Source organism: Quercus robur, chromosome 8 (assembly GCF_932294415.1).
Source record: "Quercus robur chromosome 8, dhQueRobu3.1, whole genome shotgun sequence".
Lineage (NCBI taxonomy): Eukaryota > Viridiplantae > Streptophyta > Magnoliopsida > Fagales > Fagaceae > Quercus > Quercus robur.
Window position 1 is genome coordinate 62065361 of NC_065541.1, and position 71691 is coordinate 62137051.

General features: G+C 33.9%; 5 protein-coding genes and 1 non-coding gene across 14 annotated transcripts; 5 read left to right on the top strand and 1 right to left on the bottom strand.

The window, feature by feature from the left end:
* Positions 1-1406: 1406 nt before the first annotated feature.
* LOC126696587 (factor of DNA methylation 1-like) lies at positions 1407-3735 on the top strand. The gene is made up of 5 exons (XM_050393296.1): positions 1407-1587; positions 2431-2525; positions 3001-3183; positions 3355-3564; positions 3658-3735. The coding sequence occupies exons 1-5, from the start codon at positions 1407-1409 to the stop codon at positions 3733-3735; spliced, it is 747 nt and encodes a 248-aa protein (XP_050249253.1).
* Positions 3736-11271: 7536 nt separating this feature from the next.
* Positions 11272-18874, top strand: LOC126697520 (factor of DNA methylation 5-like). Of its 4 annotated transcripts, XM_050394543.1 has the most exons (8): positions 12012-12302; positions 12621-12742; positions 12839-12911; positions 13689-13837; positions 15521-15715; positions 15890-16102; positions 17858-18109; positions 18534-18874. In XM_050394543.1, exons 1-7 carry the CDS (start codon positions 12248-12250, stop codon positions 18092-18094), a joined length of 1044 nt encoding a protein of 347 aa, XP_050250500.1. In that variant the 5' UTR covers positions 12012-12247; the 3' UTR covers positions 18095-18109; positions 18534-18874. The 4 variants fall into 4 exon arrangements, with proteins under 4 accessions (XP_050250499.1, XP_050250498.1, XP_050250500.1 ...); XM_050394542.1 differs by lacking the exon at positions 12012-12302 and adding an exon at positions 11272-11485 and having other exon boundaries at positions 12621-12911; XM_050394541.1 differs by having other exon boundaries at positions 12011-12302; positions 12621-12911; positions 17858-18117.
* Positions 18875-21360: 2486 nt separating this feature from the next.
* Positions 21361-21507, top strand: LOC126697969 (small nucleolar RNA snoR143). Its single transcript, XR_007646340.1, has one exon. It is a non-coding gene; the product is annotated as a small nucleolar RNA snoR143 (small nucleolar RNA).
* A 4539-nt stretch (positions 21508-26046) lies between these two features.
* Positions 26047-28760, bottom strand: LOC126697521 (expansin-A4). Its single transcript, XM_050394544.1, has 3 exons — positions 28488-28760; positions 27812-28130; positions 26047-26672 (listed from the first exon to the last, which is right to left on the bottom strand). Exons 1-3 carry the CDS (start codon positions 28636-28638, stop codon positions 26363-26365), a joined length of 780 nt encoding a protein of 259 aa, XP_050250501.1. The 5' UTR covers positions 28639-28760; the 3' UTR covers positions 26047-26362.
* A 23469-nt stretch (positions 28761-52229) lies between these two features.
* Positions 52230-58028, top strand: LOC126697522 (telomere repeat-binding protein 4-like). Of its 6 annotated transcripts, none has more exons than XM_050394547.1 (10): positions 52230-52531; positions 53772-53920; positions 54002-54848; positions 54973-55206; positions 55296-55358; positions 55457-55536; positions 55744-55985; positions 56455-56766; positions 56872-56935; positions 57536-58028. In XM_050394547.1, the coding sequence occupies exons 2-10, from the start codon at positions 53840-53842 to the stop codon at positions 57731-57733; spliced, it is 2121 nt and encodes a 706-aa protein (XP_050250504.1). In that variant the 5' UTR covers positions 52230-52531; positions 53772-53839; the 3' UTR covers positions 57734-58028. The 6 variants fall into 6 exon arrangements, with proteins under 6 accessions (XP_050250504.1, XP_050250505.1, XP_050250502.1 ...); XM_050394548.1 differs by having other exon boundaries at positions 54973-55191; positions 55284-55358; XM_050394545.1 differs by having other exon boundaries at positions 52232-52531; positions 54964-55206.
* A 993-nt stretch (positions 58029-59021) lies between these two features.
* LOC126696588 (F-box protein At5g03970-like) lies at positions 59022-60380 on the top strand. The gene has a single exon (XM_050393297.1). The coding sequence runs from the start codon at positions 59022-59024 to the stop codon at positions 60378-60380; it is 1359 nt and encodes a 452-aa protein (XP_050249254.1).
* The last annotated feature ends 11311 nt before the right edge of the window (positions 60381-71691 follow it).

The following is a 71691-nucleotide window of genomic DNA, read 5'->3' on the forward strand; positions in this document are numbered from 1 at the left end:
AAACTAGATACACATTTATATATACCTATGTTCAAGCACGCATCTTTTTAGAGAGTTTCAACCCATGGTGATGATAGCTCTTTATCATCAGACTAAGATATTAATCAATTTTTGGTATAAGCAGTGATTGAATCTCAAATCTCTTATTCAACCATAAAAAACTTTAATATGCGGGATGTAGAAGCATGCATTTGTGTGTGTGTGTGTTTAGAAAGTGTTAAAAGTTAAGGAACTATATGGTTCTCTCTTAATTTAATTCAATGTCTCATTTCGACTTGTTGTACATTATGTAAATTTTAATTAAATATCATACTTTGTTGTAAGATTTTACTAAGCTTAATGAAACATTCTCATACAATGTTGAATTCTTTAGACCTAAATTTTAATTATTAAAAAAAAAAAAAAAATTGTGAATTGTACATTTGTATTGTTTTTATAACATAATACTATACATTTATTCTCATTTTAGGAGATAATAAGCTTAATTTGCTTCTTGGAGATTCTAGCCTCTTGAATAGTTGAATTTAAAGGGATCAACACTATTATTTTTATTTATTTATAATTATGGCCACTGTGATCCTAGGAAGCACGGATGCTTCATTTGGGGTGCTGTACTTGTGTACCGCCTGTGTCATGTTATAATTTTTCAAAATTTGCTTGTGTCACCATATTGTATCTGTACCTGTGTTCGTACTTCCTAGCTGTGATTAGTGCTAGAATATAATGTTGATTATATAAGTTGGGAAATAATAATCATAATAAAACAATGGGCAGGTATTTGAACAGATGAGTTTGAAATGAAAAGATTTGCTTTGTTTAAACAGAGCACAAGAAAAAGGAATTGAATTTATAAAATAGAGAAAAAATGCAAGAGTTATGGGATCGGGTTTTAAAATTTCAGAATTCTACTTTGAATATTTTATGCTGAAGGGTTTTGATGAATTAGAATTCTACTTTGAATGTTTTATGCTAAAGGGTTTTAATATATCAAAATTCTACTTTGAATGTTTTGTGCTATGCATATGATCTGGTGAGCTTGCATGAAGGTCTCATGGACTTGTCTAGTTGTCTTATAGTTGTTTGTCTTCAGTTGCTGGAACTATTATCTGGGTCATTTATAGTCTGTTTGAATTAAGAGGGAGGGAGGGAGAGTAGAGTAGAGTAGATTAGATTTAGTATAAAATTAGTTTATTTTTAGCTAACACTACTCTACTCCCCTCCTTCTCCCTTCCATCCAAACAGGCCATTAGAGATGTAAATCTAAAAGGGAATTTCACTTTGGATAAGTGACCTTTGTTCCTTGTATTTGCTGATTACGAAGTAGTTTATTTATATTTCTAGAATTTTGATGTATCTTGTTGTATTTGTATCACTGATGTTGAGGGCACTTTATATTTTAGGTTTAAATGGATGACTATATTCTTGAAGAGTTGCATAAAGCACGCAGACTTGTTGTGAGCCTTGCCAAGGAAGTTGATGTCAAGAATGAAAAATTGTTTAGAATGGAGAGCAAGTTAGATGAGACCTTTCACATGATGATGGAGGAGAAAGCTAAGCTGCAGCAAGTGCAGCGAGCTTACTCTCAAGGTATATTACACTTCATTAATAGCAAATTCATTTCAAATTCCACCTGCTTCAAAGTTATTTATTCTTATCTTACCTCATTATGCATATGCAATCCAAAAATTGAATGGGTTGAATCCATGCTTTCTTGTTTGTTACATGCCTGTGTTATATCACTTATGACATATTCATATTATCGTTCACACATTGGGATGGGACTAAAGCTTTTAATATGTTCAAAATGGGAATCCTGTCTCTGGATAAAAAAAACAACTTTGCAACTCTAGCAAGACTCAAGCAACCAAGCTATACCCCCACAAACTATACCTGTGAAAATTTGTCTAGAAAGAGTGAGCTTAATGGTGTCTATGTTATAAAAAATTGCTGAATCTGCAGAAGGATTGGTTGATTGGTATATAATGGCAGTCTAGTTTTAATTAAGCTTGTGAATGCATTCTTTGCTAGTATTATAATAATTGCAGTGAACTTAAATGTGAAATGGGAGAATAAATCATGTTTGAATATCAACTAGTCCAGCATGTAAACTCCATTCGAATACTTGAGAGAATTGCAACCTTATGATTCGCATTGCCTCTTTACCCTCATGGTTGGTATTTACACTTTTAATCTGTGGCTTTGTTTCTCACTCCCTTGTGAAATTCAGTCAATTTAGCACTACCTTTGCTTCAGTTGTATATCTTGCATTGAAACTTTGTTAGATTCTGTCTTCTACAATTCTTCTGCATCTTTTAATTCTATTTTATGAGATCTGACTAATCTGAATTAGCATGATCTTTTGCAGCACTTTGAAATGCTAGAACATGTGTGCTTATCTCATACTTAATAATAAATTCTTTAGAAATGAAGAAGACACAGTTTGTCGCCGAAGAGTTAAAGAATTGGAGAAGCGAGAGGCCCAGATTGATCTGGAGCGAAAAAGTTTACTCATTCAGAGGGAAAAGGTAACATGAAACTTTGTAAATGATCCTTTATGAATGACTGTAGCCATATATGGGCTCTATCCATTTGCAATGCCAAACATAAGGTCCTGGTAATATTATCCAAGGTTGGTTGTTTTTTACGGTGTAAAGCTAGTCCTCTTGTTTTGTTATGCCTATAGGATTACTTGAACAACATATCAACCTTTTGTATAATTCATATGCATTGTTTGTCATCTGCAAGTATTGCTTCCTTCATTTGCTATGGAACAATTTAAATGTATTCAAATTACAGTTGTATGTGCATATTTTGCCATTATTTGTTGCCCAGTTTAGAATTTGGATTCAATTCCAAGAATCCATGCAGTTCTAGCTAGAACTTGTTTAGATTGAATTCCATATGGTTCTTGCCAAAACTTTGTCTGCCATTTACTTGATAGTTGTTGTGAGCCAACTCCAACAATAGTTTTACATTAAGCTAACATCTTAACTGCTATAGTTGAAAGCTCAAAGCTCTACAAAACACGACTACATATCAACCATCCAAATTGATGCCCTGAGAAAAGAACTGGAGGAAAAAGTGGATGAGTTGCAATCCATGGACACCCTTAACCAAACTCTGATAATTAAGGAGCATATGAGTAACCTTGAGCTGAAAGATGCTCACAAAGAATTGATAAATGTAAGATTTTTCTTATTTTCTTTTGCACATGGTTAATGTTTACTGAAAATGCTCAACTTTTTATGTATATTATCAACTACCATTTTGTTTTGCTAATATCTGCCCTCTCCAAAAAAATACAAAAAAATACAAAAAACAAAAAGAAGTGATGTCTTTGTGTTTGCCATACAGGGTTTGCAAGATATTTGGAATGACCAAGACCTTTTTGGAATCAAAAGAATGGGTGAGGTTGATGAGAAACTGTTTAAAGATGTGTGCTTAAAAAAATTCCCTAATGGTTGGGAGGTAAATGCAGAAGAACTAATTTTACTGTGGCAAGCCAATGTTAGTAATCCAATTTGGCATCCTTTCAAAACAGAATTTCTTGATGGAAAATTGCAGGTACTTTTCTTTACCTTCTTTTTATTACTTCTTTCATATAGTTTAAAGTTCAATATGGATACCTGAGATGTTTCTTGTATAAAAATATCTCAGGGCATTGTTGTCAAGGAAGTAGTAAGGGACATTGGTTTTGTCTATTACAATAAACAGTATGATGATTTTTCCTTGTAGAATAAAGGCCAACTTCAATAAATGGAATTATTATATGTTTTTTCTCTTATTATAGGGTGCCCAATTCTTCAAATCATGAAAAATGAATAAAGTCAGTTTTAAATTCCAAAGCATTGTAACACAAGTGATGTTTTATAACCAATTCATCAGCAATCTTATAGTTATAAAATTGAAAACGGAACATTCTATACAGCGATGAATTAGTATTGTGACTGTCCCAATGGCTTGATGGACAAAGCAGTCTTTGCCATTATAACAAAATGAATTGGTTGAACTCATGTTAGATATTTTAATATTACTTGCTGAATCGTATTTGCATTCACTTTGTGACTTATAACTCTTTGAAATGCAAGAAGTAATAGATAAAGGTGATAGTAAGCTGAAGGAGTTGAGGAGTGTATGGGGCGAGGAAGTGTACAAGGCTGTAGCTGATGCATTGATGGAATTGAATGACTACAACTCAAGCGGGAGATATGTAGTTCCAGAACTTTGGAACTTCAATGAGAGAAGAAAAGCTAGTTTGAAAGAGGTAATTAAGTACATGATCGAAGAGTTGAAGACACTCAAGTCTTATGTACCTCCAGAACTTTGGAACTTCAATGAGGGAAGAAAAGCCAGTTTGAAAGAGGTAATTAAGAACATGATTGAAGAGTTGAAGACACTCAAGCCTCTTAAGCGTAGAAGATAATGACAATGATATCTAGTCTAGCAGTGGTAGTACTACTCACTCTACTCAAAGTGCAAGTTCTACAAAGATAGAAACTTTGAGAGCTCTTAGTAACCCCACAAATTGTTTGATCTAACTAGAAGATTGAGCACTACTCTGTAAAGCATCGACAAGATGGATTTTTGCAACTAATGTATCTGATCAAGTCCCATTACATCACAAAATATGCTTTTGAGGCTTGAATATGTATGATATTTTGCTTGTAACTTATGCTGTAGTCATATGGTCTTCCAAATCATACTAGTGCTAGAAAAGGACAATGCTAAATCTATTACTAATTTTACTATGAAAATTTACAAACTAACGTGACAATGAATTTGATTGGTGTCTTATAAACTACAAAATAAATTAATTTTTTGTTTTGTATTTATAAATTAATATATTAGTCATAGGAAAAACTATACCACCTAAGTTAAGCTGGAAAAAAGATTTTTTAACAATGTCATGCACATTACCGTATCATTTCGGTCCCACTTTAGATTAATTCGGTCAATTTTGAACTAATTGAGCCTTTAATTGATTTTTTTGGTAGGTTGCCTTTTTAATTTTGGACTCAAATTTTCTTTTCTTTTTTTCCCCCTTAAATTTTGGGTTGAAAAGTGTGAAAATTTTATTCTATTTGGGCCAAACTTTTTAGTTTTGGACTAAAAAATAAATACAAAATAGACATTAGAAATTAGAGATATGAACCCTAAAAAAGCAATAAAAATGATAAATACTCAAAAGATTACTTTAAAATCCAGGTTTCAATAATATAGGCATTATACTTATATTTGAAATGAAAAAAAAAATTACAATTCTAAATTTATATAATAATTTAATAGTTAATGTATGTGTTCCATGGAATGTGAGAGTACATTTTTGGTTAATATTCTTTGATATGTTCAAATTTGTCAATCAATTATGATATATTTTGGAAAAAAAAAATCATTTTAATAACATTTTCTCCATTTATATAAAACAATGTTATAGTTATGTAATTTAAATTTTTTTATTAAATTATGTTTTTCACACGTACACATATATCACTGTAGGGTCTCTATTTTGGAACCCAAGCCCAAATTGTATGGAGTCTTGGTTTAATGAGCCAAATACAATGAATTTGTAGAAAATGGATTGGAAACTTGGACCTTAGCGGATCAGACGAATAACCAACAGATTTGGGTGATAAAGAAAGAAAGATGACATAAATTTACTAGGAAGAGACGTCCTCGGATAAAATCCGAGGAGACTCGTTCTTCATCTATCTCCCCCCTTACCAGTCCTTCCCCCCTCTTTTATACTATCTTCCTCCCATTTCCACCGTCCACGTGTAGATTTAGGTTGATAGTGATGATATTTATTCCATTAGCCCCTTCCCAAAGTCGTTGGGAGTGGTTGTAAAGGCTGAAAAGCAAGGTTCAGTTAGTTGCAGAGCACTTAATGTAATAGTAGCAGCTTTCTCTTAGATATTTTCAGGCCTCCCTTTGTTCTTTTCCTTCTTAATACTTATCCTCTTCCATGGAATGGTCCAGAGTATCACTCTTAATAACAAACTGTCCCCTTTGTCCTCGGCCTTGCCTGGCAGAGGAGGAGTTCTTCTTTGAATTGGGCACCTGGCCCAACATATACATTGGTATGGGCTCCCTGGTTTGTCACCCCCACAATCACTATGTATTGTTGTTGAAAGCAATATACATTATATGTTCCATTACATAAAACTTAAAAAAATAGAAAATACTTATAAACACTTTTTAACCTACAAATTTTACATTAGATTCTTATAAAATAATTTTATAACATTTATCACGCATTACATGTGTTTCCGACTAGTGAGATGTTAAAACTTCAAAGTTTGCAAATTATCATGATAATAGATGTAATTGTTTTTAAATCAATAACCCTAAAATTTTTAATTATTTTTGTATTGTATTTAAAAGTGAACACATTAGTTTGTGAGGTTTATGTAATAAAATTTATAATATCTATAATAAATTTATAATTAATTAAAATAAATTATTTAAAACTAATTTTATTTTTACTAAAATGCCCTAGAGTCTTAATGTTACTTTTATAAGAAAATACTCGCCCATCAACCTAAAGCAAAAAACATTGCCCGTTGAAAATGTCAAATTTTCTGTTGCAGAAGTCTCATTTTTTTTTTTTTTTTTCAAAAAAAAGAAAAGAAAGTCTTATATATTTCGGTATCTTTACATTTCTATACTACTAAATACCAAAAACAAATACGAAAGATAATTTTAAAATGAGTATAAATTAGCTGCCTTTAGATTTCTAAATTTAAAGATACGACTATATGATCAATGAAATACATAGATCTGGAGAGAGTTTATTTATCGGAATCTATGGTTAAACTTAAGGTGTGCCACCCCATTTAAAAATGGTACTTAATGATAATGGGAGATTTAAAAAAAAAAAATATATATATATATATATATATATAGAGTTTTAATCTATGGTATCCAATTATGATGTTTATGATATTAATTATCAGATCAAGACACCAATATGTTTTGGTGTAGGGGAGATTGAATCTCAAATCTCTTATTTAACTATGATAATGAGAGTTGGAGAGCAAAGTTTCCAGCAAGCTCTCTAACACATCTATTTTCTCATGCCTCTGACCATGCACCTATAATTCTACACATTAAGAAAGCTAATAAGATGTGTCCAAGATTCTCAAGAAGTTTTAAATTCGAGGAGGCGTGGCTTTTATGGGAGGATTGTGAGCAAGTGATCCAAGATGCATGGAATAACGAAGCAAGGGCAGATTCGGGTTTGGCAAGAATAAAGGAGAAAATAGTAACATGTGGTGGAGATTTGCATGCTTGGGGTTCTTCTAGAACTCACCCAGACGTGGACAAAATAAAAAGACTCCAAGCTAAGGTGGAGGCACTTGGGAAGGGAGAGTTGACTGAAGATAGCAAAATGGCTCTTTTGGAAGCAAGCAAAGAGCTGGATGATCTCTTGTTAAAACAAGAAATCTATTGGGCGCAACATTCAAGAATTTCTTGGTTGAAACATGGAGATAAGAATACGAAGTTTTTTCATTCTAAAGCATCACAGAGAAAGAGAAGGAACTTTATTGAGGGGATTAGGGACCAAGCAAACAACTGGGTGACGGAGAATGATGAGATTGCAGAAGTAGCAGTGAACTATTTTGAGAACATTTTCAAAGCAGGTGACTGTGACCGGATGGAGGAATGTCTTGAGGCTATTCATCACAGAATTACCCCTGAGATGCAGTATATCTTGTCCAGTGACTTTAGTCCGGAGGAAATAAAAGCAGCGGTGTTCCAAATGGGACCAACAAAGGCTCCTGGACCAGACGATATGAATGCTTTATTTTATCAAAAATTCTGGCATGTGGTTGGTGATGATGTGATTAATGCGGTGTTAGATTTTCTAAATAATGGGGTTATGTCACCTGATGTTAATGCTACTCAAATTGTCCTCATCCCAAAAATTAAATCCCCAGAAAAAATGTCAGATTTTAGACCAATCAGCTTGTGCAATGTTATTTACAAAACAATTTCAAAGGTTTTGGCAAACAGGCTTAAGCAAATACTCCCCCAATTGATTTCTCCTACTCAAAGTGCCTTTGTACCCGGGCGGCTTATTACAGATAATATTTTAGTTGCCTATGAACAATTACATGACATGCATTCCCGTAAGAAAGGAAAAACTGGTTCTTTTGCCTTGAAGCTGGATGTCAGTAAAGCGTATGATAGGGTGGAGTGGGCCTTTCTAAAAGGGATTATGACAAAGTTGGGTTTTTCCAGGTTTTGGATTGACCGGATAATATGTTGTATCTCCACGCCTTCTTTCTCTGTTTGTATTAATGGTAAATCTTATGGAAATATTAAACCCTCTAGGGGGCTCCGTCAAGGAGACCCGTTGTCCCCTTATTTGTTTCTTCTATGTGCAGAAGGGTTTACCTCTTTACTGACAAATGCTGAATTGGAAGATAGGCTTCATGGTGTTAAAATTTGCAGGAGAGCTCCTAGTATTTCCCACCTTCTCTTTGCGGATGACTCATTGCTTTTCGGCCGTACTACTAGAGAAGAAGTTAGAGTGATTTTGGAGATATTAAAGCTGTATGAATCGGCATCTGGACAATGCATCAACCTCGAAAAATCATCGGTGTATTTCAGTAGCAATACAGAGGCAAGGCAAAGGGATTGGATTAAAAGCACATTGGGGGTTAAGGAGGTGGATAGATTCGAGTCATATTTGGGTCTACCTACATTAGTTGGGCACTCAAAGTACCAAACTTTTTCCTTCCTCAAGGATAGAGTTTGGAAAAAATTACAAGGTTGGAAGGGCAAGTTATTGTCTAAAGCAGGGAAGGAAGTGCTCATTAAAGCAATTGCACAATCCGTACCTACTTACACAATGGGGGTGTTTCAATTACCAATGAAGTTGTGTAATGAGCTAAATGCCATGTGTGCAAGATTCTGGTGGGGACAAGTGGGCAATGAGAGGAAAATTCATTGGCGGAGTTGGGATCTGTTGTCCAAACCAAAAAAGGAGGGAGGGATGGGCTTTAGAGATATCCGGAGTTTCAACCTTGCAATGTTAGCTAAACAGGAATGGAGGTTAGTGCAGGATACTAATTCATTAATGTATGGGTGCTTCAAGGCAAAATACTTTCCTAGATGTAATTTCTTGGAAGCAAGAGTGTCTCCTAACAGCTCCTATGCTTGGAGAAGCATTATGGCTGCTCAAGAAATTTTAAAAAAAGGGAGCTGCTGGAGAGTGGGAGATGGGTCGGCAATTCGGGTTAATCGGGACAAATGGATTCCCAATCATCCAACCAACATGGTGATTCACCCTTCACAAGATGATGAGTGGGAGTGGAGGGTGGTGGAGCTGATCGATTGGACAACTCGGACTTGGGACAGACAATTGGTGGAAATGAAATTCCATCCTGAAGATGCTGAAGCAATTCTTCGAATACCACTGAGTAGGAGATTGGGTAAAGACAAGTTGTTTTGGTTACACAACAGGGAAGGGAAGTATAAGGTAAAATCTGGATATCATTTAGCGAAACAGCTGGAACGGGAAGCGGAATCTCAAGAGGAGTGTTCTAAAGGGGTGGAGGTCAATCCGGTGTGGTGCAAGTTGTGGAAACTCAAACTTCCCAACAAGATTAAAATTTTTGTGTGGAGGGCTTGTCATAATATCCTCCCTACCAGTGAAAATCTTGTCCGGAGGCGAGTGATTGATGATAGCACTTGTGAGTTGTGTCAAAGAGAGATGGAATCGGTTCTACATGTGTAATGGGAATGCAATGTGGCGGTGCACGTATGGGCAGGGAGTTCGAAGAGAATTCAGAAGTGTGGAGGAAGTTATAATAGTTTTATGCAGCTATTGGAGATGTTGTTTTACAGATTGCCTTTGGAGGAAGTGGATCTGTTTGTGGTGCAAGCCTGGCTATTGTGGACACAGCGAAACAAGGTCAAGACTGGAGGCATGATCCAAGACCCGAATCAACTGGTGAAGCGGGCCTCTGCTTTTTTGGAGGAATACAGAGCATCACAGGAACACCTTGCTGTTCCGGTCGTGGTAGAGAGGAGCTCGAGATGGGTGCCGCCTCCTGAAAACCGGTTTAAACTCAACTTTGATGCAGCCATTTTCCAGGAAATCCATGCGTCGGGCTTCGGGGCTATAATCCGGAACGGGAGGGGCGAAGTTATGGCGTCTTTCTCAGCTAGAGGACCTTCAGTTGTAGATAGTGAGGAGGCTGAACTCCTTGCATGTAGAAGAGCACTAGAGTTTGCAATAGACACGGGGTTAACGGATATTGTGGTGGAGGGAGACAACTCGGTGGTCATGAAGGATTTACTGAGTTCGCGGACTGAGTTTTCTCGGCTGGGACATTTGTATGACGACGTGAAGGGGTTGGCAGTAAGAATGACCAATTTGACAATGAGTTGTGTTCAACGTACAGCTAACTCTGTAGCGCATTCCCTTGCCCGATTTGCAAAGAATATTGATGATGTAATTGTATGGATGGAGGACTCCCCTCCAGTGGCTATAGAAGCTCTGTACTTTGACAGTTCTTGAGTTTTAATAAAAGTTGGAGTTGGTTTCAAAAAAAAAAAAAAAAAAAACTAAAACTATGATAATGAGAGAATTAATAGATTAAATCAAATGAAAAGAATCCTAATCTGAAATACAATCATATATTTGAAAAACTTAAATTTTCATACAAGTAAATCAATGCTATCTTTTGTGTTCCACATCTAACTAAAACATGGAGAGAATTAGATGATTCGAGGGAAGTGATCACTAACCTTAAATCTCTATCGTTATGATTGAACTTACAAATATAACTTATTTTGCAAATTGTTTTTGACGGAAAATAAAAAACAATAAGTGTGCTTTTGGATTGAAATTAAAAATTAAAATTATTTCATTATTCAGCTTATTTTTACTATTATTCATGGGCCTTATTGCACTTTTTGACACTATTCATAAACGTTATTATACTATTTCAACTGATTTTTACCTTTATCTACAGTACTTTTAGCAATAATTTTTTATTTTCAATAAAATAAGCAATATCCAAACACACCTTAATACTATTTATTATTAAAGAGGTCAAATGGTGAATGGCCAATAATCACTTTCATTTAAACTTACGAATAATATTACTTATTTTCTAAATTTTATTGTTTCTTAGAGTAGAATTGATATGAAAGTTAGTTTAGTGGGTAATCACTTTCACGTAAACTTACAAATAATACTGTTTATCGAAACTGTAAACAAAATCCACCATATCAGTGTAGTGGTCCCCGCATATCTATTTTCACAAAGTGCATTCCAACGGAAAGACCTTACATTTCTGATTCATTGCCACTTTGCATTTCGGTACCACCACCAATGTTAGGTGCCACTGCCACCTTTTCCCTACCACCTCTTTCTTGCACCTCAAGTCTTCACTGCAACTCTGATCCTAACGAATCTCTCACATTGCAAAGCTCCTGATTTTTCACTCTCCATAATTGCCAATCAGATTTGGTATTTTTTATTGTCTCTTATCTTTCTTTTCCTTTACTTGGGTGGGGTGTAATTGGCTTGTGTTATGTTAAAAATTGTGTTTTGAGATCTGGGTCCAATGGCAATCCATGATTTTTGTTTGTGTTTCCAATTATTGTTGTGATTTATGTACATTCTGATTCGTCTGTCTAGTTTTTGTGGGTTTTCATGTTTATAATAACTTAAGCACAAGAAAAGTGAGTGTATGCATGGACCACCTACCCATAAAGAAAGAAAAAGTTTGTGTTTTGTTAAGCAAAAAATGTGTGATTTGGAAGTGTATATATGTTTTACTATGGGTTTTTTAAGTGGGGTTTTTTAGTGCTTTCATTTTTCTTGGGGATTTTGGAAGATTTGGGTCTTCGGAATCTTTGCTTTCACATTTTATTTGACTGGGTTAAAGTGAATGTGGTTTGATTTGTTGTATATGATGATGATCATGATTTCTACGATTACGATTTGGTAATAGTTTGGATGTATTTGTTTTGGTATGTCTTTATTAAAGAAATTTACTTTTAGTTATTTAGCCAAAATGATTTGCTAATTTAGATTTCTTTATTCATGAACCTAAATCACCTTAGTTATGTCTCTTTTCAAGCTGAAATATTTGGACTCTCTCAGCTAAGTTGGACGTTCTCATTTGCGAAATACACAAACAATTAAGATATACTGAATGACTGTTCCATAAGTTCCATCAATTTATAAAGGATGTTGGTTATGGTGTTGGGAAATTAAAACTTGTAAATGAGCTCTAGCTCAAATGGCAAGCAGCTTTGTTTCCCATCAAAATGGGTGGAGGGTGAGTTTCTGATTTCCACATGTATAAATTGGTTGTAAAAGCCATATAATTTTAGTTCATGGTTGATATTATTTTTTAGGATACATATACCCACAAATTATATGACTTTGGATAGAATAGAACATACATGTGGCCAATCTTGACTACTTTGTTGAATATCTATAGTTGAACCCAAAATTTTGGGATTAAAGCTTGGTCGTTGTTGTTGTATATATGCAAAAATTATTAATTTTCTGGATGGATAAAGTACTAAATCTGACACTTTTAGTTCACCTGATGATTCTATTTGCTTAATCTTGTTTTTGACTGATGTTGCAGGCAACTTCAAAATTTATGTCCAAATGTCAGACGACAAGAACGAAGAGGAACTAAATCAAGTGCGCAGACTTGCTGTGAGTCTTTCAAATGAGATTGACTACAAGAACCAAAGGTTGTTGGAGATGGAGCATAAGTATAATGAGACAACGGCTACTGTCCGCCAACTTGTTGTGGGGCTTACGAAGGAGATTGATTCCAAACAGAAAAGTTTGCTGGAAATGGAGCACAAGTACTCTGAGTCCTCTGCATATGTTAAACTACTCGTGAATGAAATAGATAAGTTGCATGCAGGTATCTTATTTTTCTGAAACATGCCGTTGGAGAAGCTTACTGTACTATTCCTTATTTATTGTTGTCATGTCATGTATATGTCAAAGTTCATGACATTGAATGTCTGTAAAATAGGCCTTTCCAAGTTGGTAGGCATCTATAAGACAATGATTCTGGGTTTTTCTTTGAACAATTTTCTTATGGCATGACAGTTTTTTAGATCAGCTAGATTACTTTTAGCGTTTCAGACATGGGTAGCAAGTCAAATATAGTTGACCTCTCAATTCTCATTGCTCATATGGCATAGAATTAAGTTAGGAAATGCACTAGCAAGATCTTCTATCAGTTTCTCAGTGATAAACTAGCAAGTTTTTCTCTTTTGCTTTCTAGTATGCAATCCAAGCTTTTCTATTTTAAATAAACGTCAAGAGATATAGGCGAACCTGTCTCTGTAGAAGCCAAAGTGCTCCCATCCCTGCTATAATAACTGTGCTTAGTCGATAAAGGCTCACAAGTAGCATCTTTCCTTGAAGCAAGCTAATACAGGATGTTATTGTCAGTCTCTAAAATTTATTTATTGTAGTACATACTTTATGAAGTCTGAACATGTCTCTGAGAGTGTTGCTGTCCTCTTTTGATGTTAGTCGTACTTCCATTCATTCATCTATTCTGTTTAGTTTGCGTTTATCAATGTACTTATAGCTAGTATAGTCTTGCACAGCATCTAGATTTCTCTTGCATTTTTTGATAAAATTTTCTTTCGTTTTGTGTTTATTTCATACTTTTTATTTTCCACAGAGAAGAAAAAGATGCATTCCATTAACAGGAAGCTGGAGGGTGCCATGGAATGTAAAAAGAAAGAGCTCATGCAGCAAACTAAAGAATTGGAGGAGAGTAAGGCACACAATGACCTGGAGTGTAGAAATTTAATGAATGTGATTGAAAAGGTTAGTATGGTAGTCACTGGACAACTGAGCATCTCTCAAAATCTGGAATTTTACAAAAATTGAAAAATTCCACATTGTTTTAAAATATAAATTGTCTTCAGTTGATAGTAAGTAGCAGAAGTACTTAAAGGATGAAAAAGTGATACAGCATCAGTTTACGCCTTTGGTAACTTTCTGGTGTTCTGTTGACAGTTTCAATTTTCAATTTTGCATGCCAATGGGAGTGGTTTAGCATTTTGTTACTGTGAAGTGGAGTTAAACAGTATTTTAAGGTACAGCTTTATATAGGACCTTGATTGATTCTCTTTAAGTTCTTGTCCTGAGCAAGACTCTAGCTGCAGCAATGCAATTTCACACCTCTGGCTGTTTGTTGTATCGCCAGTCAATAGGAGCTAAATTCTATATGGTATTACAGGGAAGTCAAAGAATGTGCACAATCTTCTATAAAGATCAGCATTCAGCTAGAAGGGGCTAATGAGTCTTTTATCAGTCTTAATAGATATCCAAATATTTGGTAAACATCCTCTCAGTTTCAATAACTTTACAAAAGTTGACCAGTAGCCCTTTATACAAAAAGCAGTATTGTTGAAATTTGGGTCTATATACTTAGATTATTCTGAGTGTCTACTCAGAAGCCACATTCTATATGGTATTGCAGAAAAGTCAAAGAATGTGCATGAACTGTTCCATAAAAGATCAGCCAATGAGCTCTAGTTCAAATGACACTTCCTTCTGCCGTAAAAATGGGTGGAGAGTGAGGTTGTGGGTTTGAGACTTGTTAAGTGCATCAGTGCATGTATTACTTACCAATAAAAGGAAAAAAAGAAAAAAAAGATCACTATTCAGCTAGAATGGGCTCAAAGAAGCTTTTGTCAGTCTTAATAGATATTATTATGTTGGCCAAAACATCCTCTGAGTTCCAATGATTTCACAGAAGTGTAGCCCTTTATGCAAAAAGCAGTGTGGTTGAAATTTGGGTTGAAATAGCCAGATTAGTCCCAGCATCTGCTTGGAACCTACATTCTATCTATGTTATTACAGAAAAGTCAAAGAATGTGCATGAACTGTGCTATAAAGATTAGCATTCAGCTAGAAGAAGCTAAAGCATTCTTTATTAATCTTAACAGATAGTTGTAACTGCTCCACAATTCTACTCCGTATATATAAACATTGGCTAACTAGAAGGAATTCTTTTAACATATTGATGTCTCAACCATACACTGTCTCATGAAACGTGGGAAACACTGTCTCTAACAAAATAGGTCCAAGTGTATGCTTCACAGAATCTTTCTTCTTCAAGTTTTTCATTCTTCTTATTAATATTTTATGATGTGAATTGGTTGGTTGATGCACTCGATGATACATGGGATGTTGTTATCTACTTGAATCTGTAATGTCCTCTGCTTTACTCATGGTTGTCAATATCTTTGGGGTGCTGGATGACTGTAATGGCATGTAAAATATATCTGCAGCCTTATATCCATGCTGATCTGGAAGAGTTGCATGTGTGCCAGTGAAAATTCTTGTTTTTCACTTTCAACAGCCTTTTCATTAATTTTATGCAATTTCTTTTTGTGTAAATAACTAAATATTAATCACGGGATTTTCTTGAATTCCTTTTATAATTAACTTGATGATGATTTTTGGTAAGCTAACATCAAAATTTGATTATAACTCATGCAGTTGGAAGGAAAATTGCTAGCTCAAAATACTGTAGAATGTGATAATAATTTACATGCTCAGATCAACACTTTGAGAAAGGAATTAGATGAAAAGACAGATGCAATGCAAGATTTAGAAAGTCTTAACTGTGTTCTGACGGTTAAAGAGCGTATGACTAACCAAGAGCTACAAGAGGCTCGCAAAGAAACAGTGGAGGTATGGTTCTATTCATTCATCTTTTGCATACAGTTGACAAAAAAATGCAACCAATTTGCCTTTGTTATTTTTGGCAACTACCTCTGACTTTTTGCTAGTTCCACCTTCAAAACATGATTAAAAAAAAAATACAGATGCTTAATAGCTTGATCTCCTGTCTGTTCCACCATGCAGAGCTTGCAAGATATGTTGAATGGGAGATCACATCTGCGAATAAAAAGAATGGGCGAGATTGACTGGAAACCTTTTCAACATATGTGCTCACAAAAATTCCCTGGTATGGACTGGAAGAAGATATCTGCTAAGTTATGTTCAAAATGGCAAGAAAGATTAAGAAATCCACAATGGCAGCCCTTCAAGATTGTTATGCTAAATGGTGAACCACAAGTATGTTCATTCACCTTTTCAAGCCTTTGTGACCTTTCAATTAGTTGTTTTTTCAATAAGTAAGAAGAAAATATTATTGAAAAAAGAAAAGCAAGAAAAATACAAAGAGTTCACGGTAGTGAACAAAGAGTAAAAAGAAACAAAAAGACACAAGCAGCCACTAAGCTATTCTAATAGACAAGAAAATCCATAAGAGTAGAACAATCCGAGAGACCCCAACACCGAGACCAATCAAAGAGGGTCCGTTGGCATAAATCTAATAACTAAATCACAGATTTCCCAATATCCTCAAAAGAACGCCGATTTCGTTCAATCCAAATAATCCACATTAAACAGTCTGGAACCAAATTCCAAATATTAGAATTATGCTTCCCAAGCCAATGATACCAACAAAATAATAAGTCCACAACTAAACTTGGCATGACCCAATCAATTCCAAACAACCGAAGCATATACGTCCACAAAGAATGAGTTATAGGACAAAAAAATAACAGGTGATCCACAGATTCCTCATTACAATAGCACATACAACAACGATTCACCAAAGGGCAACCACGAAGCATAAGGTTATCCAAAGTTAGAATTTGACCATGAGCTGCTGTCCACATAAAAAATGCCACTCTTTTAGGAACCTTAACTTTCCTAATGACCTTTCAATTAATTGTGGCTTGATAATATCAAAAAATAGGCAACTCTGGGCAAAAATCATATGCAAACTAATTGATGTTTCCATTAAATCATACTTACATATGGAAGTAAATGACTAAATCATTATTGCACTTAAATATATGGCTTTTTATAAGGGTTTAAAGAATGAGAGCACCTTCTGTATGTCCCATGGAAATTCAATGGTCCTTATGTACCCCAAATTCAGGGGTGGCTGCACATACACTTCAGGGGGTTCTAATCAACCTCTGACTTGAAAAAAAAAATATTTATGTATATAAAATATTGCTTTACTAATTTAATTTACTCTGAAAAATAATTTTGCACACCCTGATCACATTTTAGCTTATTTCACAATCAAACGGCAACTTAGTGTATTTTTTATGTATGGATGAGTGTGGTTATATGGGTTAATAATTATACATTGCAAGTGGGGTTGAGTTTTGTCATTTAGTTTAAAATATTTTTATAAAAACAATGACAAATATATAACCACAATTACATTCAAAAAAAAAAAAAACATACTTAACAAAATAAAATGGTCATACTTATATTGACTATAGATAATGATAACTAATAATAAACTATCATGAAACGATTTCAAAATATGAAAACTCATAGAAGGAATTTGTAAAACTTCATGTATTTGTGTGTTTTTTTTTTCTTCGATAACTATATATATTCAAGTTCTTTTTTTATTAAATTTTGTTTAATTTAAGTTTCTTAATGACCCCCTTTGAAAAAATTCCTATAGCCTGCTCAAATTGTAATAAAAGTAGGAATTCCACAATGGGTCAATGTGGAAATAAGTAGCCATCATGATGACTGGTCTCCACTGTTTAAATTTGTTATTATCAATTTTGTTATGGCTACCATTTTCTGTTATGGAGCTGTCAATGTACAGAATAAGGACATGAACCAAATTAAGGAGCAATTTAATTTCTGAGACATCTAGACACCCTTATCATTCCTTTCAAATGCTTAGAATAAAAGTGAATTTTTTTCTTTACATGGTATCTATTGATGCCTTCTTAATAATTCATGTATGTTATGTACGGAACTGTTGACACTAATTGCGAAGAAATGCAGGAACAAATAGATGAAGATGACCAAAACTTGCGAGAGTTGAGGAATGAATGGGGTGAGGATGTATACAAGGCTGTAACCAAAGCACTGCTGGAAATAAATGAAGTCAATGCCAGTGGAAGGTATGCAGTACCAGAAATTTGGAACTTAAAAGAGGAAAGGAGATCCAGTATGAAAGAAATCATTCAATACTTAATCAAGCAATTGAAGACTCATAAGCGTAAAAGAAAACGCCGCTAATGTCGGTTGTACACTGTAAGTCTGTAAGTTCCTTTCTGAGTTGACATTTGCTTTTATTTTATTTGTAATAACTAATAAGTAATCACACGCACACTTACCGTGTCTTGAAGCCAGACCTCACCCTCTACCTAGTTCTTAAAAGAAAGCGTTTTAATCTTGCATGATATCTTCATGCCCCTAGATATTAATGTATCTCTCTCTCTCGCTGTGGACTGGTCTCTAAGTTGCTATTTCTTATAATCATTTTCATGTATTATGATCTTTTTGCTTTAAGATGATTTCTTTATGGTCATCCACTCACTTCCACACATCTTGTTTTATTTTCATGACCTCCATTTTTTGAGCTTTTATCTTGTTCATCTTCTTGTGCCCTCCTTTACATGACTTTATATTAAAAGATTGTAAATTTTCTTACAAATGTTGTTTGATTGCCCTGTAGGTACAAGTAGAGGTAGCAGAAGCATCATTCACTGGTTGACTATATGATAGAAGACAAATTGACGCCACAGTTAACAGAGCTGAAACAGACATTAATGTCTAAAAAGAGTAGATACATTTAGCCTAGTGATGAATTTCCCAATACTTGACTGTATTTAACTTTACATTGCTTTAAAAGCTGTTGATTTGGTGCTGCACAGAGAAAATGTAATAGGATTGTACTTGAGTTGGCACAGTTTGCTAGGGTTTATCAGGCTTTAGTTTGGATGGTGAATACCCGTCCAAGCATTGAGCAAATTGTAGCAAATGATGTACAACAACTATAACTTCTTTTCGATAAAATTATCTGCCGTATTAACACCCAAAAAAAAAAAAAAAGTGCAAATGATATGTTATCTTAACTATACAAAAGATAACATGATTAAAGCCTACACTTTTGGTGGTAGCTGAACACGTCTTTCCCAGTAGCTAATTTCCCACACTTGCTGCTGTCTTCAGTTCAGATTTTTGAAAATTTTTACAATTTAGGACTCGAAGATATAGCCTATAGGACTGAATGTTGTTTAAGTAACACTTGAATTACATATCTATATAGTATCTAAAAGAAGACTTGAATTACATATCTATATAATATCTAAAAGATGACGCGTAGTATTTATTGACATTATTGTTATCATGCTCATATTGAGCTATATTAATATAGTAGTTTGGACCATTCGGTCCATTCAATCAAGTTTCTAGTTGGGTCCATTTGGTCCACTTGGTCTATTTTAATCTTCTGTCCACTAGGTCCATTTTGGTCCCCTTGGTCCATTCCATTCACTAATTTCACTCATTCCATTTCAGTTCACTTTGGTTTATTTCGTTCCATTCCGTAGTTTGGTCCATTTTAGTCCACTTTATCCATTCCATCCATTTCATTTAGTTTGGTCCATTTTAGTCCACTTTGATGTTGATTTGGGTGGAGAGGTTACTTTTTCGCTAATTTTCGATTTTTGTGAATGATCAAACCGAATTAATGCCAGATTCCCGATTAAACCGATTGGTCAGGTCCAGTTTTTAAAACCATGGTTGATACAATATATTATATTTTTAGAATTAAGCTATCTATATTTATTATTTGAAAGTATTTTAAATTTCTTATAAAAAAATATTTTAAATTTTTTTTAAAGGAAACATAAAGCATTTTACATTCAATTATTATATAATGTGAGATATTTTGCAAATAATGTAATGCATAATTCGAATTTGTTTCTAGTGCTCTTTACAAACGGTCCATCCTCTATACATATTTAATTACCTAAAGAGGAAGCAAATATAAATAAATTCATCACTCATATTATAAAAAAATATAAGACTTTAATAACTTTTAAAAAAAAGTAATATTATCAAGAATCTACCAATATTAGGCTAAGAATTTGAATTAATTATCAATGAACTGAATGAAGTACCTCCTCTTTTTACACGATAAGGGGCGCAGAAACAATGTCATTGCGTGGGGGTGCGATTCACCAAACTAGGGCAAACAAAGTCGTCCGGCCCCCTACCGGATTAGGAATGCGAAGGCCTTTCCTAACACAGGACACAGGGCCATTTAAATCAGAATAGCATTCACAAAAATGTTCTAACATAAAGTAGAATCGAACATTAAAAAGATTAGTTGACAACATGAAAAAGGTGGACGCCTAATTCCAATACAATAGGGATCCATTAGTGCAAGTCAGCTGAACACCGTGATTGACGAGTGGGTAGGTGGGTTAGGTGCACCTCTCGCCGTAATGAGACTAATCCCTCCCCTGAATGAAGAAGTAGTGGGGACCCTTTCCCGCGTATGCGTTTTTATTTAGATTCTTTCTATTTTTTCATTTTTTATCCAATGGAGAATCTTTCTAAAAAAAATATATCTGGCAAAACGCAATTCGTGAAAGGGATAAAAAAGAAAGAAGAGAAAGAAAGGGGAGTTTTGTTTTTTTGTTTTTGTTTTTGTCTTTCTTTCAATCCAAATAAGAGAGCAGGGAAGCCACGAACTGCCGGTTCAATTGTGAAACCCAGTAACCGGTCCGCTTCATACCCAAATTGGGTTGGACTTGAAATTCAGGCTGATTTTTGTGACAGGATGATTGCATGCCATCGGTCTATAAATTATGAGATACCCTCTCAAACCCAATGGGCCCTTATGCCCAGATTGAGCTGGGCTTAAAACTCGACCTGACCAGGATTGGCCTTTTAAGCCCGCCGCAGGTTGTCGAGTTTGGTAACCACGTAAAACCCTAGAAAACGATCCTATAAATACTAACTTTGCTTACAATGTCTTTCATCTCAATCTCAATCTCAATCTCAATCTCCTCGGTCTTCTCTCTCCTCTGTGCCCAAAACCAAAACCCTCATACAAGCTTTTCATAATCCATATATTCCTAAACACAGTCACTTCTTTTTATGGGTTTAGGGCTATGATTACAAAGAGAGAGGGCTCGAGTGGGATTCTATTTTCCACCAAACAAGGAAAAAACGAAAAACCCAATTCGATTTGGAGGAGAAAAGATTGAAAAGAGCCAAAGGTGCCGCCTAATAGGCTTTGGCATCTGAAACTTTCGTGTCTCTATTCTCTCTTTTCTTTTTCTCGATTTGGGTTTTTTTTGTTCCCACAATGACAGATCCAATTCTTTTACACTTGATATGAGCCCCCTAAACCCTTGGATTAATTTTTTTTTTTTTTTTTTACATTTTGTTTGTGCATATGTTGTGTTTGGTATGAGAAAACACTTTGTTATTGTGTTCTCATTGAAGCAACAGTGCGTACATTGAAAGCCTGATTACTATACTTGTTTTTTCGGAAACAGTTTTTGTAACAAAAATCTGTTCTTTGGAAAAATGTAGTTTGTGTGATTGGGCAGCGGCCAGACAACCGTAGAGATGATTCCACAGATGACGGGCCTTACTTTCCCGTTTTTGTCTACTAAAAACATCTCACATTTTTATAACATTTGTCTCTGTTCAATTTTATCTTTTGTTAAATATTGGGTTCCAATTGATGTGAATATTCTTTTGTAACCAATGATAAATGCCAGTGAAAGCTTGAAAAGGGTTTGGTTGGGTGAGTTGCCCCTGTATGCTATAACTTTGAGGACAAACTGGATTTTGGCATAGTTGCAGGACATATATTTGAAGCTCTGATTAATGGGAACTTAGAGATTCGTTCAATGAGTTTGAGGCATTTATACCTTGCCTTAATATTATGGTTGCAAAGAATTAAAGAAAAAGAGATTGTTCTATCTTAAGCTTATCCTTTGTGGTGATTAAAAAATAAAAAATAAAGCCTATGCCTTGTGAACAAAAACAAATGAGAACTTTGTTATTTAGACAAATTAGAGCATCCACGTCAAAGAATTCTATCCTATTTTATTTTACCATATCAAAAAGTCACTTTATTATTCATACCATCTCATTTTATAATGCCTTCCACATATTAAAACTCTATTTTTATTAAAATATTATTATTTAATCTTTCTTTATTATTTCTTTCTAATCGATTCTTTTTTTTTTCAGTTCCATTTTTCTGGGCTTTCTAACAGTTTTTTTTTTCCTCAGCCTCCCTCAACCTCTAGCACCGGTTCATCACACAGAACCACACACAGACCCATCAACAGAGCCACACACACACACAAACCATCAAACTAGAGCCAACAACTGCCACCACACCCACCACCCAAGCCACCTATCAGAAACCCACGCCGCCAATTTGAAACCCAACAGATTTGAAACCCACCGGAGCAAACCCATTAAAAAAAATTCATCACCGGAGCCACCATCGGAGCTATCGATGATCAACCCAATCGATCCACCCATCGATCAACAGATCCACCGTTTCAAACCCATCATCAACCGATCCCAGCCCACCGATCCAAACCCAACTCGTCGATCAACGACCAACAATCCACTTCAGCCACAACCTAACCACGACCAACGACCCAAACACAAGACCCAACCACGACCCACAACCCCTTTAAGCACTGGTCACAGCCAAAAAAAAAAAAAAAAACCACAGTGACCCACGCCAAAAACCACAACCACCATTGACCCACGCTGTCACCCATGACCCAAACACCAGACCCACAACCCAACCACGACCTAAGCACCGGACCCAACCACGACCAACAACCCAAACACCGGACCCAACCACGACCTACAACCCCTTTAAGCACTGGTCACAGCCAAAAACCACAACCACCACTAACCCACGCCGTCACCCACGACCCAAACACTGGACCCACAACCCAACCACGACTCAAACACCGGACCCAACAGAGAAGGAAGAGAGAGAAGAGATGGTGTTTGGGTTTGTAGAGAGGAGAGAGCAGGGATGGAGAAACAGAGAAGGAAGAGAGAGAAAAGAACTGAAGTCGGAGAGAGAAATCGGGGGTGGAATAAAATATATATATATATATATATATTTTAGAATACTGCCACAGTACAATTTTAAGTTTAGAATTGTACTGTAGCACTATTGCAAAAGTGGGGTTTACAATTGTTTGATGCAAGTGTTTTTGAGCCATGAAATGCCAAAAATGCCTTAAATATGGCATTAGCATTCTTCAATGCTAATGCTCTAAGATAGCAAACACAAACTTATTATCAATTATCAAAGGAGAAAGATAAAGAGAGAACATAAAGCTTGGTATCTATCTTTCTATGTTGCATAAAAAATTAAAAAAGAGAGCTTTTTTGTTTAATACAAGGGTGTGGTCTAGTGGTCTTGGGTAATGCATAAAATGCGTTGAGTGTATAGTCCAAGATTCGAGTCCAAATATGGACTCACTTAGGTTACCTTTCTCAACAGCTCAAGGTTTACTAGTGTTCCTCGTAGGTCTGGAAAGTTATGGCTCACTATAGTCCCTTTGCACCTAACAGGGCACTAGACCCAATGGATAGGGTGCTACTATAGTCACATTCAAATAGGACTGCCACGTTGGTCGTTGCCCTACCCTTTTTTTGTTCTATGTTTTAATTCTATAATGTAAGAATAGCACTAATTTACCTTTATTTGAAATACAAAGCAACAAATATTAGTTGTAATTGCCTCAAACTCAACTGGCATATTGCTCATATTAAAGCAACAAATGTAAATTCAAATGAGTAGGGTCTTCACCTTGTGGTTGCCTAAATGATGAAGAGTTAATTGTTGGTGGTTTCACCTCAAAAAGAGTATTATTACTTTTTAAAGTCCATTGTTTAGAGGTGGTTTCATATTAAACCTAATAATTACAAAAGTTTTAAAGTAAATCTTATATATTAAACATTTGTTTGGGATGCCAAAATTAACTAAAAATGCTTAAACAAAATGTAGTATGCAGTGCTATGCACTAGCATGCATTATTGGTGTTGGAATGAGCTTTTAAAAGATCTTTTTTTTTTTTTTTTTTGAGAAACAGCTTTTAAAAGATCATGATTTTCTTTTGCTTCTATTTCGACAATATATAGAATATAACAGCAACATTCAGTCTGTCTCTGAATCCCCCCATAACTTCACTGTCATGATATTTCTAGGTTGGCAGCAGCTGCTTGTCTTGAGTTTCCCTGGACTGATTCTCCTGTAAACAAATCAAATAAACCAAACTAGCATCTATGGTTCATACTTGAGGACTGTGGAAGTTAATTCAAATGACATGAATACCTATATGATGCTTTGCTGAAAATACCTCAATTATGATCCTTTTATGGTGTTATATGGCCCAATATTCTTGTTATGAGTCTTATGACACTTACATTACTACAAAGCTTTTTCAAAGCTATGTAGACCACACCAAACAATGACAGGTGAGCTAGGATCAAGCCTTTTCAAGCCTTCAACTAAACTATGATTACCTAAAGTAGTGTAAATTTCATACAATATTTCCAAACACAGATTGTTAATTAGGATTACAAAAGGTAGTGTAAATTTCTTACAAAATAACCCAATGGGGTTGGCCAAGTGGTTGGGCACTTGGTCTTAAAGTAGTTGTCTTGAGTTTGATTATGAGCTCCCTAATTCAAGTTCGGGCACCAGTACTTTGAAAAAATTCCTTGGGCCAGCAATTTACCCCGTTAAATTTACCCCGTTATGGGCCCACCCGTCACAAACAATAATTAGACTCTGGTTGAAAGTTTTAAAGAAATACTGTAGAAACCAAAAAAAAAAAAAAAAAAAAAAAAAAAAATTCTTACATAATAGGATGCTTAAGAAAACCTCTGTCTCCCTATCTCTCTGTTGCACATTTCATTGCATGGTTTCAATAAAAAGAATTCAATTTCAAGTTTTTTTAATCCTCACTGTCCCTAAGAAACAATGGATGATTACCTGGATTGGCTGCCTAATCCAAATGGCACTTTATCGATTTATTCAACTCTATGAAAGTAAAGAATTCTTGAAATACTCAAATTGCAAATATAGTAAGATAGGGAGTTGTTTGGCACATTCTTCCTGTCAAATCAATGGCACTCAAATCTAATGCTGAGTTGGTTGTCACTGATCTGATCTCCTTTGTTCTCTTTATGGTAGTGTAAGACTGGAGACGAGACTTTAGACCAACTCGTCCTTAATGTCATCTCAATCCACTTTGCTTTCACACCCCAATATAATTGACTGGATTAAAGTCATTCTCAATCCAATTCAGGCCAAATTATAAGTCTAACACAGGTTCTTTCCTTCTTTCTTCGTAATATGCATCATGCATGCACTTGGTGTACAATTAGTGTAAGCTCATTACAGACTAGCATCGACACTTCCCAATTGTCCAAGGAAGTCAATAGAGGCACACAATTTAGCTTGGGATGGTATTTCAGCTTCTGTGCAGTTCTTGCTGTGTTTTGTTGTGATGCTCTTTTTCTAATGCTTGGACTAAAACAAACTCAGTCTTTAGACCCTACTATTTTGAAGCAAAAACAGCTCTCATGATGGTTTTAGAGGCAACATGGCTTCAGTTCGAGGAAGGCACTTATCAATAGATTCAATACTATTTGATTTGCTACTCATCATCACAAGCTAGCATTTATTTGTAACAAACGCGTACAAAATCCCTCTTACATAAAAATGAGTTTTTCATTTGTAGGAGTAGGATCCACACCCTATTTAAAAGATGCAACAGCTTGACAACATAATAAATCTTTTCTAAGAAGTGTTATTTTTACAACTCACAACCTTGTTAGTTAAGCTTCATTTTGTAGCATTCAATTCATCTCTATTCCCTTGTGTTCTCTCCCATTGTATTTTGTGCTCGGGTAACAAAGAAAAGGCACTCATTAATTTAAAGATTTGGTTTTTGTTTTTAAACCAGGACAGATATTTTACTAATGGTACATACATCTTCAACTTCAAATTGGCCTTTCTAATTATGCTGAACTTGAAACTCAACTACAAACTTGCCAAACTTGAAATTATAAGTTCGTTACCAACCTCTTGAATTATATTGTTATTACATACATCAAATTAGAATGACATTTGTTAATCTTTAAAGTAACAAAGTATAACAACACCAAAGTAAATTAAAACACTTAATCATTGTATATATAAAGTAAGAAAAGCTGCGGGCTTATATAAACTAGCAGCCTCTTCAGCCCCTTACAATTTCACCTTTTGCTTTCCCCCCCCCTATTTTTTTTCCAATACAAACTGGTCATAACAACATGACCTCAAAGTCAAAAAGTTTCACCACCACCAGCACACTTTTCCCGCATTTTCTTACTCTTTCCCACATAAAAATACTTTCCCAGAAAATCAAAAACAAAAAAAATTAAATTATAAAAATTAAAAACCAAGAGGAACAGGATGACATATTTTGTGGGAAACTTTTGAGCTCACACCCTGAAATTCTTCCCGGTGAAAGTTTGGCCAAATTGCCAATTAGATGGCGCAATGTTCCATGAAGTGGAAGTCCTACGGTCACTGGCTGTGACTCTGAAAGAGAGTGACTGACCAACCAGGACAGAGTTTGACTGCCAGTTCTGACCCCAGTTACGACTCATGGTCATCCAACCAGTCTTTGAACCTTTCAAGCTCACCTTCACGATATCCCCTGCACCCGCGACGTTGGTGACCAAAACCAAGTTGAAGTAACGGAAACCGTTGATTGTGAATCTAATTCCACCTTGCTTTCTACACGGCACACTGTACAAACAAACAAAAAATTATACGAAGGATGTTAATGTAATTTCCCACAAAAGGCAGTTATGTTAGCGTGTTACGCGATTTTTTGTAGGTCCGGTCAAATCTAAATCCTGAACCATTTTCAGATTGATTGATGGACGAGATTATTTTTAATGGCAGAGAGGGTAGAGGGCCCCACTTGATTTTGGGACTTTTGTTTTTGCTTTACACGGTTTGATGGGAACGTTACAAGCATGTGGGACAAAATTGGAGATGATTCTATGATGTGAGCAGTGGGTGGACGGTGCTGATTTTACAGACTAAAAATTAAGTGCAACAGTACAACTAAAATCACACAAGAAATCAATTTCGGAATCTTGCTGCTGCAGTTCAGAGAGTCAGAAAGACTGTACTAGTTGTACATAGAAGGAAAAATGTTTTCAAAAAGTGTACTTGATTGACTCAGGGGGTAAAACACTGAAAATAGGTAGATACTTAAAAGAATATTGACTTAGGGTGTTAGATGTGTGTTTTCAAATAATAATTTTTAATTTTTAAATAATATTATACTTATTTTTGTATATTTTTTTATTTATACATATTTTTAAACAATAATTTTCAATTTTTAAATACATTCACCAAACAAATCCTAAGAATTACCAGTAAAATGAGGAGTAAAACACCACCAAAACTTGGGAGTCAAATTAGGTTTGATATAAGATAAGACTAGGCAAATGATTAGCTCTTCTCTTTTTTTTCTTTTCACTTCACTTTTGCTCTCAATGGCAATCATATTAAGAAATGATTATTTATTTGTCTGAAAATATAAAAGTTTGAGGCAGATTATATGTTCATCTTTAACTTTTTGACATTAAGGAAAACTAAAAAAATCCCAAATAAAAGTATAAGTGTAACAAGTTACTACAAGGTGTTTTTACCTACTTATTCAGCAAAAACAAGAAAAGGTGACCTACCTAAAAAAGAAAGATTGAAGGCATGAAAAATATTACTTTGATAAACTTAAATTAATTATCAGAGATTCAGAGTGAGTGTTGTATTGTCTTAGAAAAAAAACAGAGCCCCGTAATCTCTGAAGTCTAACCCCTCAAAACCGTGAAAGCGAAAACAGAGTTCAGCTAGAAAAAAAAAGAGAGGCTCACCGGCGGTAAGAGACAGGAACAATGCCGGCACGGTACTCAGCGATCTTGAGGAACATAGGCATAGCAAGGTCAAAGTGAGCTCTAGGAGGGTTGCACCACCCGCCATTGTCACTTGGAAGCGCATAGTTAGGAGGGCAAAAGTTTGTGGCTGTGATCAAAATCGAAGGGCTACCAGAATGACACCACTGTGGTTGATTAGCGCACTTGATCTCAAAGCAAGCCCCACAGCTAAGCCCGCTGTTGAACAATGCAGTGCTCAGTGCAGCGGTGTTTACTCCGTAGCCTTGGCTATACAAGTTTCCGTACCCACAAGCTCCACCTGTGGAAGACAAAAAATAGTACATGTGAGATAAAGTTCATATTTTTAGCAATGGGCTTTCCAAGATTAGAGATTTAGTGCTTGAAATGAGTGAAATTCTGTGGAAAAAGACTTATGTCAAGTGGATTTTTAGTACATGTGAGATAAAGTTCATATTTTTAGCAATGGGCTTCCAAGATTGGACATTTAGTGCTTGAAATGATTGAAATTTTGTGGGAAAATACTAAAAGCAAGTGGGTTTTTAGTTTTCAGTCCTTTGAGGTTGATAAAGCTAAGTAAAGGAATGGACTTATTCTTTTTCCTTTTTTTCTGAAAAAACAGAGTGACAAAACAGAATTGGGGTTTAGTTTACAATACCCATAGTTCCAGAGGCGTCACTGCCACCGTAGAAGGTAGCATGGGCGCTCTGCCATGCTCCGCCGGTGTAAACGCCTGGGAGTCTAGCATCAACCTGTAGAGTCAAAAAAGCCAGCAGAGAAACAATGCAGGTTACAGTCAAAGTAGCCATAGCTTTCAACAACGCTGTTAGAGGCGCAGAGAAAGAAGGTGTTAGCTGTCTAGGAAGTTTGAAAGTGTGAGCTGAAAGAAGAGGGTGGACTGCTATTTATTGAGGCAGAGTGTACAATTGTCAAAAAAAGTGGAGTTTACGTTAGAAAATTATCGCGCTTAAGGCCTTAATTAATGGTTCAATCACGCCTTTTTGTTTTTGTTCTGTTTTTTGTTTTTTGTTTTTTTTTTTAATTATTTTAATTATTTTTTTATTTATTTTGATGGGCCTTTTGTTTTGCTTCTTTTTAAAATTTTATTTTAGAAATTACCTAAATATCCAAAGTTTATACCATGAATTAGGGTTGTTCAGACCAACCTGGCACCCAACAAAGCTGATTAACTTGGTGCCATCCAAATCGAAATCAACTCGATCTGAGAATAGCTAGCAGTCAATGGCAGGTCTTTGACATTAGAAACCGAAAGGTGTGGGTCGAGTGACGGTTTTGGGTTTTGATACTCGATGGAAACCGAACCGACCGAATTCAAACTCATGGGATCTGGCGACAATCCCACCATTGCTACTTCGTCGGTTTCACACGAAACAAACCATCATTCACCTGAGCTGAAACCAATTCAACCAGTGGCTAGTGTTGGTCAACAATAGGTGTATTTTTGCTCTACCTGATTTGGTTGGGTCGGTTGTAGGTTAAGCCCATACTTGATTCAATTTAACCATTGATCTAATATGAAACAATGTATAAATTCTAGTTTTTTTATTAAAAAAAATTATATATTCTATGTATTTTTATGTAATTTCTCCTAATTTTTTTATCCTCATTTTCTTGATTTGGCGGAAAAATATCACTCAACCCCCTGTTAGGTCATTCGAAAAAATAATAATAATAATAAAAAGCAGGGAGGGACACGAGTGGAATGATGAGTGTGGGACAAAAGAGGCCTGGTTCTCAAGGCTGATATGAAACCACTTTGCTTGATTTGCAAGTTGTGCCGTCAACTACGGGCCTTTGAGGAAGATTTTCTTGCTTTGTTTCTTTTTTTCTCTTTAAAATTTTGTTTCCTTTGAATTGAATTTATGGCTTGGTGACCCAAATTTCTTGCTTTTGTTTCCCTCAAGGATGTACTCACTACTCAGTACTCATAGTACGGACAAAATGAAAATATACTTGCTTCCTACGTTGGACACCTCTCAATAATTTGGTATTATTGTAATATACATTGATTATAATTTATACTCTACTCCACCTAATTGGATTTTCTAAATTTATTCCTAACATTGGATACCTTAAAACTTCTTTTGTTTTTTCACATAAAAATGTTATTATGAACTAACTCAGTCCTAACCTACAATTTTGCTTGTCTCCGACAAAATCCTGTTGAAACAAGAAAGCCATACACATATATTCGCATATATATAAAACAAATTCTCTAAATTGCCTATTCATTATCTTTAACGGACAACCCGTACCTCAATTTTTCTAAACAAAAATCCTTTACGTAATTGCAAGCAAAAAAGCTCTTAGTCAAGATTCAAAATCAGTGACCCATGTTAGGCCGTTGGTGGTTGGTACAATGGTACTTGTCTAACGGAGACAATGAGTCCAATCCTTAGTAGTTAGGCTAATAAGTTACGGGTCCAATTAACTAATATCCTAAAGTTAAAAATAAAAGATTCGATGTAATCCAGTTATATTTTAGGAAAAAAAATCATATGTTAATTAATTTTTATATTTTTATAACCTTTCAATGTGCGCAAAATCTACCAATATTTCGATGTCGAACATTTAAGAGCACTCGTTAACATAAACTTATTTTATTTTATTATTTTCAAAGTGAGAAAAATAAAAAAGGAATAGGGAAAAGCCATTGGCGCCGTAACAAATTACCCGCCAACTAATCTCAAAGGCAAAAAAAATTTTCAACGGGCAAAAAGATTGTGCGGACGAGATGGACCCACTTATATCCGCATTTAACGGAGCACGTATATCACGCCATGCATTAGCCGTACATGCAAATAGACTACCCTGTTTAGCGCAGACCATGGGGTCTCATGTTACGGCATTGGTCTTCATTCTTCGAAACAATGCACATTTTTATTTTTTCCTATTATCTTTATAGTATTTTCTACTCTAGAAACTATATAAAAGTCAAGGCTCAATATGAAATGAAACTAGGAAAGGTGGTTCGTTATCAAATTTATCCAAATATATATATTATATACCCACCTTGGAGTATTAGTAATATTGTTAGTGATCGATGTTTTTTCTGCTAGTGTGTTGTTAAATTTTGTTTGGGTCAAAAGAGTTTGCAACGCGGCAGCCCACGAAGCTGCCACGTTTGCGCTCCAATCCCCAGTGTCTTGTTGTTTCTCTTTGGACAGTCTGTCGTTGGTGCTTGCCATCGCTTGTAAGGCAAGTGTTTGAAATGTTATTGAAGTTTAGCCAAAAAAAAAAAAAAGTACCATCACACAAGTCGTACCTACTAGTGAGTTTAGAGTCATCTTTTTTATGCTTGATTGATATTAACACATGTAAATTCTATCTACTTTCGTATTTTTTGACATTTTTGTTAATGGACAAAGTCATCCTTATCTTGAGAGTGCCTTTGAGATTGGTTCACTTGTCTATTTTTTTTTAAGAGATACTACATTCACAATATTTTTACAACATTTTTACAACAAATCATGAGTGGTTAGTTGTTATTAGTTCAAATTTGAACCTAACACTAAGATTATTTTTTTATCCCAACAATAATAACCAGCAACAACCTGTTACTTAAGATTTGTTGTGAAAATATTATGAAAATATCATTTTTCATTTTTTTATTTATTATTTAGTTGTTGAAAATGAGTTTCTAACGGTTTAAGTATAATTATACTTATAATTTATAAATAAAATTTATAAATAATGAGTAAACAAGTTGAGTGACATTAAGGATATTATAAATTCTATTACATAAATTTTACAAATTAATATGTCAATTTATAAATTTGAAATAAAAAATAAGGAAAAGGTTTTGCTACATATTTGTATGTAGTAATTGCTGCATATAGAGTTATGTGGTAGCAAAAACAAAGGGACAAGTGTCTAAGGGATCACCTGGTTATGTGCATTGCACATGACCCTTTGATACATATTACTTTCTTTTTGCTGTCACATAACCTTAGATGCAGCAAAACTTTTCTCATAAATAATTAAGAAATTAATTTATCATTATATGTTGTTGATAATGCTCTTATTTCTTACGACCACATATTTAAAGTCATAATATATTAACAACTATGAGCCTATGACAAAAATATTTTAACAACTAATGTTACTATTCCTTACGGCTTGGTACAATATGTATAACTTTCTAGTAAACAAAGCCGATTGTACCGACAGCCAATAATAGATATTATGATTGCCTCAAACGGTTAGGACGGTGCCCCTTTTTTCCTGGTATATTGCATTAAGGCTTTTGGGGGTGACAAGGCCAGTGTCCCATTCCAGCTATCAACCAAATCTACTAAGATCGCACACGTAATCAAAATAATTAAGCTGTAGTTCAACAACACGTACCCACTCCCTCATATTATAGCTCCATGAAACGTTTCAATACATGTGATTGTGAACCAGCCCAACAATTTATCACCCCTCCTATCCCTCTTCATTTATTTGTTTATAGGTCCTATATAATAGGACTATGGAATTGTGAATGATCAAATACTATATAATAAATAACTCAAAAAAAAAAATTACTATATAATAAGAACTTAATTTATAACGAACTTTGTAAATTGGTACTTTCAGAGTAATTGTTAATAAGTTATTTTAAAAAAAATTTGACATCATTTTTATGAGAAAGATAAAAAGCCGTTAAAAAAATTATGAGAAATGTTAACAAATGCCATAAGAGCCTGTTTGGATTGAGGGAGAGGAAAGATGAGAAGAGTAGAGTTGGCTAGATTAAAAGTATTGGTTTAGGAACTATTTTTAAAAACATTTTATGGGAAAATGATAAAACAATTAATTTTGTTGCCAACTTTATATATTTCTCATGAAAATTGTGTCAAAACCTTTTTTCTTTTCCCATAAAAAGTTTTTAAAAATATATCTTAAACCAATACCGTTAAGACGTCTATTAACTTTTTCCATTTATAATAATCATTTAAAAAAGAAAACAAGAATCCTATTAATGGGTGTCCTTAAGAAATTTATTAATAGACAATTTTAAGAAACTTATAATACCACTTTCATGGGAATTGAGAAATATAAAAAGTTGTAAAAAAAATTCAATTGGTTTTTTATTTTTCTATAAAAATTTTCTAAAAATATTTTTTAAATTAATACCCTTAGAACGTATGTTTATTTTTTCCCAAAAATCAAAGCCAAGAAAGATTGCCAATTTAGAATTCTTTAAAGAAAAGAAAATCATAAGAGGAAATTAACCTTGTACCTTGTAGTTGGTAGTTACTAGCATGCAGAATAACATGATTGATATTCTTTAAAGTTGGGCTGTCAACATTATTTACTTTATATAACTGTGGAAGCTTTCTATTTCACCTGCCACTTATATTCTCAATTGTTGAGTAAAGCTGAATGAGAAATGTAATTATATTTGATTAGTTATCTCTAACATGCACGTAGGTATGTGCATCCCTATATGCTCGAGGGTGTAGGGTCTGTAGGCAAATGCAATTTGGGATCGATAGTAGATGTCACTGAGTCTAGAAAAATGGTCATTTTCGAGTTCATATTTTTCGGGAAAAAAAAAATTTTAAGTTTTTACGTCAATAATCGAGGGTTTTGCCACACTAGGCTGGGTTCAAGTGTACAATTCAGAGGCTGAAAAGCTTGTTAGTGTAACTGAGCCACTGATGATGATTATTTTTACTAATGAATATCACCTTTAGCCCTTGAATGTTTAAAAGAGGAGAAAAACAAACTGTTGAAGCCTTGAACAACTTGAATTTAAAGTCTCATGATATCCATAAGGGATATCATGGGTTCTTAAACCTCAAATTCACGCCTTAAGATCATTCTCAAGGGATTCTTTAATTTTTGTGATAATTCTGCATATGTGATAAAAAGGGTAGTGTACCATATCTAAGATAATAATCATATATTTAAAAAACTTTAAAAACTCAAAAAAATATAGGACCTCCACATTATATTATGACAATTAATGTCACTAAAAAGAAAACTTGAATGACGAAAACCTTAATACACTATAAATAAAACTTTGAATGAGGAGAAACTTAATACATTAAAAAGAAGAAAAAAGAACATTTCCTTTCGTCTTAGGGAGAAAGAAGAATATATATTAATATATGTGCAAATTTTGCTGTACCGAATAAGCTTAAGATAAATTAATAGAGAATAACTCTCTTTTTTAAGTGATAATTAAGACAAGTATAGATTACTAGCTAGATTTTCAAGATAAGTATGCCTTTTTTTTTTCAATAAGAAAAGTATGAATTAATTGTAAATTAGGAAGAATTCCATACATATATATATATATATATATATATATGATATAATTGCATACAACAATTTTTTCCATCTCATTGAACTAGTATATTAGTACGATTAACAACTTCCTCAGCCTGCTCCTCTATTAATCTTTCTATTTTGATTAAATTTCAAACATTTGGAAGAGGATGGAGCTTATTTTGGATTCAATAGGAATAGCACCTCAAAAATAAATCCAAATCTGAAAAGTTGTTTTGTGATTGGAAGCCATCAAAATGCAATTCTCTTAATATTGAAGTCTTATTTAAGAGAAATGGATGTTGGTCCTTACTCCTTAGGATGTTTGCATTTTTTTTTTTTTTTTTTTTTTTGGGGTTATAAAATTTTTACCGTTTATCAAAAAATATATAAAAGAAATGGAATTTACTTTGGATTTTCATGGACATCCAAAAATGCTTGGTCTATTATATCCCTCCAAATGTTTGGACTTTATGAAACTCATGGCAAACAAACTTAAAAATCAATCAATGTGCCACAAAGGGCACTTAGAACATTATGATAATCAAAAGAAAGATCGATAGGAGAGAGAATTTGGTGTCATTTATTCCGAAAAAACAATTCCTCATGCATGCTTTCATTCGAGAGTAAATTACACTTCCCACAAAATCGAGAATTTAAGGAATATAAGCCAAACAAATTAATCACTAAACTAGCCACAATGGGCACATAAAAGCATCCCCAAATTATGATATTATTATAATTAGAAGAGAAAAATTGATTGAATTACTAGTTAATATATTCCTTCATGCACGCTTCCATTGAAAACTTGCCTCTTCTTTTCTAGACCTAGGGACCATTTCCTACATTTATGTCCTCTCTTTACGTGAAACCCTTTGTCTGTTTATAGTTTCTATTGAGCTTTACGCGATCCCCATGCCAAAAGAAAAGGTTCCAAGTTTCTCAAGCAAGCAAATTTAGAATCTAGAATCAAATCTTGAACTTTCTTCCTCTCTTAACATTCAAACCACAAATAGTGCCTCTATTGCTCAACTTTTCCTTTCATTTTGTTCAACAAAGAACTAGTTTTTCTTTGTGTGACCCATTTAAATTTAAAGGGTCCCCATGTGCTTCACAATAGCTTGTTGATTCTCACTGCTTCAGTTACTTTAAGCTTGATGAAGACTAACTACCACATCAACCAATTTAACTACCAACCCGTATAATGAATAAATAAGGGACCAATGAAATCATTTATGTGATCAAAATTAAAGGAGACAGGGTTCTTTTGTTATTGAAGAGGTTGGTTGGGGGAATAATATTAACATGTAGGTACACTTCATGAAAGCATTTTCTCGAGTAATACTCCCTCCGTCCCACTTTGTTTGTCCTGTTTGAAAAGTCAAACTTTTTAAGGGAACATCATTTATTGTCTTGTCTACCTTTTAAAATTGTATAAATTTCCAAAACTATCCTTAAATAAATTTATCAAAAAATTGAATTATTAATAAAATAGGGGTATAATAGGAACATTAGTAAATTAATGACTTTTATTTTTAGAAACAGGACAATATTTTGGGACATCCTAAAATGGAATAGAGGACAAACAAAGTGGGACGGAGGGAGTAGTAATTAAATGGGAAAATGATATATTCTCGATCTCTATATTATCACATCATTTAAAATTTTAAGTATGTAAAACTCTACATTATTTGATCCAGAAAATAAATTCTAAATTATGAAATGGACACCCCCATTGCAAGAAAAATCAAAAGGATCATTTTTGAAATGAGATTTCTACTTATCCTCTTTGAGCCATTAATAATTTAATGGTTCTGCTAATTGGATCATATAGTGAGCAAGTCAGGTCTGCTTTGGATGATGCAGTTACTTTCATTAAACTCCATTTGTTTGGAAATATAATATATGAGGTCAAAAGGAGAATTACAAACCGATGAGTTGAACCTCTACCTAAAAAACTATTCTTCTTCATGAATATTTTATATTCGTTTGTTAAGTTAAAGACTGCAATTAATGAAGGCCCAAAAGCTTGGTGACCCCATGTGACCAAACAATTTTTTATGAGATGGGTCCTGCCCAAATGATAATAATTGCACTCAATGTAGGTCTACCATAGTTTAAATCTTACTTCTTAGTTCTTAGGCACATGTTGCACAATTTCGTAGCACAAGAGGACCATGTCTATGACTCCCATGACGTGATTCTTCTGTCAGCCAATTAATGTGTAAGGGATTGGATTATTAGAAAATAAAACTTATTACTTATTTTGTTGCAATAGATAGGTCTATCAATCTAAAACAAAGACTTCAGTAGCTCAAACATGGAGTCACTGAAACCAGAATGAATATAATAAAGATTGGAAAAAAATGTATTTCTTTTTGTAAATTATGTTCTTACTTTGGGTCAGTTTAATTTATGTAGTATAATATTATTCATGGGAAGCAAAATAATTCCCAAGGGAATGATCATAACTTCACACACTCATATAGTTCTTGCTTTTTGCTTAAGAGAGAGCATGGTAATGAATAGTTTATATGGATGAGAGCCGATTTGTATTAATTAATACCACTGGAAATGATAGTGTCATCTACAATGTAAAGTAGCTTTATAATTTTATATTAATTCCCTCGGAATTAGATGTTGAGAAGAACCAAATCACCAGTGCAACAATGGTAAGGCATAATAAGAAGGCATTATTACTAATGGTTTCAAGAACTGAACTCTTATTCCAAAATATATTTCAAAAATTTTATACAGTAATTATGCAATTGTTCTTTTAGTAGTACATTTTCATTCAACCTTGCTAGTTGTAGAAGATATCATTGTATGCCATATATGATTTATCCCATTAGGATTAGAAATTGCCTCACCTGCTACTAGGCCTCCATTTGGAATTTTGGGCTGCTTTGGTCAAGCCCAAAATAGAATGCTCAAATGGGTCACTATTTTATGGGTCTGACAAAGACCTGGATCAACTTAAAAGGCATTTTAAATCCCAAGTTCTCCTGTTGTGTGGCTACTATAAATGCATCCAAAATTCATTTGGAAGGTTGAATATTTGGAATACAAATCCTCTTAATCATTTTTTGTATTCCACTTTATATTTCACTAATCACAACTTAACATATATTTGTTTAACTTTCCTTTTAAAATAACCAAAGTTTAAAATGGAAAAAAAATAAACACATAACAAGTTGTAATTAGTAGAACATAGAGTGGAATACAAAATATAATACAGATGATTTGTATTCGAATATTTGACTTATCAATCTCAAAGAGAGAGAGCATGTCAAAATACCTCTTTTTTTTTTCTTTTTTCATTTGAGCCGAAGAACAACCATTTAATATTTGTTTAACTTTCCTTTTAAAATAACCAAAGTTTAAAATGGAAAAAAATAAACACATAACAAGTTGTGATTAGTAGAATATAGAGTGAAATACAATATATAGTACAGATGATTTGTATTCGAATATTTGACCTATCAATCTCAAAGAGAGAAAGCATGTCAAAATACCTCTTTTTTTTTTTTTCTTTTTTTTTCATTTGAGCCGAAGAACAACCATTTAATATTCTTCTGAGTACAGCAAAACCACCAACAAAATCACGCCTTATTTGATTGATATGTATTAAATTAAATTGCCAACAAGCCTGTAATCTCCAAGAATTAATCTAAGGGTGTGGACTTTGGAGAAAACATGGCAGGGGGATATATATTTATGAATTGGTGTAGGTGAGTGAGATAGGAAAAAATGGAACTTCAACAAGCCTACTCATTAGGCCAAAGACCAACCAATTGGTCGGGAGCACTTCAAAGGCTAAGAGAAAGAAATCACAATTGGGCTTAGAGAAAAATTGATAAAGTAATACTCCAAGAGGGCTATTTATAAGGGTTTGTGAAGTTAGGAAAGCATCCAGAAAACACACCATCTTTGAGGTTTGCTAGGAGGACATGATCTTAGAACATCTTTCTCAACACTACAAAGGAAAAGCCCATGTCCCTCACGTAACACGTTACACGTAAATGACAAATTGGTGAGATGTAATAAATGTGAATGTGTAATGGTGATGTTATTCTATAGACACTCATTTTTAGACAAAGGTGGTTGAACACCAACCTCTAAGTGGGTTTTATTGATCTTGATTTCTATAGGTTGTCCCAAATCAACTGCCCCAATCGAAGGACCATGCACGAAAATTCGGTCAGTTGGCCTCGAGTTTGGTAGCTATTGCACCGTGCAATACCCTTTGAATGGTTCAAATCAAAAGTTAAAAAGTTAACTTTTGTTATAACCATTGGATCAAGAAAGGTAAAAAAAAAATGTGAAAAAGTTTGAAATTTTGGGTGGGGATTCCATGGTGCACCAATCTCAATCCTGGTAAGGTGCCTTAAAGTTGTCAGAGGCCAAAGTTTTGGGCCAAATCTAGTTGGGCTGGTTTGTCTAGACTGGACCTTTTGGGCTTAATCATGGGTGAATCCATCATAGGCTGAGGTTCTCCCCCTTCAATTGGATTAGATTAATGGTTCATTGTTAAGTATAGTGGGGCAAAACAAGTTTGGGGGTTGTACATCCTGATGGATTATTCTATGCCGCTGTTGATTAAAAAAAAAAAAATTTTGGGGTAAACCACGACTTGTATAAAAAGAGTTTAGAACACAGTTATATTACCATTTAGTGTTTATCAAGGAGTATAAATCTTCTATCACACTCTTCTTGCTCTACTATATACTCCACAAATAAAAACATGTTATATGTTCATCTATTTTATTAAATGCTAAATTTATGCATTCTATTATTTCAATTTCCTAAAAAATAATAATAATAACCCATCATATTTTAGTAATTGAAATAATAGAAGGCATAAATTTAACATTTAATAAAATAGATGAATATATAATATATTTTTATTTGTGAAGTATATAATAAAATAGAAGAATAGGATAGAAAATTTGGACTCGTTTATCAAATTATAATAGCAGCAAAACATTAGCTAAGGGTTCTCAAATATCACAAAATTCTTTGAATTTTTATCCCTCTCCAATCTAATGCATTAAACGCATTTACTTTTAAAAGCAGTGCTTCACGCTTGACTAAGGAAACCAGCTCAACTCATTGATTGTTGGTACTTGATGCTTCTGTACTTGTACTTGTACTTGTATATTGAACTTTTTGTTCTACGGCTTTCAGGCCAATCCATTATATTTTCTGGTTTCTACATGGCAGAGATAATTATCTGTCAAAAAAACACACGCCCCGTAAATAGTGACACTGACACAGGATTGCTTATGATTCTTATAAAGAAAACAAAGGTATTTATCTATCCGTCTTACCCATAAAACATTATTAATATTCTATTTGAAAATTTTTGATATTACTTTTATGAAAAATAAAAAAATTGTCAAAATATTAATTTTTTTTCTATAAAAACTTTTTTTAAATGAATTATTAACCAATACTCTAAGGGTATTCGTTAGCATTTTCCTTTAACTATTTATTGAAAGTTAAAACCAAGCGAGACTTATTAGACTTTAACACAAATAGATCAATAGAAAGTGAATAAGCATTGTCTCCAAATGAACAAGCTAAGAGTATGTTTGGTAACTATTTTTTCCTCTTCTTTTTTGTTTTCAAAAACAATTTTATATTTTTGAAACTAAAAAACTTGTTTGGTAACTCAAAATTGACAGAAAACAAAAACTGTTCTCAAAACTTAATTTGTGAAGGAAACAAAAAACATGCAAAATGTTGTTTTCAGTCTCTAATTTTCAAAAGTTAATGAATATACGTATTTAATTTAATGAATCTGTCTCATTTAATGAGTTAGCATTAGAATTCAAATCCTAGTAACAACATATTTTAGTATTTTCTATTTTTTCTTTAAAAAACTATTTTTTTTTTTAATTTCAACTAACCAAACATGCTTTTTATTTCAAAAATACAAGAAATTTTTTTTTTTTTTATATTCCCCAAAACAAGTTTTTGAAAATAGAAAACAAAAATTGTTACCAAATATAACCTTACTTTTCTCTTAAATTTTTTCTTTCTAATCCCTTTGTCGAAATCATTAATTGAAATGACAAAGTTTAGTTACAAAATTGATTGTAACTCAAGGCTATAACTTTACTCAATAAAATAAATATTACTACATATTTTGAAAATCTAACCGTTGAATTGTATGTTCTTGCTCTTAATACACATGTCGAATTTTGTATCAATCGGATATTATTTACTATATCATCTATAAGCTTATATTTTATGCATAATTTTAAACTACAAAAACTTGTAATTTAAACAATTTATTAATGGTTACTCAAAAAAAAAAAATTATTAATGACATAGCTATTGATCTTTAATTTTTTAGAAATTTTGCAAGCATGGAGAATATAAGAAGAATATGTAATCTAATAGTGGATTTATCAAAATTCACCTCCAATAAAAAGATATTGAGTAAAGTTGTAGTCTTAAACTACAAACAATTTTGTAGCTAAACTTTGTCCTACTTGAAATTATTATCTTGTCTAATTCATTATAAAACTTAAAAAATAAGAATGGCTATCATGATTTTTAGTTACATCAAATTTGGGTGAAAGTTTGTTGGATCAAATGGTAACCTTGTTGTATATATATTAATTTTATTAGGTAACATAGTAAAAGACCCATTAAACGACAAGATCCATTTATTTTTGTCAACCTCATGCATCTAACCTAACTAAAATTGAAGTAGCTAGCTAGTTTAGTCATAAACTTAATTGAAAGTAAGGTGCTATAAACCTATAACATGTGCATTTTGATTGAGAAGGTGGGATCTTAATTCTTAAATTGACTTGAGCTCCTAATGGTTCAACAATATGAGTTTTGTCTGTATATAGTTTGCGTTGATTATAAGCAACAATTTATTAAATCTGTCTCAAATTGCACTTAAAAATGAAAGTCAAATAATTTGCAAGTTAAGCCAAGTCCATTTAATTCAAAACCAAAAACTGCTAGTTTCTAATGGGAAATTTGTTTATATCATTTAGAAATTTGTAAGCTATTCATGAGTAGTAATTGATTTCAGGTCTTTCATGCCATGATCCAGCTTAATATGCATAAGGGCTTTTTAGAATTATCACCCTCGAGATATATTGTAAGTGTTAATTTAATTAGCTTTTGGGTTTTTATTTAATTATTAATCATTGCACGTTATATTTATGACATATTAAACATGTTACTAATATTTTTCAGTTAAAAACTAATGGATTTAAAGTTTAAACACATATTTTATGTCAAATAATTAATTTTTATTTTTGATAGGAAAATAATTAATAATTTTGAAGTGTCATTTTTATCATATACATATTACGCAAGGGGGTTTAGTCAACTTAGTTGTTTAAATCGAAAGTTTGATAACCACACTCTCAAACTCTCCAAAAAAAAAAAAAAAAAAAGTTTGATAACCAAATTGACAGTAAAGTCAAAATGTAAAGATGATATTTTTTAAATCCCCCATTTAATATATTAAAGAACGCATGTTCATAAAATTTGTCCTTTATAACATTTGTTTATTAGACAATAATTACTGATTAAATTGATTCCCACGCTTTCATGGTCTTGGATGAATTTTTATCCTTTTTTTATTTATTTATTTTTATCCAAATTGGTACCTTGGCAAAATTCTAATGCTCACAATCATTTTCACAATTAACCTTGTGTATGTTAGTGCTTCTATAAACACGTTCACCATTACAATTATTATCAGAACTTCTACTATACTATTCATATGTAGCTGAGTTCATGTCTTTCATGCTATCCATCTTTTTAATATAGTAAAATTTTAGATTTTTTGGGGGAGGAAATGAGACTTTTTTTTTTTTAAAGGTCCTCCTTTAAATTACAAAAGAAGTCATGGCAAAAAGTAGCAATAAGCTAATAAAAAAGAATTAAAAAGAAAAACCCATAAAAATTGATGCTTATAACTTTCATTAATTGGAACAAATGCCATTTGTTGAAACTATGTCTTATAAAAAAAATAAAAAATAAAAATAAAAACTTTTGTTAATTGGGCTAAAATTGGTGAGTAAATTGGTTCCCATGCTTTCATTGTGTTGAATGAATTTATATATATATATATATATATATATATATTTTTTTTCTTAGGTATAACTCCACCGACCCTTAGGCCTCACGTTTTGTGATTCTTTTGCTAGTGAGGTTTTTAGATCTCTCTTTTGAGACAGCTAGCTGGCGGAGCTAACATAGACATGCTGTATTCACAAGCTAGCACATGCTGTAGTATATTTCAAACACCTCTACCAAAAAAATAAAAAATAAAAAATACAGATCACACAGATGTCTAATTCCTCTTAAAGATCTTTATAGCTCATTTACACCTTTGATTATCATCCAATTGGGTGTGAAAGCTTTCCTTGTGTAACATGGTTTTGCTTCACTTCAGTTTACTTTTCTTTAATTGGTATACATTTTTTTAATATGACAAAAAAATATATACTTGGGAAGATTCCCTTTGTTTAGCTGTAAATATTTTCCTTTCCTTTTTGTAACATTTGCATTCTCGAGTTCTGAGTTTGGTGTAATCAATGTTATCCAAAAGCTCTGGTTGAGTTGCAAACTTTATTCTTACTCATAATCATAATCACTAGATTGGTAGATATTGCCAAAAACAAATAGCCATAGCTATTATAAGAAAAAGAAAAAGTGAAATGTCAGATGTGGATCCCTTTAGACGGATTCTATGAGCTCACAATCATGTCCTCTGAATAATAGTCAGTGTAATAATACTTTGACAAAAGTATTAGCTACTCCAGTGCTTTACTTGCCAAATATGATATACAAAGTATATCATGTCACATGTTTGATACTTAACTCGGTGTTAATCTCTCATCATAGAGTATGGTTTGAAGGTAGGAGTTTTTGTATTACTTTATATGATGTTTGGTAGGAATTAAGCGGTTCGAGCTAGATGCTTCAACAAATGAATTGTGCTTATGATGATAACTCTATTAAGGCCCTAATGATACACGTGATATTATATTACCGTTATTTAGTTGTGCCCATAAGAAATTTTCTAGTGACACTGTTCCATTAATAGGCCACCACAAACTCATTGATTTCATCAATTTAACATTGTGCGTGACTCAATATCATTTCGAAGTCTGCTTGTGACACATTGCCAATTAATTGGTGTCCAACATTACCATGGTGTCAAGGCACAAATAATGTAGTTAGCTAAGTAACGAGACATTGTATTATAATGAGAAAAATAAGTGATTAATTTAATATAATTAAACTCGAACCTATAGTCTTAAGTTTTTGTTTTAAATGATGTTTTTTTCTTTCAAATTTGTTATCTCCTTACCAGAGTTATTTACTTATTTATATTATTATTTTAAAAATACAATACAATTTGAAATTTATGACTCCACTTTATGATTTTCTTATGTGTAGTTTCGGTTGTAGCAAATAAGATGTTACTATAGTTACATTTAGGTAGAAAGGTCACTCTAACCACCTCTTCCTACCTTTTTTTTGTTTTCATTAAAAAAAAATACAATATAATTTCTATGAATCTACTTTATGATTATTATTCTTTATAATCAAGTCAAGACACCATGTTCAATAATAATAAACTTTATCAAATGAGCTCACTAAAACCCACATGTTTAAGGAATTGAGCCAAAGAGTAGATGTGCATAATTAATTAGTATTAATTTTAATTCCTTCCTCAAAAGTACAAATGACACTTTCTCACTACTTAACAACGAACTGGATAACTAGTATAAATATAAATCTCACTAAAATTGTCATCTAATTTAAGGTCAGGTCCTTAATTTTTATGAGATCTGGTAATAGTTAGCCAAACCGAACCTCAACTCCCTAACAACCACCATGGTCTAAATATATACCAAATCCAACCCACTTGATTCAACCATAAGTCTTTATTTTTGAATGAGTTTCGGTTAGTTTACATAGTAAAATTTCTGCACATTAAATAAAATATTAGAGGTTCAATTTCATCGAACCCAAAGATCAATTAACTTCGTAATTTGACGGTAAATAACACCACAACCATCAAGTTAGACTGAAACTCTATAACAAAAATACAAAATATTATTAAAAAAAAGTCTTAAATTTTGACACGTAAATTTTGACTGAGAAAAACCTCACCCACTAAGCTTTGGTACGTGAACCTTTAGCTTACCAACAAGTTATTCTTTTCTTGAACTATGCGTGTCCGGCACTGATACATAGCAGACACTTTTTTGACGGGATAACCGCGAAGAAAGAATGACTTTGGGCCACTTATTTCGGTACCTTCAAAGTTTTTATAGGCACCACATAAATAATAAAGCAATTAAAACAAAAAACCCAAAGTTTTAGACTTTTAGTTTAAACAAAAAAGAAGATCCACTAAGCAATCCTCTTGTCACCAACGCCATCAAAAAAGTTTCTTGGCTCATACTCATTCCATGCCCACTTCTGACTGAACAATGTCCACATTTTTCACCATCTACATCAATCTTTTTTTCCATCTGTCACATTTCTACACCCCAAATTGTTTTTTTTTTTTTTTTTTAAAGAATGATACTTAGCACATTTTAAATTTTATTATTTATTTTTAATAAATTGAGGTGTAAAATAAATTAACGTGTTACTTTTAAAAAAATATAATATCAAAATAAATTAAAATTTTTATTTAATATATTATTGAATTAATATTGTAGCAAATAGCAATCATATTTATTATTATGTGAGTTTTGTTAATAAGTTTTTTAATAACTTTTTTAGTAATCCTATTCTTTTAAATCCTTTTAATTTTGTAATCTAAAATATAATCCAAAAAGGGATTCATATGTGAAATTGATTATATTTTAAATTACAAAGTTCTACATGGATTGTTTTCGGTAAGAGAGAACCTTCACTTGAGTCTTGGTGTAAAGAAGGCATTTTACGCTACCAATGATGTGCCGCCACATCATATTTCCATTGATCTTACAATACACTCTTGCACACACAAGTATAACTCAATTAAACACAAAATTCTCAAACACCTATCAGACCTGAGAAGCTTCAATGCCTCTCATCTCCTTGTACCACCAGACCTCCACCCCACTACCGGAGCTGCTGCACACATCGATCAAGAGCTAGCACCATCGCACCGGTTCCTCCCCGTCAGTCAAGGTTTGAGCTTTGAAACCGAATTCATTTTTCCACTCCTCGTCAAATGTTTGAGCTACTAAAAGAGTTCTTGCTAGAGATGGTTCTTTAGTGGCTAATAGTTCTGTAGGGATGTGTTTGATGAAGGACAGTGAAACATTGGCTATTAAATTGAAAAGCAAGAACACTGAAACATTGGGTTTCGAATACATATTAATGATAATGACTATCATCACATTTAAGGAAAAGAAGATTAAGAAAAAAAAATGACACGAAGGTGGGTTTGCAGCAAAAGCTTCAAGAACTTTGTTTTTTGTGCTTAAATTCACAAAACCCATGTCTTAAAAATTATGTGAAAACAATAAAGAAAGAGAAAAAAAAAATTTAAGATTGAAACTTTGAGGTGGGAATTAGCTTAAGATTGATAAAAATCTAATGGGCTTGTTTCAAAAGCTTCGAAGACTTTTGCGGACACAAAAAAGAAAGACTTTCTCTTTCTTCCTTGTGCTTAAAATCAAATGGGTTTATCGGAAAAGCCTTAAAGACTCTCTCTTTTGAGCTTAAAATCACAAACCCATGTCTCAAAAAAAAAAAAAAAAAAGGGGGAGAGAATGAGAAGGAAGCTGGACCCAAAATTCCATTAAATTTGTGATAGCTTGATGAGAATCCGGTACGGCGACGCTAGCTCTTGACCAATGTGTGCGGCGGCTCCAACGGTGAGGTGGAGGTCTGGTGGTATGAGGAGAGGAGAGGCGTTGGAGCTTCTCAGGTTTGATAGGTGTTTGTGAGAATGTTGTGTTTAATTAAGTTATACTTGTGTGTGCAAGAGTGTATTGTAAGATCAATGGAAATATGACGTGGCGGCACATCATTAGTGGCGTAAAATGCCTTCTTTACGCTAGGACCTGATCGAAGGTTTTCTCTTTTGGTAAATATATACTATTGTAGGTGGTTATAATTTCTTTCTTGGGGAGGAGAGACACTTAGGACAAAAAATAGAATTTGAATATACTAATACTTATCATTCGAGGGTTAATTTCTCTTCCTCTTTCTTTTTAAATTCCTTTTTATGTTCACCCTATTGATGTTTGGGACAATAAAAGAGATGGACATTTGTTTTATTTATTTATTTTTAATAATTTTGTAATTGGGGTGGGGATATAAATCATGGATGTATTTATTAAGAAAACCAAGAAGTACTGTAGGGGTAAAGTCTCCAGATCAAACAATGGGCCTTGGGCCCCATATAGAATTCAACCATGTCTGAGGAGAAAGTGTGGGCGCCAAAAGGGCTCCCGGCCCAATTCTTATCGGCCCAAACTTGTTTAAAAAGCGGTCCGAGGAGGAATGTCTCCTCGGATGTGCCAAATATAGCTCAAACATGCATCCTACAAGCAATAAAGAATCACTCCAACGAGTATTAGTAGCAGAGGTGAGTCCCACAAGCTCGGAAGAGGGAAGAGAGTATAGGATGTCGAGGGAGAGACTACAGCTGCCACATTAAATGCAGGGCAGCTACTTTTCTGGCCGCATTAATGTGGAGAGGACAGGCGAATTGTGTTACCTTGGCCACTACAACTCACAGAAAGATAGGGGACATGTTCGATGGGACGGGCACTTAAGTGAAGGTCCAGATGATCAACAAGTGTAAGGTTCTGATGATTTCAAGGGGGCTATATAAGAAAAGGGAATCCCCATGAAGAGGGGGACCGGAAAAAAAGCAGAAGGAAGAGAGAAAAACCATAGCCTTTAATTAGGAACAGAGGTGCACCCACACGTCTCCTCGGACTGAATATCCAGTGGACATGGAGGAGATATTCTTATGTTCAATTGTTGTAAGGCCCAAAGTTAACTAACACTCATTTTGTTAGGACCTAGTTTTGTAACCCGCTCTCTACAAATTCATTGTCTAGGGCTTCTTGGGCAAGAACCACCTACCCGTTGGGCCTGGGCCCCAAAACGAGGCCCTACAAGTACTAATTGAGTTATAAAACTCTTAAAGATTTAAGATTTTTTTCAATTTGTGATAGTATAAGAGACTATGACCCATAGCCTATAATATTTTTTTTTACTATATAACGCTCTATTTGTTTTATTGGAAAACCTTTTATAAAGATAGTTTTTCATATTTTCCAGTGTTTATTTACATTAAAAAAAAAAAAAAAAAAAAAAAAAAAAACTGGTCAACGGAAAATTATTTTTGGTTAACGGAAAACTCTTATAAAAATAAGGCTGTAGGGGGCGGTTTTGGGGCTCAGGCCCTACAGGCGGGTGGTTCTGGCCCAAAAGTCCCTCAACAATGAATTTGTAGAGAGTAGGTTAAAGAACTAGGTCTTTGACAGAGGAAACGTAGTTGTGAACAAGCCATGCAACCAGTTGGAAGTAAGGATATTCCTCCAGGCTTTAGGAATAACAGTCCTTGGGGCTGTGTTTTCTGCTTCTTGCCTCTTACACCTTTCTCTTTTCTGTCTTTTTCTTCTTCCCGTTTGCGATCCCCTTTCCATGGGGATTTCCTTCTCTTATATAGCATCCTTCCTAAGATCATGACCCTACACTTGTCAACCATCTGACCCTCTACTTGAGTGCCTGTCCCATAGGTCATCCTTCATCTTTTCTGTGAGTTGCACTGGCCAAGATGATTCTGCGTTCCTGTCCCTTCCACATTAATGCGGCTGGAAAAGTAGTTCCTTGGCATTTAATGCGGCAGTTGTGGTTGCCCCCCTTCCTGAACGTCACGCACTATTCCTTCGTATTGGGTGACTTTTCGCCAGGTATGGAGTGCGAATTGGACACTCACTTGGCGAGTCCGAGGAGGTACTCCTCCTCGGACGCCCCTAAGCAGGCCCGGCCCATCATGGTTGGGATGGGATATCCTACGTCCATGCCTTTTCTTCTTATCGTGGTTGGGCTTGGTACATGTACTATGGCCCAACATCAGCTGACGGATTTTACCCCCCACAAAGGCTTATTTTCTATAAATTGTTTTCCAAAAAAAAAAAAAAAAAAAAAAGGAAAACAATCTCTCTCTCATGCAATATATAATTTCTATAAATATTATCTTCTTCTAACTTGGAAAACAATATTTTCTTTTGTTTATTCAGCTTTTCTCACAATAAACTCTCTCATTTCTTCTCATTTCTTTATTTTTTCTCTCTTCTCACACCCTCACTATCACCCCCCACTAACCTCTTCTCTTCTCACGAATTTCTCTCTCTATCTGTCTTTCTTATCATTTTTCTCCTTATTTCTTCTCCCCTCTATAACACCGTTTTTTAATAAGTTTTTTTTTTTTTCTCTCTCACAGATCCGTCAACAGTTCTATAACAATTTTTGGTATTTATCAAACTATTTGGCCTATGTGGCATTTTGAATTATTTAAAATGGAACTTATGGGTATAATGGTTATTTTGAATTATGAGAAGTATGGTTAATATATATATATATATATATATATTTATTGCTCTTGATTTGTGCCACTATAGTACACTTCCAGTGTACTTGGTTGGTTTTTTTTTTTTTTTTTTTTTTTTTCATATACATGAACAAAATGAGTATTTGAGATCAAGAAAATTGGACAACTACTTTTTATTGTATCTGTTGTCAAAATTTGAGTTTGAAAACCAAATTCATTCTTGATTTTTTTTATTATTTATTTATATTGTTTACATTAGGTGGATTTACACAATACATATATTATACATATTTTAAATTATACAAGAAATGTTATAAAAATTATGGATACCAAACACCAGAAAACGTTCTCAAAGCCATTTTTAAAGTTGTTACCAAATACTAGAAAATGAGATAGTTTTCTAGAAAATGCTCTCCATAAAATGAACAATTTTCCAAAAATTGTTAATGCTAAAACAAACAGAGCGTAAGAGACTTTCTTTTATAATTTATATTAATTAGTTTTTTTTTTTGTTTTTTTGGTTCCGATATTAATTAGCTTTAGTAACAATAGGTTGCTTGAATGATATTTAAAATGTTACTTGTTTTGTTTATTTGTAACTCGCAATAACCTTCACTACATGGACATTCCACCTAAAATGAATTAATGTATTTAATTTATGGTTTTTGTTAATTGAGATTATTCAATAAATATTAAGAAAGCGTGATTATTAGCTAGCGGGCCAGTGTAAATACAAACACATGTGCAGTTTTTTATAATTATTACTCTATTTATTGCAGTGATTAATGAGATAAATTAAGCACTTGCAAAATAAAATATTTTGGAGTGATTCTTCCATGTGACATCTTGAAACATAAAGGTCCATCCGCACATTCTATGAGCATGAAACGAGGTGATTTGCTGGTTAAAATTGAATCTATGGGATGGATTAAAATAAGTTTTTATGTTTCGTACAATAAAAACATTTTAAAATCTTTACGCTAAAACGTAATTAAGTAATGAATTTTAATTAGTTCAATTGATAAAGTTTATTGTCGTTGAATAAGAGATACGAGGTTTCGATACCTCTTACACTCAAAAACCAATTATCTAATAATAAAACCCACTATGATAAGCGGATGTCATGACTTTAAACTAAAAAAAAAATAAATAAAACTATTAGCTATCATTAGCTCAACACGAGTTTGCTTTAGAAATTAATGTATCCATTGCATGTGTTTCAAACATCTTTTTCCATGACTAAAGTTTGGTTGTTTTAGTCCAACTTGCCATACTTGATACTACTATATTTATCCTATGGACTATATTAAAGAGACTGCGTTACGCAATGAGTAGCTGTCTAAGCTATCTCATACTGTTACTTCACTAATTTTCCAACCTATAAATACTTAAATAGAAGTAAAAATCAATTTTCATATTCTATAGTCTTTAGTTTTAACACAATAATGTCTTTTTTTGTGTGTGGATATATTGACCATTATGAACTCATTCAAACTTAAATATTTTGTGGTCACCTAACCACCTCTTTAAATATATATATATATATATATATAACCTAGATAAAATGATTGAATAATACATTATCTAAGATAAGGACTTTAAAAATATTCATAAATTAACTGTATGAATTTTTTGGTGGGCTCTAACAATTATTATTTTTTACTAATTTATTTATTTTACTTTTATTGGTTTCACTTTGTCACCTTTAAACTATAATAAAATTGTAATTGATATACTAAAAATTGAGTCTTATAAACAAATATTTTAATGTGTGAAGTCTTCATCTGTCATTAATTTTTAGCACATTCACAAAAATATCTTTTAGTGTTAGAGAATTATATCCTACAACAATCTAAATACAATAATATATTTCGAAAATCAACTTGCAAATTTAAAAATTAATTTCTAATTTCTTAGATAAAATTTTACTAGGATTGTCTTTATCTTAATTGCTATTTATTTTGACAAGATTACTATATATAACAAACAATTCTCACGCATTTCTTTAATAACTAAGATATCTTTTCCGACACTCAACCAATCAATGTTTCCAGTTTTTTATCAGTATTAACTAATTGTATCTTTTCCTAAAAAAAAACTAATTGCATCTTCTTCTTTTTTTTGTTGATAAATAAAATACCTGATTGTATCTTTTTTTTTTTTTTTTTTTTTTTTTTTTTTTTTTTGAGGAAGAACCTAATTGTATCTTGGTACCACATACATGTGCGTACATATTGATAATTATAAAACAACATCATTAACAAAATTATATTTCAAACAATCTATGAGCCCAATTACAAAACTTGTCGAGATTGTTCATATGTACAGATATTAGATAATTGGTTATTATTTAAAAGAGAGAGAGAGAGAGTTGGTTAATAAAAAACACTAAATTTAGTGTAACAATCAAATTATCTGTTATAACACATAAGTTTGTAATTTTTTTTTTTTGTTGACACCACACATTAACACACTGAAATTTACAATGAGACAATATTTATTAAACTATAATTCAAATTACACCTTCTAAATTTGAGGGAAATTCATTATAGTTATTTAATTTTACTTTCATTCAATTGAGTTATTTAAATTTTAAATTTATTAATTCATGTATTTAGTTAAAAAATTTCTATTAAAAAACATTATAAAATTATTAAAAACATTTTATAGTTTTTTTAGAGAATTTTGTTAATTTTTTTTCTTTTTTTTTTGAGAAAATTGCATATTTATCGGCTAAATTTTAAAGAAATTAGATGGAATGCTTGAATTGAATAAATTTAAAATTTAAAAAATTCATTTTAAAAAAATAAAATTAAAAGACGGTAATGAATTTCAACCAAATTTAAAAAATAAAATTTGCTTTTAAACTTTTTTCTAATAAAAAAATTATCGTTAAAAATTATTTTATGAATTTTTTCTTATAAAATACTGACGCAATAAATAATTATTGATACGTAAAATGATGTTATTAAAAATAGCTCATCCATTAAGAATTTTACAACATCAATTTTATAATTTTTTTTTTTATCACTAACCGTCAACCAATAATATTGAAAAAGATGTCTCATAGAACAATTAATGAACTCATCCAATATTTTACTCGAAAAGGAGGTTAGGGGAACATAAAATTTTTTGTGGACCAATAAAAAAAAGGATAAAAGTGACATTAAAAAAAAAAAAAACCAAAAACGGCATCTTAGGGATATTCTTCAATACTTGTCTAATCCTCTTTTTTTCTTATCCCCAAAATTTTAGAAATCTGACAAAGCTTTCGTACTTCCGGAAACCACTACACGTGGCAAGGCCTATCCTCTCACAAAAAATTAAAAATAAAAATTAGGGGTTTACAAGATTTTAAGAACTAGTCTTAAAAAAAAAAAAGAAAAAAAAAAGGTGAGTTATTGTGGTAACTGACAATTGCCAGTAAATTACTGCAAGTTCACCGGCTGGTCCGGTTATGTGGCCAAGAAAACTAATTAAGATATACGAGTATAAATAATTCAAGGGGTTTAAGCTACTGTTTTGCGTGGTACTTGTATTTCCTAAGGGGTTTTTGTCCTTTCTTTCTCGTTAAACCAAAAAAAAAAAAAAAAACCGACAAAAACTAACTGAATTTTTTTTTTTTTTTAAGAGAGAATTGAAAAACTATTTTCCCGTAGGAATTCAATTTCCAATTCTTTGTACAGATCTTATTCTGGTTTCTGATTCTTTCATTTAGTTTTTAGTTTTTTTTTTTATTCAATTCTTTTGGGATTTGCATGTTTCCCACGCAAACTGTTTCCGTTGGGAGAATTTGGCATCTGATCGAATTGTAGATTGGGAAAACAGAATTTGAAGCGGAGATCGTTGTTGAAGAGGTGAGTTAATCTTCAATCTTGTATGGGATTTCGATTTTTTTTAAATTAATTTTTTTTTTTTTTTTTTGCATTGTGATCCTGTTGCTGAATTTTTCATTTTCTTGGGAATTCTAAGAGATTTGAGTGTCTGAGAAAAGTTGTGGGTTCGATCGGATCGGATCGTGGAAAGTTAGGCCGTATTTGGTTTTTTTTTTTTTTTTTTGAATTGGTCTTGGTTTTGGAAATTTTGAAACGTTGAAAAGTTGGAATTGGGTTGTTTTGTTTTGTATTGAGTTTTTTGGAATTGGCTTTTGAGGACTTGGGTGTGTGGAGTTCAAATGTGGGTTTTAGTTTTTTATTGCTATATTAAGCAATCAATGGTGAATTATGGGTTTTGGGTTTCTGTTTGCTAATTGGGATGGTCTTGTTCTTGTGAAACTGTTTGAAACCTCTGTTTAAGTGTCTGAATTCTGATCCACGGTTTCGGTTTTGGGATCTGAGGATCAATGTCATAATTGCTGTGAATTGGATCCATTAAGAGATCATTTGGTTGCTAAGGAATTAGAGTAATTTGCACACAAACACACACATGTTGAAGCTAAAGTGTTCGTAATGTTCATTTTACTTGGATTATTTAATTGCTTGGCTGCTTAAGCTCTGATGGTTTGCTTTTTTTTCCATGTTTGATGAGTTTTCAGAGTCAGTATATTAGCAATGAATTAGGATTTGCAGTAGTTGTGGAGAGAGAGAGAATGGTATGAATAAGAAAGAACAATGTACATCCGTGAGTTGGAATTGGCAATTCTTGTGTCCTCGCAATGTCACCTTTGGATTGCTTGGTTGTTGTTAGTATTCACATGTCATTTGTTTATATCCTTTGAGTGGTCATTATTCATACAAACACACACACACACAAATTCACCATACTGGATCATTGTAAATAAACTCCGACTGCTAATCTTGTTTTTTACTTCTGGGCTCTGGCCAACTGATGTGTTGTGGGTTTGAGTCTTGGAATTAGCCTTTCTAAAGTTGTGGTAAAGTAGCCTTGTGCACCGTATACTTTTTTATTTCCTTCAATTGTAGTCCTTTAGATAGTCTAAAAGTCTTGCAACAGTATATATTTCAATAATTTGTATGAAAGGCATGGTTACAGAGTTTTGTTTTAGTGTGTCTGAAAGCAATTAAACTTAATATTCATTACTTGCTTCTTGTGGCTATTTATTAAATACATTGGTCTCTTTTTGGGTTTTGATGGCAGTGATTAGGATCTGGGTAGTGATGCTTCTTTGTGTTTGATGAGTTCTTATTGCCATGTACTTCTGAAATATGGTGTTTAAGAAGAGGCAAGATCATGGATTTAATGGCTTCCGGCTCCCCACTATACCTCGGGCTCCCAGATCTGTTCGAGTAAGTATTTGCCTGGTGCTTTCTATCATTCCGGGAGCTGAACTCTGGTTCTAACTCTGTAAATTTTGATTTTGGTTTCAGAGGGGCTTGCGTAAGAAGACAGTTGAGGATACTCAAAACTGTGCATTTGAATTACTGGCTTCCATAGCTGGCGAGTTGTTGCGTGAAAGTGAAAGTTCTGCTTCCAGTAATGCATCTGAAGGAATTGATCTGCTGGCCTGTGGCAAAGATGCTGTTAAACAGGAACGAGAATTTGAGGATAAACCATTGAAGGCAGAGTGGTTATATCAGAGAAATTGTGGAGACAGTTCTTTTGCCTTTGAGATGGCCTCACAAAACATCAGTCATAAGAGTACTCTGAAGGAATTCTCACATGCTGAAAGTGATGATGTTTTGGAACGCACTTCATTCATTAAAAGTTTCGATTGCTCACAGAAAACTGGCGGTGATGTGAAGTCTGTAATTTGTAAAAGCAAGACTGATTCCGAAAACTATTCTAGTAAAGTAGAGGGAGGCTCCCCTCAATTTGGGGAGTCTTGTGATGCTAATGTAAATATTGAAGCTGAAAGACAGCTAGAGGTTGTGGGATTGAAAAATGAAGATGCTAATAAGCCTAATATATGTAGTTCAAAGGTTCCAACAGAATTGTTTCTGGAATCTTCTGCAGCGATCAATTCTGACAGTAATGTCAAATTGCCATTGCGCCAGGACTCTGTTCCTAATGCTTGTTTTCCCAGGCATAGGAATGATATTAAGTTAGGTAGTAGAGATGATGACGAAAATTTTTCTAGGTGCTTTAAACGTAGTACCAAGTTGAAGGCATTTAGGCCTCCAACACGAATTGCAGATCGAAGAATAAGGAAGCTGCTGACTTCCAAATACTGGAAAGTAGCTCCAAAATTGAAGGATTGTGAACTTCCTAGATCTGGTAAGCAGCTGATTAATGGGTTGAACATGTTATGATTCATATTCATGGCATGCTTGTGTTTCATTTCTATTTGATCATCGTTATTATTTCTTATTAATGAAGTTCATGATTTTAGCATTTGTAGATGGGGGATTAAAACCTCTTTATCGCAAGAGGAAAACCTGTCATGACCGTCAAAGCCGTCAAAAATGCCAACGTGACATTCTCTTTAAGAGGAGGAAATTGTTTGACCAAATTTCAGTAGTGACTTCTGATGGTGGGTTCAGTAGTGAAAGTGTTTCTAATTCACCCGAGAAAGGCATGACTGAAGATAAGAATGACTCAGCTGCAATTTTGCATGGAGGTCCTTTTCCACCTTGTAATCTATTAAATGTTTCTTAGTATTGTTCAGATTTGTGGTTTGTGGTCTTCAATGGTTGCACTGAATAATTGTAGTTGTTTTTGCAGCCAATGGGGTATCATCTTCGGTTTTGGGTCATCAAGCTTCCTTTCACTCCAAGGATTCTCACGGTACTAGAGCAATTTCCTGTTTGATGTGCATTGTCTTGTTTCTCTATATTTTTTCCTGGCACGGGAGGTTCTTACACCATGTTTGTTTTTCTGCACAGTGAAATTTAGCATTAAGTCCTTTAGGGTACCAGAGCTTTTTATTGAGGTCCCAGAAACTGCCACTGTTGGTTCATTAAAGGTATAATAGCATCTCTTCTTCTTATTCTAAAACTACTACTGTTTTTCTCAGCCCCGTAATTGAACTACTGAGGCTATATGCCGAAGTATACTGTATAATGATATCTGCATAACTGCTTGTCTGTTGCAGTAATAATAGGTTTTCTTCATTTTGGCTATTGCTTAGTGTTGTTGTTGTGGGTTTCTAATGGTATTATATTACTTGTAGAGGACTATTATGGAGGCTGTAACTTCTATACTTGGAAGTGGATTAGACATTGGGATTCTTCTTCAAGGGAAGAAGGTTAGAGATGACAACAGAACTCTAATGCAGACAGGAATTTCTTGTAAAGACAATCTGGATTCTCTGGGTTTTATGTTGGAGCCCAATACCGTGCAAACACCTCCACCTATGTGCTCTGGCGATCTTCCTCCTCTATTATCATGTGACTCTTCTCAACTTTTAACAAGGTAATTCAATTGCTTTTGGAAAATCCTTTTGTCATAGTTAGCATTTGCAGGGGTGAACTGTGAACCATTTGTTTATTATTAATAAGCTCATATGGTCAGCAATTTTTTTTTTCTTTCCCTTTTTGTAAATTTTAACTTTTTATTTTGCATTTTTTTCACCTACCATTGTCAAACAAAAATATTGGAAGGCTAGGATTGTAGAGTCAAGAGGTCCAAGGAAGTTGTTAAATTTTTATCAGTTCTCATGAGGCCTAAAATTATTGTGAATCTAGTTGTGTTAGAGCAGCTTCCTTACCTTGACAATTCTTGATATTTTGATTAAGAAAGCAGTTTAAACTTCGGTGATTTGAAATAGCTTTGAGATTTTTTGTTTGAGTTAAGCTCTATTGGAATTGAGAATTATTATGTTTTGCATAATGCATTTTAGTTATTTTTTACTGTAGCTTACAATATATTTAATTCTTTTTAGGTCCCCAGAAAATCCTGTTTTAGATTCAGGGATCTCTGATACCTTACCTGACCCTCCACTGACCAATTCAAGCAACCATGTTGATAGTAATCATGATACAGTTTCCTCCCCTACTGACATGAATGACAAAACAACACCGGATACCAAAGCAATAGTTGCTGTTCCAGCGATGAGCATGGAGGCACTGGCTGTGGTTCCACTGAACCAAAAAACAAGACGTTCTGAACTTGTACAGCGTCGAACCAGGAGACCTTTCTCTGTGTCAGAAGTAGAAGCATTGGTGCATGCAGTTGAGGAGCTTGGAACTGGGAGGTGTGATGTTCTTTACAACTCGTTGGCTGTAGTATAGTATTTATTTATTTATTATTTTTAAAAGAAGAAGAGAATACAGGTTTTTAAATGGTTCACATTCTGCAGGTGGCGTGATGTTAAATTGCGTGCTTTTGAGAATGCAGACCATCGAACTTACGTAGACTTGAAGGTAATTGTTTATTTTGGTTATATATGTGAGAATGGAAATATATTAGAATTCACAGTTGGAATTATTTTTTGCCAAATTTTCACTTTATATTCGATTTTCAGAACATTTGGCTATCACTGAGTTGTATTTAATATATATATTTCAGATATAAAATCTTTTCCCTATCTTTATTGTTACAAGTCATGTCCACTATTATGCTAATGAGTCTTGGCTTAAATGACACTTCTTAAGTGTGGCTGGAGGGTGAGGTGATGAGTTTAAAATTCAGGTGCATGTTTAACTTGCAAAAAATAAAGTCATGTCTATTATTATGCTTGGATATATGTGCTTACTGCTTAGGCTAAAAAAAATGTGCTTAGTAAGATATTCTGGTGCATGTTTAGCCTAGACTTGAGGTTTTTTCCAGATGAAAATTTATTTGGTTTGAAACCTTATTTCTTTCTCTCTCTCTGCCTTTGATTTTTCTTATTTCTCTTCACTGAGTAAATACTAGTTTGCAGTAGTGTTGATTGTGTGGGAAAGCATAAGAAACTAACTGGTTTGTTTTGGGCATCATTATAGCTTCCAACTTTTGCTATATAACATATTTGGTTTCTGCAGGATAAATGGAAAACATTGGTTCACACAGCAAAGATTGCCCCCCAACAAAGAAGGGGTGAGCCTGTTCCCCAAGAGCTCTTGGACCGAGTCTTGGCTGCCCATTCTTATTGGTCTCAGCATCAAGCTAAGCCACAGGGAAAGCATCAGGCTGGAACTCCAAAGATCATGGAGGCACCAGCTGAGGTCCCCGTTGAATAACATGGAGGTGAAGGTATCCAAATTGTGATGATGTAAAGAGATAAAACAAAAAGGTTGACAGGAACAGAAACAAAAATTGTACAAATCAATTCAATTTCATGTAATATTCTCACTCAATTCATTGCTGGCTTTCACACCGTGGAAATGGTTGGCATTTGTAAATGATGTGATGTAATAAGGTCATCATTCTAACACAAGTTACATTGTTTTTCAGTTAAATCGATTCATTGTGTAGAGAACTTAGAGAACAAAATTGTAAAATTGTACAAATCATATCATCTTCTTTGGCTTTTCATTTGTTGTCTTATATTCAAAGTAGCAGGCAAGAATTCTCACTTCTTAAGTTGAAACTTTGTAGAATTTTCAATATTTTTTAGAACTGAAAGAAACAGTTGGTTTATATTAGACACTGAAGAAATTCATGTTCACAATTGTTCTTTTGCTTTACAAATGTTGAATTATTTTTTTGTGGTGTTGTTATACACTGAACACATTTTACACCATGTGTTGTAAGCAAGATGGGTCATGGGTTTTGTATGCTTTAAATAATTTAGAAATGGGCTTACAGGATGATAGTAACATTTTGTAACATCCAGGTTTTGATCATCGGCCATTTCACATAGCCTTAAAACAAATGTTACATTACTCTCTATCTTTGAGGTTACACTGCCCGAGATCAATATGGACTTCTGGATCTGAATTAAGCACATGGTATTTTATCAATGGTGATCGTGGCTGTAATCTGTATATTTAAGTACCCATCAAATGGTGTGGGCCGCATGAGCTAAAATTTTAAAAAACGCTTACATGACAGATTGAATGGGGGTTCTGGTGATAGTGTAGTAATGCTAATACTCTATGGTCATATTTTAAAATCAATATTTAATCACAATAATTAAAAATAAGAATTAAATTTTATTTTGATTTACTGAAACTTTTGGTAATAGAATTTTAATTGAAATAGAATTTTAAACTTTTTGAAATTTATGTAGTAGAGTTTTACTTCATATAAAATATTCTAACAACTAATAACTCACTTGATATTTGGATAAGTGTAATCGAAGGTTGCCCCAACCATTTTTAAATTAGAGTCCTTTTACAAATCAAATACCATATGTAAACAGCCTTAAAGAAAGCCCTCTAAATCAGAGTTTTGGCTTTTCTATTTAAGAAGAACAAAGACTTCTTCACATCTCTCTCTCAAACACAGAAACACACACATCATAGAGGAAGAAAGATCAAGATCGTGAAAGAAGGAATTGAAGATTGTCATCTCCAAAAGCGAAAAATGATGAATTTACTTAGAGATAGTAAAGGCAGCGATGAAGAGAGTAAAGAAAATCTAAGTTTGCCAAAAGACATGATATACGATATCATGCTTCGTCTTCCCGGAAAATCCATCTTCAGATTCAAGTGCGTGTCCAAGACACTTAACACTTCAATACTCTCCGACCCTTTATTCATTCACAACTATTTCACTCCAAAACTCCAACAAAAACAACTAAAAAAACCGACCCTGCTAGGCTTTTTCTACAGAGTCCACAATCCTCAAAACCTCAATCACTGTGTGGACCAATGTTACAAGGATCCAGAGGTCTCTTTCGAACCCATGTGTCATCAAGGTGTGCCTATAGCATCCCGTAGTTTTAAACAAGGTCTAGGCAATTTCATTGCTTCTTCCAATGGTCTCGTTCTCTATGGTAACCATCCCATGAACTATTATGTGTGCAACCCTGTTACTAATACTTGGTTTGCACTTCCTCCACCCATACATACTGATGACTATTACACTGAAGTTCCTCATAATGTGTATGCCAGTGATGACACGATAAAGAACTTAGTTGGATTTTATTGCCAAGAAGAAGATGAACAATTATCGCACCATGATATCGACGTAGATGCTATTACTAATTACATACGTCAAAGTTACAAGGTGGTACGGTTTTTTGTGAAGCAAGCTATTAACAATGACTGGGAAATGGTGGTGAAGATTTACTCTTCTGATACTGGAATCTGGAAAGAATCCAAGCTTGACTATTTTGGAATGCCGCTATATCATGTACTAGCTATGAGCTCATATAGCATCTCTATACGTGGGGTCTTCTTTTGTTCAACAACCATTTCAACAGGAATGCTGATTTTCGCCTACGTATTTAACATGGCGAAGGATGGCCTCGACGTGTTGATTGAGGGACCTTCTTCATCACACATTAATGGAAAAGCCTATGGGGCTATTGGGGAGTCAGATTTGGGGTTTCTTCAATGTGTTGTAGGCCATGATGAAAGATTTGAGGTATACATGTTGAAACAGAAACTGCATAATTATTTTGACAAGGAATGTTACCCTTTTGTCTACAGGTCAGAATGGACATTGAGGCGTAGAGTGAGTACTAATGCTATTACTAACACTCTGTCTCCATCCAAAAGAGGAACTTTTCCTGTTGCATTCCATGCTCAGAATTCGCATATTTTGTATCTCAGAATAGGGAATCAGATCATTTGCATTGATATGCAAAGTGGGAGACTGGATTTTGTCCCTTACGATCATTCCCATGGCTTGATTTGCTGTTCCTGTTGCTATTTGTTGGAGCCCTTTTTTCATAACCTGGAGTCATGGCCTTTGTCCCCTTTGCCTCGGCAAAATTGATCAACATCATTGGGGATATGGTCCTTTTTCGATTTGCAAAATTAGCTTAAGTAGTTTGGATTTTAATATTTTTCCAATCCTATCATATATAGGAATTGAGGTAGGGATAGTTTGAACTCAAGCATGAGTTTTTTCCAAACCAAATGAAAAATTATGAATTGTAAGCTTAAGCTAGCAGGATATAATATATGACAAATTTCTTGAGTATTAGTTGTGATAAATTTTGAAATTTTATTGTTTTACCTTTTCCTATTTAAAATAGGATTTTGTGTTGTTTCCTTTTTCTAGTTTAAGTTGTTTTTCTTTCTCTAGTTGAAATAAGACTTGTTATTTATTTTTCTTAAAGAACTATGAGAAAATCTTATTGTATTCACTCTTTATAATCCATCTAACACTTTTGTTAAGAAGTAGAGCAGTAGAGCTTATTAACACTCATCTAACATGTTAGGAACTGCTTGTGGCGGTTTCAAAACCAGAGGTGAATGTTGATTCTTTGCTCTCTTCTTCTCCTTCTTCTTCTTCTCTTTCTCTTTTTTTTTTTTTTTGTGTGTGTGTGTGTGTGTCGTTTTTCATAAAAAATTTATTAAAACCAGTTGTGAATATAATTTGCAAATAAAAGTCCAGTCTTAGTGATTTTTGAATGAAAACTTATAAACAACCTGTTCTAAAGTGCAAATTACACTAAGAATCCATTTAGTTTTTAGCATTTAAAACCATCAATATAAGGGTGAAATCAACAATTTGAGTTTTTTAATATAAGTGAAACCCGTCTCCATTACTATACTCCACCTCCTAATTCCTCCCATTTGAGTTTTTTTTTTTATTTTCCCCTCAAAGTTTATACATGTACAGACCATATATATCCCATGAACTTGAGTAGAGACTTGAGAGCATCTCCAGCAATTTTTTCAAATTTTTGTACTATTGGGTAAGTGAACAGTGACTTTTACCTTTTATCTGCCCATTTTATAAAATACACTTTTCAACAGATTCTCTATATTTTCTCTATTCTATTAAAATATTATTTTTTCATTATTTCTTTAATATTTTTTTTAATTTTTCCTTTATTCACGCTGACACAAAAAGTTAGCTCTAGAATTTTTTAATGTGATAAATTCTTTTCCTAATCTACAGTAACTCATCAAGTTTGATGAGTTACTGTTCATGAGTAGAAAACTTTTTGAGATATAGAGAGATTGTTGGAGCAATGAATTATGGTTTCATTCTCTATTATAGAGAGAATTTTGGGTTTAACTACACCATTGGAGATGCTTTGAGAAGGTGTCAACTAGTTCTTCTAGCTAGATACAATACAAGTGCTTATTCAGTGTCATGTTACTTAAAAGGTGTCAACTAGTCCGCTCAATTATGAACTACATGAATTATGAAATGAGGAGCTAGCGATAGAGGTCCAAGAGGAAGCTCTTGTTGATAGGCATTGCAGGCTTGAATGTCCTGCCTTATAATCAATGAACCAACTGCTGCTGCCATTGCATATGGTCTTGAGAAGTCTGGCTGCGCATTTGATTTTTGATTTTTAATGAACTTTGGATCATAACCTGTTACAAATACTTGCGCTTCCTCCACCTATTGATCATATCTCACTAATATTCCTCATCATTCATATGTGAATATAATGGCATGCCAGAAGCTTTAAAGAGCGTAGTTGGATTTTATTGCCAAGAAGAAGATGAACAAGAACAATTATTGCACCGTAATATTGATGTTGATACTATTACTAATCACATCTGTCATAGTTACAAGGTGCTACGGTTTTTTGTGAAGCAAACTAGTAATGATGACTCATGACTGGGAAATAGTGGTGAATATTTACTCTTCTGAGACTGGAGTACGGAAAAAATCCAAGCTTGTAGTTGACCATTTTGACTTGCCATTACATAATCATAACGTAATATTGCATCTTTAAAAGGAAAAAGTATATCATGTATCGGATATATGAGTTCTCTCCCTCACATGAAAGTGGATCTCACATGAGAGTGGACCTCACACTTGTCAGGTCTACCCTTTAATGAGAGAAATAAATCATGCATCTCAAAATATGTTATATTTTTCTCTTTAATAGATGAGTTGGTGGCTACGACGAATGATGGTAGTACTATTGGTGGTGGGATGTGTTGATTATTAGTTTTATTTATTTATTTAATTTAGGTAACGGAAATAATGAAGCCACAAAATTAGGATTTAATTAAAAAAAGGCAGATGTGTTGATTATTAGTTTTATTTATTTATTTAATTTAGGTAACTGAAATAATGAAGCCATAAAATTAGGATTTAATTAAAAAAAGGCACATGTAACATGTTTTTATTTGTATAGTAGAAAATTGAGTAGAGAAAGTGAAAGATTTAGATGAGTAGCTAAAGATGGAGCTTCTAGAAGAAGCACTTGTAAGCACTTGTTAAATCGTGCACCGACTGTACCACTCGTTAGCTGCAACTTCGGTATACTTTTCTATCGCATGAGATATGTCAATTGTCGACAGGGATAGCAGTAGCTAGGGACAGAATTTATGAGAGTAATTAGTCTATCAATCATAAATAACAGGTTTACTTCCCAACTTGTCAATCTGTTTTGAACCTTTTCAATTACAAACTCATTATAGTTTTCCTATTCCTCCCATCAGAAATTATAGGAGGGGCCCTCCTCGCACTTCCCAATGGTAATCCCCATCTCTTGTTTAATGACACTCTTTTTACAAGTTTATCATTTCACTGACCTTTTGGCAATAGTAGAACATAGTTGTTATGAGCATTGTTATTGATTTCGTTTCGTTTTGGTTGGAATGTCCGAAATTTTTTGTATAAATATGCAAATTGATACCAAAATACCCCCACGTTCCACTTCAGGTCAAATTTCGGGCCGTTTCGGTCCATTCTGGTCATTCCGGCCAATTTTGACCGAAAAGTAAATTTCGGCCGGTACTGGATTTGGCCTGTTATTAAAAAAAAAAAAAAAGTTATATTTGGGAGTTCTTTTGATGATGAATTTGATCCTTCTCTCATGGATGATGATGAGGAGGAGTAAATCTTGTATTATTTGATATTTAGTTGTTGTCTTGTAATCTTTTTATTGTGTGATGTTAAATTGATGTTATATTTCAAGTTATTGATGTTTAAGACTTAAGAGTTAAGACTAAATGATTTGTATTATTTGATATTTAGTTATTAGAATTGACAATTTTATGTTCTACAAGAATATATATATAAAAATTATTTTTTAAGAACCCCGAAACACCCTGAAATGGTACGCCGAAATCGGTTGATACCGAAATATTTCATTCTACTGGACAAACTGAAACGAGGTCCGAAATGGTATTAATAATAATGGTTATGAACATGTTTGGTTTACATTTCATTCATATCTTATAATTTATATATCAATTTTTATAATTCACAATTCATAATTTGTAACTCATTCTCATAACTCATAATTATTTAACTCAACTCTAATTCCTGTTTGGCATTTGATATTTCCTTAGTTTTTAGTTTGTAAAAAGTAAAGTATAACTCAGTTGGTAGACCTTTGATATAATACTCTCCTCTTTAGTAAATGAGCAAATAGCCAATTCCTTAAAAAGAAAAAAAAAAAAAAAAAAGGAGCAAATAGCCGTTAGGGACCTTGGAGTAATAAATACCATCTGACTTGATGAGACAATTCATTACATGTGGGTCCTATTTTGTGTGTTATTACAATTTTGCCACTTAACTCAATTTTCTAAAATCTGAAAACTCACCAAACTTGTTTTCATATCTCATCATTCATTCTCACTTTTTTTAGTATTGAATGATGAGAATTGAGAATAAAAATTAGGCGAAACTACATTATTAGTCCCTGAAGTTTATTCTGTGTGCGCAATTGGTCCTTCAAGTTTGAAGCGAGTACAATTAGTCCCTTAAATTTTAAAACTGAGTTATATTGGTCCTTTTACTAACTGTTGTTAACGGTGTTACTTACGTGGCTAGTGGAACAATGACTTAACATTTTTTTTAATGATGTAGCATGTTTTTAATTAAAAAATTAAAAACTAAATTTACACGAGAAAAAAAAAAAAAATCACCGGTACCAAATTAAAAAATTTATTTTCTACCGATTGTAAAAACCCACGACGAGAGAGGGTTATTAGCAACCGGTGATCTTTCACTCCCCCCACAAACCCATTGCCCACACCCACAGCAGCCACACCACCACCAACACCACCACCACCACCACCACCCAACCACCAAAATCAAAAACAAAAACAAACACGGTAAACCCAGCAAACCCACAGTCACCACCAGCCACCATCACCCACTCACCTGCCACCACCGTAAACCCCAACCCAAAATCAACCCACCACTAGCCACCACCGGTACAAAACAACCACCAAATCACAAAACCCAGCCATCACAAAACCCAGCCACCAAAGACCACCATGGGCAAGAGGCCGACTAGGCAAATAATTCAAACCAATGAACCCGCTAAATTGGATATCTTCTGCAAAAGGTTCTAGTGATTCATATCTACTTGGTCTTCCTGCATATTTAGTTGATGCAGGTTGGAGTATCTGAGAGTGCCCAAATATCAATGGCCTCTTTTTCAAGTTTAGTTACCGTCTTTTTCTTCTCAATTTTGACAATTTGACAATTTGCAATTCATTTTGGTTCCTTTGCACTTGCTGTGTATAGCACTTTATCATGTATTGATGATGGTAATCCCTGCTTTTGCACATTGATTTGATTTGAGAGAAGAAAATGAAAAAGAAAAGAGAGAAAAGAGAGTCCGGAGAAAGAAGAACAGAGAGAATAGCGTGAGAGAGAGAGAAGATTTTTTTTTTTGGGTAAAAGAGAAAAGATATTTTAACCCTCTCGTTGTGGGTTTTTACAACAGGCAGAAAATAAAATTTTTAATTTGATACCAGTAATTTTTTTTTTCTCACGTAAATTTAGTTTCTAATTTTTTAATTAAAAAAATGCCACGTCATTAAAAAAAAAAGCCAAGTCATTGTTCCGTTAGTCACATAAGTAACACCGTTAACAATAGTTAGTAAAAGGACCGACACATCTCAGTTTTAAAACTTAAGAGACTAATTGTGCTCGCTTCAAACTTGAAGGACCAATTGCGCACATATGATAAACTTCAGGGACCAATAGTATAGTTTCGCCTAAAAATTAAGCCAAACAAGAAAACCACTGGTGGGGCTCACAAATTTTGAATAATGAGTGATGAAAATTGAAAATTGAAAATTGAGTGATGAAAATGGCTAAACCAAACACCCCCTAAATATTTCTTTTGAGTCATAACCCTCCTAACTTTATAATTCTTCTGCAATGCTTTGTTTGATAATTCAATTGTTAACAATAAGATTGTTACACTAAGTGGTAAGAGGAATTTTGAATTACAATTTCTCTAATAATTGAGACCACGTAATATCTTTGATTTACAAAACTTTTGATTACTACTTGACAATTGTTTGCTTCCAATTAAGGTATTTATTTATTTTAACTGAACTTACTTTTAATGGATATCAATTTCAACAAAAACAAATAAGTAATGCTAGAAGTACTATAAACTTTATAACATATTTATAACATGTAATTTATAAAATGATGTGACATCAATAAAAAAAATTTCAACATTTATTTATATTAAATAATTAAAGTTCATCAATTATATTTATTATTATATCACTTTATATACTTTATTTTGTAAAATATATAATAACTTGGCAATATGGCTACAAAAGTTGGGGCTCCTAGGAAGCAGCATGCCACTTATTATTATTATTATTTTACTGGGGGTGCTGCATGTGTGTTTGAATTATCCTTTTATTTTATTATTTTTTAGTGGGTAAGTTACTATATTCATTGAGCATTAGTGTGTGTATATATATATTGAAAACATTAGTATATATTTTGAATCTTGTCTAGAAATTCTCTTTAATATTTCCAGCTGACAAATATTACTTTTATTTAATTTCATATTGAATGGGGTTCTATATTCTAAGTGATAACGTAATGATAATGATGTCCAATTAATTGAGTGTTTAGTTTTTTTTTTTTTTTTTTTTTTTTTAGGAAGAATTGAGTGTTTAGTTGTTTCAAACAAAAGAGATCGAATATGTTCTAAATTAAAAAAAAAAATGGTTCTCTTAAAAGTTGACCAAATGAAAACGCAAAAGGTTAGAGGTTAGTACTATTATATAAAAATAAAAAAATGTTAAAAAGCCTATCAAAGTGTGCAAATGATGCCAAAAGCAGATAAAAATAACTTATCAGTTATCCTGATTCATGAACATTTAGATTTTATAGGCTTCCATGAAGACCTATGGTATAGACAAACAAACATTTCTTTTTTGGCTGAAAAAACAAACATTAATGTTTTAAGAGTGACACAATATCCTTATCTTTTTTTTTTTTGAAACACGACACAATATCCTTATCTTGGAGAGGAAGTAAAATGTGACATAATTATTAAATGATGAACACACATGAATAGGACAGCAGAAATTTTTTTTGGCTAATTGGTTCTGATGATTGTACAGACTCCATGACCAACCTATTTCTTTTTGCTTTTTCGGAAACTGACTCCCATTTTTTTTTCTTTCTTTTTCATTGAAAATTGATCCCACTTTATATATATATATGCAACGACCCTAATTAAAATAGATAAAAAAATTTCGCTAAATATACAAGGAAAAGGAAAAGTAATGGTCAGTGCCAAGAAATAATAAAAAAAATGACAATTTTTTATTTAGAATGAAACAATGACAATCGATAGAACTAAATTAAGTTTACTTTTTTTTTGGGTGCTAAAACTAAAGTAAATTTAAGAGCACAGCTTATGAGAGCATTCATATCAGCTCTTGCATAACTGTGTATAAATGTGTAAAATACATATTTTGACCGTTTTTACACATTTTAGAGCAAAAAACACACTACATCAGTCCAGCTAAAATCATGCATAATCGTCTAAAATTTTGAACGAGCTACAGTACCCGTGTAAATTTACACGGGCACTGTAGCATGTGTATTTAGTTTTTTATTAATTTCCGTTCGCACCAATTTTTCTCTCTCTTCTCCGTGCACAACGACCTCAATGGAAAAACAAACAAACCCAAACGGAAAAACAAACAAACTCAAACGAAAAAAAAAAAAAGAGACAGATCAGTGCTAAAAAAAAAAAACCCAAACGGAAAAACAAACAAATCCAAACGAAAAAACAAAAAAGAGACAGATCGGTGCTTAAACCAACACAGAGATATACTTGCTAAAAAAAAAAAAAAAAAAAAAAACCCAAACGGAAAAACAAACAAACCCAAACGGAAAAACAAAAAAGAGACAGATCGGTGCTTATCGGAACGATCGGAGCTCGTGGGTCTCGCTTGGTCGGAGATGTGATGATGATCGGAGCTGTGGATTGGTGATCGGAGCTGTGATGATGATTGGAGCTGTGGATCGGTGATCGGAGCTGTGGATCGGAGCTGTGATGATGATCGGAGCTGTGGATCGGTGATCGGAGCTGTGATGATGATCGGAGTTGTGGATCGGATCGGTGATCGGAGCTTTGATGTTGTGACTGAGAGGGAGAGAGATGAGACAGAGAGACACCGAGAGGGAGATAGAAGAGAGAGAGAGAAATCAGAAAATATGAGGGAGAGGGAGAGAGAGCGCGTATTAAAACGGGTGAGTGAGAGAAATAATAAAATAATTAAGTAAATTGATTATTTAAATAAGAGGGGTGATAGAATAGATGAACTGATGTGGGTGTTTTGTAAAAATGATAGTGTAAAATAGAAAAAGTAGGTTTTTAGTGTAAAATAGATGGAATCTTTTAAACGAGCTGATGTGAATGCTCTGAGATGACACGAAATCATGAATGGAATATTCTGCTAAAATGCTGGGAAGCTTTTGTCAGTTATAAATACGGCAACCTTTTTTGATGGAATAAATACAGTAACCTAGGAGCTGAGCCAAAAAACAAAAATATAATATTGTGTTATGGGGGGAGAAAATTGCAATAAAATATAGGAGCATCTTGGAGGAAAAGCTGTACGGTATGACTTTTTTTTTTGGGGGGGGGGGGGGGTAAATGGTATGATCCGTTAATAAGTGGGTATTTGTAATATTGTGAGTTTTAGGGTCCGTTTGGTACATGCGTTTAAATATATATTTTTAGTTTTTAAATAACATTATATGTATTTTCACACATGTTTTCACTCACACGTATTTCCAAAAAAACTGAAAACTATTGTTTGAACACATGTACCAAATGGACCCTTAATTAGTTCAATTGGTAAAATTTATAATGATAGGTGTAGGGACACGATTATTTAACGGCCCAAGAATAACGTTGGGCTCGTATGTAAAGGGCCCGAACAATATGATTTGTAGAGAGTGGGTTTGGAAAGGCCTGCCTTTGGGCGCTGGGTTTCGGTCTGGTCCCGGTTTCATGAGTAATTATACAAAGATGAGTTTGGACTGCATAGCTGAGCCTTGCATCAATGTAGTTTGAAAGGTTTGGCTCCTTGGAATTAGTCCAAGGAGCATTACATTCTCACCATTCCTCCTTTTTTTTCCTTCTTTCTCCAGGGGCCTTCCCTCCCCCTTTTTTTCTCCTCCTCTTTTCCCTTTTATACTAATATTCGATTTCCCTTCTTCATCTACGTGTCAGTTTCTCCTTGTTTGGGGCAGTTACTCGTCCTATCAATCTTCACGTCAGAGTGGTTGGGAAAAGCTGGATAGCATGGTATGGGGTATAGGCTTGTCAGGTGCTGGGCTCCACGTTATGGTGTTGGCAGCTTTCTAGCTTGTACTGCTCTTGTACTGAGTTTGTCATTTTCTTCAGGCGTTTTGTGAGGCGTTGAGCGTGAGGTTGTCCTCGGCTATTTTACTGGGCCATCAAGTGGTTCTCCTCGTACCTCCTCGGCAGTAGGGCTCCTCGGCTTGGGCTTTGGGCTCTTAATGTGAAGTGGGCCAGGATTCCAAATTTCAGGCCCCACAATAGCCCCTCGAAATCCTGCTTCCCGACCTTTTAGTTGGGAAGGAGGGTTTTGGTGATGCTGAGCCCACCTCGTGACTTGTTCAAGTTCCGTGCCTTACTGCTGCTTGTGTTCTTCCATTTGCATGGGAGATGTGCCGAATTAAGAGGCATTACTTTATTCTTCATCCGCGCAGTGTCCTTTGTCATTTCAGTATTCGAGGCACGCCTTCACGAGGACCTTTAAATCTTGTGGTGGAGGATAGCGTTGGAAATTGTGCCAGAGCTGCCTTGTCTGCAGCGTTTCTTGGGAATCTGCTCAAATTAAATTAAATGACACCTCTTGGCACATGAACCCTTTATATAAGTAGGACAGGTGGTTGTTCTCCTGGCACATGAACCCTTCTGCTCTCTTCAGAATCATAACCCTTTTATCCATAACTAGTTCCCACATCTAGTGTCGTCCTCCCTTAGTGCAATATGTTTGATGCTTGGGTGAAGGTGGAGAAACTTCACCCGCCACAGAGGCACCGGACCCTTTCAAGACTTAGAGTGATGTGGTCTGGGCAGGGAAGGCACAGGTTTAAGGTGTCCTCCCGCTTGGATATGGTGGGAACGGTACCCTCCCCTCTTTCAGTCAAAATTCGAAGCAGGTTCTGGTCACTCCAGGTTTTTGGTGTGTCAGAAGAAAGAATTTCCGCCATCAGCGCCGTCTGCCTTGTCGCAGGCACATTTTTGTGTAGGCTCCTCAACTTCCTGTTCCCGGCACCTTTTCTTCAACGGTGCGGGCCTCAAGTTGGATTCCCTGCACCTTTTTTTCGGCTGCGCTAGCCCGAAGCCGGGCTCTCTACACCTTTTCTTCAAGTTGGGTTCTTTGGTTGCCTGAGTTATATGCATGTAAAAGTGTTAAGGAATGGTTTTTCTTGAACAAAGTCTTGAAACAGCAGTCAACCTCTTCTCTGTACTACTTCCTCGGCTTTATCTTTATTCTCTTGTATCTTTCTTTTCACTTATGTAGTTAGCTTTAATATAAGCTTGTTCCAGCTTTTCATTGTACGCTGTACTATTTCTTTGTCTTAATAAAAGAGGAATTTATTTACTTGTTTTGAATATTTTTCTTTTTTGCAACAACTACTTTGTGAATGGGTGTGCTCCATGTGTGTTTTTACTCAATGATACTTAGAGCAGGAAACCTCGAAACATAATCCGACTAATTCTAATTTACCGACATTACCAGACATAATAACGATAATTCACAGTAAATTAAACTCAGGAAACTAACCGAGATAACAGCTGAATATTCCGTAATACGTGCGAGGAGACCGTCCGAGAACGATAAACTCTAAATAATCCATCCGAGGGGGTAACCGAGCAGGGAGGGACTCTAACTGCGTTCTGACAACGTATGACACTATATTGCAGTCGCACCAATTCCTCTAGTACCGAGGATCCGAGGGTAGGCTGGGGAACCCATGCAGCTTTGGGATTAGCCCACTTATCAATGGGGAACTCTTTCGCGGGGTAGATTCTAAGGGTCATATAATGTCCAGGTTGTGTCCAATCCCCGTATTGTCTCTTCTAAGTACTTGGTTTCCCCATAGGCTTGAGTCCGAGGACCATGCAAGGCCTAGGTTTTGTCCAAAACTTGTAGTTTTTTCTGTGTGTACTTGGTTTCCCCATAGACTTGAGTCCGAGGACCATGCAAGGCCTAGGTTTTGTCCAAAACTTGTAGTTTTTTCTTTGTGTACGGTTTCCCCATAGGCTTGAGTCCGAGGACCATGCAAGGCCTTGGTTCTGTCCAAAACTTGTAGTTTTTTCTTTGTGTACTTGGTTTCCCCATAGGCTTGAGTCCGAGGACCATGCAAGGCCTTGGTTCTGTCCAAAACTTGTAGTTTTTTCTTTGTGTACTTGGTTTCCCCATAGGCTTGAGTCCGAGGACCATGCAAGGCTTTGGTTCTGTCCAAAACTTGTAGTTTTTTCTTTGTACTTGGTTTCCCCATAGGCTTGAGTCCGAGGACCATGCAAGACCTTGGTTCTGTCCAAAACTTGTAGTTTTTTCTTTGTGTACTTGGTTTCCCCATAGGCTTGAGTCCGAGGACCATGCAAGGCCTTGGTTCTGTCCAAAACTTGTAATTTTTTCTTTGTGTACTTGGTTTCTCCATAGGCTTGAGTCCGAGGACCATGCAAGGCCTTGGTTCTGTCCAAAACTTGTAGTTTTTTCTGTGTACTTGGTTTCCCCATAGACTTGAGTCCGAGGACCATGCAAGGCCTAGGTTCTGTCCAAAACTTGTAGTTTTTTTTTTGTGTACTTGGTTTTCCCATAGGATTGAGTCCGAG

Excerpts from the sequence above, each read along its gene's own strand:
- LOC126697521 (XM_050394544.1), bottom strand. The coding sequence starts at position 28,638 with ATGGCTACTTTGACTGTAACCTGCATTGTTTCTCTGCTGGCTTTTTTG. Across the intron at positions 28,131-28,487 it reads TGACGCCTCTGGAACTATGG|GTGGAGCTTGTGGGTACGGA; the intron begins GTATTGTAAACT and ends TGTCTTCCACAG. Across the intron at positions 26,673-27,811 it reads GTTCCTGTCTCTTACCGCCG|TGTGCCGTGTAGAAAGCAAG; the intron begins GTGAGCCTCTCT and ends TTGTTTGTACAG.
- LOC126696587 (XM_050393296.1), top strand. The coding sequence starts at position 1,407 with ATGGATGACTATATTCTTGAAGAGTTGCATAAAGCACGCAGACTTGTT. Across the intron at positions 2,526-3,000 it reads TACTCATTCAGAGGGAAAAG|TTGAAAGCTCAAAGCTCTAC; the intron begins GTAACATGAAAC and ends TAACTGCTATAG. Across the intron at positions 3,565-3,657 it reads TTCTTGATGGAAAATTGCAG|GGCATTGTTGTCAAGGAAGT; the intron begins GTACTTTTCTTT and ends AAAATATCTCAG.
- LOC126697522 (XM_050394545.1), top strand. The coding sequence starts at position 53,840 with ATGGTGTTTAAGAAGAGGCAAGATCATGGATTTAATGGCTTCCGGCTC. Across the intron at positions 54,849-54,963 it reads TTGTGAACTTCCTAGATCTG|CATTTGTAGATGGGGGATTA; the intron begins GTAAGCAGCTGA and ends TCATGATTTTAG. Across the intron at positions 55,359-55,456 it reads TCACTCCAAGGATTCTCACG|TGAAATTTAGCATTAAGTCC; the intron begins GTACTAGAGCAA and ends TTTTCTGCACAG.
- LOC126696588 (XM_050393297.1), top strand. The coding sequence starts at position 59,022 with ATGATGAATTTACTTAGAGATAGTAAAGGCAGCGATGAAGAGAGTAAA.
- LOC126697520 (XM_050394541.1), top strand. The coding sequence starts at position 12,248 with ATGAGCTCTAGCTCAAATGGCAAGCAGCTTTGTTTCCCATCAAAATGG. Across the intron at positions 12,303-12,620 it reads CCCATCAAAATGGGTGGAGG|GCAACTTCAAAATTTATGTC; the intron begins GTGAGTTTCTGA and ends CTGATGTTGCAG. Across the intron at positions 15,716-15,889 it reads CTCGCAAAGAAACAGTGGAG|AGCTTGCAAGATATGTTGAA; the intron begins GTATGGTTCTAT and ends TCCACCATGCAG.